Raw genomic sequence first — 72,089 nt, 5'->3', positions numbered from 1 at the left:
GATAGGTACCAAAATTCAATCTCTCAATAGGTACCAAAACCTTATCTATTGATAGGTATCCAAACCCTATATTTCGATAGGTAATCAAAATCTTATTTATCAATAGGTGCTTTTCTCAAAATTCACAAACACAAAAATTTATCTGTTGATAATACCACAATCATTTATATATGATCGCCCTATACTTTACTTGTTGGTAACTTCGTGGCAAGTTTGTTAACTCTCACGAAAAACCTATATGTTGATAGTATGTTGACCATTTTTACATGATCACTCTACATGTTACTTGATTAGTAACCTTTATGAGAAATCTCAAAAGCCTTCACATAAACATATATGTTGATAGTTCCACGATCACATACGTATGATCATTCTAAATGTTACTTGATAGTAACCCGCGTTAAAAGTTTGCTAAAACTTTCATGTCCTTTTTTTATGTCTCATTAAACAACATTAACCTTAAGTCATCTATACATGACTATCATGAATAATCTGTTGAAATTCATGCTTGATAGAAGTTGATTTTTCGATAAAATACCTATCTCTATATCATTATCCTATAGATTTTATGAATACTTTGTTGAGATAAGTGAAATAGGATTCAAGAAACTATCCTTGTTAGGATAGTCACCGAGGAAAGGTCCTTAATCAATTCTTGTAAGTACCTCAACAAATTCTATATACATCAACACTAGGTCACTCAAACATTAGCTTGCTAAAAGTTCTATCTTTCCATCACCCTCAATAATATAAACTGGATAAGAAAAACTTAGTGTTAGATGTCACACTCGAATATGCGTTTTCAAAGTCAGTTTGTTGTAATCAAACTTGATTCGAGAGGGCACTCTATAAGCACTAAAAATCTACATACACAATTTATAAATAATTATTTTGATAATTTTGAATAAATTAATCAAAATAATTAAAACCAAAGGCCAAAACTTAATTAAACATTTAATTAGATTAATTATTGTCATAAATAAACCCTAACTAATTGAAAATAATGGCCAAAGAAAATAAATAAAATAATTTGGGATAAATTTTGTACTCATTTTATCTCAAAATAATTCTAGAAAAATCAGAAGGCATTAAAATAAATAATTTAGGATAAATGTTGTATCTATTTTATCCCAAAAAATTATTTATTTAACCCAAAAATATACAAAAAAAAAATTGGCAAAATATATTTTGTATTTATTTTAAAGATTTTTAAAGATTTAAAAATAAAGCCAAAAGGGTGAAAGAAAAATCAATTTCAAATAAACTCTTAAGGTTAAATAAAAAAAGAAATATGTGATCAATTGCAGCCGAAACCCGGAAGGATCAATGCAGCAAGAGTCATAACCATCGGATAGGTGCTAAAAATCATCCAACACTCAAGATCTAGTTGCGTCTCCCATTATAACAGAGAAAACACGCGTGCGCGAAGCAACGAATCACCATACGACTACTCCAATGTGGACGGAACGCCCTCACGCTGACGAAATGCAAACAGAACACTCAACAACCGCGCGTGCATCCAAAAACGATGTCATTTTGGCTCTCCTTCGATGCTCAAACAAGGAATTTAGAAACAATGTCGTTTTACCCTACGTCTTCGTCTTTCTCGCGACGCCGGACAGATAAAAACAACCACCATCTTTGATATTTCAAATATGGAACTCTACCATTTCTCCATTTTTTGACCTCGTTCAAAAGGTTATCATTTCCCCTAAGCCTACGATCGTAGTCATGGCTTACATCTGCGATTGGCCGAATAACAACCAAAACACCATTGTGATCGTTTGACTCAATGAAGCCCACTTGCTTCTCAAACCGACCTTTGGAGGCTATAAATATCTTATCTTGATCAATCTGAAGGCAAGAGATCAACTCTCAAACCTCCAATCGAAAATTTTCAGAAATCTGCCATTAAAGCTTCAAGCTTCTAGATTTTTCAAAAGAATTGTGTAAGGCCTTAAAGCTAGAATCCAGACATCTCAAAGCTTTCACAAGAGCTAAGGAGTGTTCTACAACTATTAGTAAGCTTCCAATCATCCTTTAATTTAATCTTTTAGTTTAAAATTGAAATTTTTACATTTCAGTTTTCACAATTTCATATACTGTCTGGTTGTTGGATTTATTGATTGGAAAATGTTCTAAGGATCATTTGCAAGCTTTATGTTGAAGCCAAACCCGATCAATCGATCTAAAACATAAAACTCCAAATTTGAATTTGGAAAATTTCAAAATTGGTTCAAAGAACAGTAACCCAGAAAGCTTCCCAACATGTTTATAATGATGTTGGGAATCTATTTAGATCATGTTCGATCCATTTCGATCATGTTTGATCAAAATAAAAAAATTCATTAAAAATAAAAATTTCAAGTTCTTGAATTGGTCAAAACAAACAGTTAGTATTCATGTTTTGGTTTCAATTAATCATATGAAACATAAGGAAGCTATTGAAAATCTCCTTACCCTTCATTAAATTCTAAAACGAAAAACCCATTTTTTACCTAAACTTTTTTTGGTTGAATGAAACATCATCACGGTCGACTGACACCTTGGGATGATGTTCATAATGATCTTGGGAGCTTTGTGAAACTTGTCATGCCCTTAGATCAGAGGATTCATGCCTTAATTAAAACTATAAAACCTATAATTTTGTTGTTTTTGAGGACCGAGGAGCCTAGCACAAGTTCAACTATGACCGAGAATCCTAAACTAGGACCGAAAGGTTTGCCCAAGAATTTTCAACTAGGACCAAGAGGTCTAATCGAGAATTTTTGACATTCGACCGAAGACTTTTGACCAGGACTAAGAGGTTTAACCCATAATTTTTGACATCCGACTGAGGATTTACGAACCTAGGACCGAGGAGGTCCAACCGAGAATTTTGACATCTGACCGAGGATTCTAGCCATAGGACTGAGAGGTTTTCACACCCAACCGAGGATTCTAGCCCTAGGATCGGGAGGCTTTAACACCCCGATCGAGAATCCTAAACTAGAACCGAGGGGATCCCGACCTTAGGACCGAGGGTTTTAGCCCCGACCGATAAAATCGCACCTAGGACAACCGATTGGGTCTGTTTGGTTGCACTTTTAATTTTCAAAATTATTTTTATAATTTTGGGACCTCAAATCATTTTCTAAAAATCCCAAAAAAATAGAAAATAATTTCAAAATATTTTTGGAATATTTCCACAAAAACTATTTTTTATAAGGGCTCATTTGAGATTTATTCTTCAGGTACATTCCTTCTTAGTCATCATCATCCACAATAGGTACCAACATTTAAATATTGTTTTACAATTTTAAATACACAAAAACCTGTGCATGTTTAGGGCCGAAAGAATAATTGGTTAAAATAAAACGTTATACAACTAATTTTCTAAAAGCTAAGATTTTATAAAATAAAGACCGTTTTTAAAAATGGGTACGAAGGATGAAGCGCGAAAGCTCTTTCCCGAGTATCACCAAACTACGAACCAAAACGAAACTCTAGTAAAAAATACGTATTCATTTTCATTGATTTTAAACTAAAAATTAATTAACGACTCTTTATCAAATAAATAATCTTTTAAATTAATTATTTTAAATTAATTTAAATAAGAGATTTCTTTAATCAAATTTTTATTTGATTATTTCAAATTTAGAAGATTATTTTTCAAACTGATCAAAAATTAATTATTACTATAATTAATTTAAACGGTCAGGATTTACTTCAATCTTTTAAAATAATATTTTATATAAAAAAATTTGATACGCAAACTGATGTTTAAATTTCTCAAACTTCGAGCTTTTTTTGGGATAAGGATTTTCCAGAAGTTACAAGAATAGACCCAATGAATCTAATATATTGTCAAGTTCATCTCAAATAAAAACACAATAAAATCTGAAACGTAAGAGTGTACGACTCGAATGAGAGTAAGAACAACTTTAAAATAGAAACTATGTGTACCTCCTAAACAAGATAGAAATATATTATGGGAACATTGTAAAAGAAGACAATAAAAGTTGGTTGATGGAAGAATACAACCAATCGGGATATACAATTATTGTAAAGTTGAGATTTCAGCCGTCGTTTTTGAAAGTACCAGTGAGTTGAAAAACCATTTATTAAAAATTTGTAATTTGAGTACGCTCCACAAAATCAAGTGGGGTGATAAAAGTCAAACCATATTGACGAACGAAATATTTTGGTTATCACCCTTTTAATTAGAAAAATGTGTGAAATAAAATTGAAAGAGTATGTTTTTTCGGTTTGAAGGATATATATTGATACCGTACTGAAATTAGGGAATATCAAATCAAGATAGGGTAAATGTATGAATTTTTCTATACCAAAACTTTTGTTAAGATATAAGATATGAATAAAAAATTAAAATATATTGTACGATGAAAAGGTCATTTTATTTATCTGTATAACTTAAAATCACTTTTGTATCTGATTTGTTTTTCAAATAATTTATTATCAATATTTTTGTTTTCAAAACAGTACAATTAATTAGCCATAAGTTTTTTTTTTTAGCTCCATCACTTCACATAACGGGCCTTTAAGTAAGCACATGTCTTCTTTTTTGGGCCCAATATACATGGGCTTTCAAGTAAAGGTGAGCCTATTATGAATCATGAACTCTCACAACATTTTTTATAGACCAACTTAAGGGCCAGATGAGTTAGTTTTTTCTTTTTCTTTCTTTGAATAAATTTAAATTCCATGTTTATATATTACATCGGTTATACAAAATTAAGATTATACATTCGAATTCTATACTTGCGGATCTGATCTAAATATTGGTTTGATTTGATAGTTATATCAAACTCATATTGAACATATTTTAATTTCTAAACAATTAATTAAATAAAATTAAGTAAAAAATACAAATATAATAACAATATCAAATAACCAACTAATAAGGTAACTTTAAGGAAAAAAAAATGGTTTTAAAAGATCAAAGATGTCGAATACAATTCTCACCTAAAAACGAGTTTAAGTTAGAAGGAAGGTTATGTTAGCTTTTTACATTAAAAACTAATAACAATAATAATAATTTCTCCGACATTTATTTTATTAACTAAAAACGTAGAATCAAACATTTATTTTATTAATTAAAAACATAAAATCAGACATTTATTTTTTTAACTAAAAACCTAAAAATCAAAATATATTTATTAAATTTCTTTGTCGTAACATTAATTAATATATTTTGAGTTAAAATTCTTATTATTTTTATATTAAAATTGTATATCCAACTAATTAAATATTTTAAAATTCAAATTGAGATGTATAAAAATTTAGACAAATTAAATCAATTTTCCAAAACTCTTTCAAAATTGATTCAAACAATAGTTAAAATAAAACATGAATAATGTACAAATTGTACAAAATAGGTTTTCTAAAAAGTTTGATAGTTTATTTATGCAAATAAAAAGTTAAAACCAGTTTTTGAATCCTCTCATATAATCCTATCAATTATTTAACCTTTTTTTCCCTTTCTTCAAAGCTTCCTGATTCAACCATTCCCCGCTCAAACGTGTTCATAGATTCAAATTTCCGCACCAGTTTCAGAGAATCAAAGAGATCGATCGAGAATAAGAAGAAGAAGATGGACGCGAATCATCCAGGTGCAGCTTTAGATTCGTTGATTTCATCTTTCAACACTCGAATAGCGGAATTGCAAGAACTCGTCATTGCTCGCAACAGTAAAGTGCCTATACCTCCTTCTTCATTCTTTTCCCCGTTTATATTTGAATTCTATCGATCTATTCTTTTATATACAGTGTATCCGGCTAGCACTGTCGCAGATCTGTCCGCCATCGATGCTGCTGTAAAGGCTATGGAGCTTCAGGTCCAACAGATCAAAAACCGTTTACGTGACGAGATGCAAGCCATTCCTAAAGCCAAAGTGATGATAATTAAGCATTTTCTCATTTCAGAGTGCCAAATTACAGAAATTAAATTTCATTTTGATCTATTGAAATGCAGAAACTCATTGAGGCATCATTGCAACAGCAAAGGAAACTGCAGAGTATGTCTGTTTATGTTCCTTCTTCATACTTGCCAGAGAGAGCTACTTATATAAGCCATGAACCTAGTAAATTGTATGTCAAATTTACTCATTTTTTGTCTTCTTACCACTTGAAATGCTTCATTTTAGTTAATTGGAATCTTGTTATTCATAGTTTACAGCCAGAGGTTAACGATCAGGAAACTGCTTTTCGTGCTCTTAATCTTCAAGATGAACCTGTGATTAAACAAAAAGTTAGCCTTCCTCCACTTTAAATAAGGAGCTTTTATTTCAATTCATTCTTTATTTAGTCTAGAAGTAAGAAATTTAATGTAAATAAAGAAGAAGGAAAGTTTGTTTTGATATCATTTGATTTTCAGGAGAAAAAGAGCCGTTCCTCCCCTCCTATGTGGTATGTCACTTCCGAAGAGCTTGACTCACTATCATCGTAAGTGTTTCCATTTATAATACAAGATACAAATCAGATCGTTTTCAAATAACCCTAGATGAAACAAGATCCAAATAAACCAATATCATATTATCAACTAATACCAACAATAAAATATCTTTACTTTGATTTCTATAACATTTTTAAAAGATTATCCACTAGGGTAGTTCAATTGAAAAAAGTCTTATCCAATTTCTCAGATTTGATTCACACTAAGAATGCTTTAAGATGAAATGGGGGACGTGTGATAAATTCATAATAAACTTTCGATTAAAAAAAACATTTTACAAGATGAAATTTTATGAATATTTTGGTTATTCAACATAAATATTCTCTTGTTACATTAAACAAGATCTTTTGTCTAATATTTTGAAATAACCCCACATCAAATCATTCCCAATGTTCCTAACCAATTTGATTTCGCGATTTGCTATGGTTTTAATGAAATTCTAATTAAAAATATTAGACTCTTGATGATTGATTTGTGATGAGTTTTGTAATTAATTACAGATATATGAGAGGAAGGCTGACTTTGGAAAAGGTGAATGCAGCAATCAGTGATATGGCTGCATATGCTCAAGCTAATGCCCAGCTTGTTACAGCACCAAGGAAGAAGGTAAATCAAATAACTCTGATCAATTCTTCAGTTTTCATCTATTCATTAGTTTCTCATTTTCATAATCCTGATTTGAACTTCTTTCTTTCTTCCTGAAAAGATTTCAGACAGTGTTCTTGAGAAAGCGCTGGTGAGTTAATCATAATCCTTCACAAATTTACTAAAGGATGTATTTTTATCCACTGGACTAATCCTGCTATGTATTTCCATTTGTATGATTTTGAAATTGTAGGAACTAAGAAATATTGCAGAAACTGATTTGGTAAAGGGCAAACATTTCTTCCTAGAAAGTGACATTAAAGGGCCTGCTCTCAAGCTTGACAACACAGGGAAATCCATACTAACTGTAAGTTGAAATATCCATTTACTTTTAAGCAAAAAAGTTTCATTTTGCCTATTTAGAAACTATTCTTGAACTCGGTCTCATTAATTTATTTGAAAAACACAATTTTCTATCAAGTATCTTATACAATTATTTAAAATATAACTTAAATTATACATATACATGGTGTTTCATTCTATCCAGGTTCTTCGCCACCTTGGTCGTATAAGTGAGACCAGAATTGGGCACAATCGCGTGATCATTCTCATGAAGCCTCAATGAAAATGGCCTATGCTCATCTTTTGGAAGTTATAAATATCTGTAAGTCATTTGATCATTACCCATTTTGATATGAGAACTTTAAAACAACTAAAATAAGACATGAATGATTAGGTAATAAGCTTCTTGAGTTTTTAAGTCTTTTGATTACAATGATATTGATCATCACTTGTCATATATGTCTATACTATGAAAAACTAAACCTTAAAAAGGCCAATAACTAGATAAGGATTCTAGTTTTTCTATGATCGGCGGTTTAAAATATAACCAACCAAAACACCTATCAGACCGAACAAAACCACGAGCAACATCGAGAAGCCACTGCCCCCATTCTTCTTGCCAATCTCGATTCTCATCAGATCCTGTTCAAATCATAACAATCACAGAAAAACAAACATGATCAAAAACCCTTTATCCTTGGTTAAACTAAAACTCTGAAACTTTGATCTTTTTTTTTTTCTGAGACTTTGGTTTATTCTTCGGAAAAGACTAGCACAAACCCCTTATAAATCTGTGTGTTCTTAGTTAAATCTAACCTTAAGACTTTTGGATTTTTATTCTACATGAGTCTGACATAGGCGTTGCTTGATTTGGAGGCCATTTGATATTGGTTTATTTTTTTGGATTTTTCTAGGTTTTAGAAATAACCTAAATTTATCATATCACTATAATTCCAACAATGAAATTTATTAATTAAAATACTCTTACTTTAGTTTTATTATTTTTAAATATAAAAAGACATCTTGGTAATTCATTCTACAAAAATCCCAAATAATTTACTTTTATATCAAACAATGATTTTTCCAAAAAAAACACCTATACAAATCCTAGAAAATCCAAGATCAAACAAGCCCTTGAATTATTTAATAATTCACTATCCAATCAACAATCTACTCACAATCACATTATTCAAATGATCAACCAAAATACCATAAAATTGTTACTTTTTATCCCCATTTAAAAATACTTTCTGGAGCCAGATCTGAATTTGGATTTGAACAAGAAAACATCGACAAATTTATGAATATATGTCTAATTAAGTTATATTTCAAAACTTATCATTTAAATCAACATTTGGAGGAGATTTTGACAAAAAAAAGTATTTTGAAGGAAATCTATCCAACTCTAACTCCAAAAAATGTTTCCAAATATGTAATCCTATTTGTGATAACTTACATCAAACAATATTATTTGGAAACAACACTAAATAAACAAGGCCTTAAGTGACATGAAAGATATAAGAGACATTGAAAAAATACCAATTCCCGTCGAAGCTTCTGATTTTCTAGAATAGCATCTGCTTTCTCGTCAGTCAGTCTCGACATCAAAGAAAATGCCTATTTAAATTAACACAAACATGTAAGTTATATAAAAAATATCAACCTATGATTCCTAATAAAGATCAATAATAAACCTGAGAAGACGAAGCATTTCCATCAGTATCGGAAAATGAAGCTTTGTTCCTATTCACTTTTGGCGACAACCCTTCTTCAATAGTAGTAGGCGGCAAGTAAACAACCCTCAATTTATAATCCCCGAAAACCTTACCATCTGCCTTTTCAAACTGCAAAAATAAAACTTTCAAACCCACAAAATTGACGGTAATTCGACATGTTTGTTCTTGTAGAAGTTAAAAACACACAAAATTGACAGTGTCATCTGTTTTAGCTGCAACTTCGTTCGGAACAAGAACACTTTGAACAAGAAACTTGTCTTTGCATTGCATATACTCCGAAGGTAATTCCTTTTGTGCTTGCATTGTAACTACAAAAAAGTGGACTTCTTAGTTTCAAAGACAGCAATGACTCTTATCTGATTAGTATTGTTTTACCAGTTACACTGCATGAAGAGCCTGGTAAAACAAGGCCATTGTTGGGTCGAACACAGTAATTCTTTGGACTTGTTGTTTTAACCTAGACAATGAATTTGATTTGATTCAAATTCAAATTCAATTCAAAATCAAAAGAAAAACAAGGTAATAAAAAGTTACCTTGAAAGCTACGTGCTGATCGGTTTTGTTGGTTAGGGTCATTAAACAAGAAGTCTGTTTATTGAGCTCCACTTTTTAGAAAAGAATGCAGGAATTAGGTTAAATGCATATGGGTATAAAAGAGGATGAATTGAAAAGATGTATGAAACCCTAATGATGGAGATTGATTGTTGTAATGAAGGAGACTTACGTGAGAATTTGAGTTCCGGCGGGAGGTGGAGAAGATCGGCGGCGGCGGTGGTCATGGCTCTTGAATCTCAGGGAGATCGATGAGAGAAATGGAGAATTTCTGGATTTGATTTGATTTTGATGGATGAATGATGAAGAAAGAGTTTTCCTTCCTTGTTGAGATTAAAATTAACATAGGCTAATATAAGCGGTTGAGATTGGTAAGCTTCTCTTATGGAGGAGGATTATTTGTTATACCCTCAATACTTTTTAAATTAATTCAAATTAGTTACTAAATAATATAAAATAATTTTTATAAAATTTATAAAATAAAATAAATAATTTATAATATCAAATTGTATTATTATTTTATAAAATAATAAAAAAAAATTAGAATAATTATGCATATTCACTCTAGACACAAACTACTAAACATTTTGAGCGCCAGTTAAAATTATTCTCGAGAAATTATTCTTAGTCGAGTGTTATGAGTGTTATAAGTAAGAAAATAATGAGAAATCTATTAATTATAAATCACAAAGGTATACCTTGTCTTTAAAAAAAAAAAGTAACATTAAAAAAGCCCATATATATCTAAAGATATAATTATTATTTCGTTTACGTTATGTTTATTCGTTGATAAACATTATTTGTTGAAGTTTTTATTGTTGTTTTAAATGATTAATATTGTTGTGTTTTGAGTGTGTTGGTGATAATATAAACACCGTGTTTTTATATTTTTTATCGTTAATTTATGTCCGCATTTTTTTTTACATTTTTAATAAATTAGAATAAAAGTTATAATTTTTCCAAATTCAACTATCTAATAATTTTGTTGTGAAAATTTCTAAACTCTGTTCCAATTTATCTTTAGAATGTATAATAATAAAAATTAATAATAATTTTTTACTAGCACGTTTAAAAACATTGAATATTGGGTTAGGTTTGAATATATATATATATATATATATATATATATATATATATATATATATATATATATATATATATATATATATATATATATATATATATATATATATATTAAATATTTAAATGGAATAATATTATAAAATATATTTAATAATAACTTTTTATTCAAACTTAGTTTTAATTCTATTTTCAAATAGGGCACATGGTTATAAATATAGATCTAATCACTCTTTTATCAAATTCTTTCTATTTATGTATTTTATTTAATAAAGCTTTTTCTTTTCCTTTATTCCTTCCTACTTTACCGTTATTTATAAAGGATTCTTTTAACCATTGTAATAAAATCGTTTTAAAATAAAATTTGTAGCAGTTAGAGTAAATTGTTGATTGCATGAAAATGAAGTAGATTCAACTCTTGGGACTATAACATGTTTGCAATGAATATTCTAAAAATAGATTAAAGACAAATACTATATAATTATATAAACAACAAAGGAAATCTTTGGGAAAAAACACATTAACAAATCTTTGAAAATTGACAAAATTTTCAATCTTTTGAAAATGGAATGAAAGGGGAAAATTAGTTCTTGACATTTTGTTGTTAATTTTAGATCTCTTCATATTCCATTTTGAGATTTATAATCCATTTCTCTTTTAAGTTGCTAATTGTTATGATAGAGAAAATTTACTACAATGTAAATTTTATTTGACAATGCAGGTTTATATTTTATTTTTCTTAATAAAAATATTATTTTAATACAAGTGAAAAAATGATAATAAATCAAATGTCTAATGAATTTTTAATAAAAGTATCTTAAATATAAATAAAGTAAAGAAACAAAACACATTTATTCAATCATGAAAATTACGGGCTTGAGTAATTAAGCCCATTTAGTTATGCTTAGCAAGTTTGCCCAAACAAAAAAAAAAAGAAATAGGATCTTGGCTGGGTTGGGCTCAAGAATTTTTCTATTTTTTTTTTCATTTGATGTAACCAAGGTGTCTAGATTTATATATTTATTTTTATTGTTTTTAAAATCTATGCATAAAACATATCATTTAAGTTCTGAATAACCGCATCTTAAATTTTAAACCTTAAATTCATCACAAAAAAACAAAAAATATAAGGATGACGATATAATAATAATAATAATAATAATAATAATAATACATGAATGACAACTAGTAATGTGTAAAGTTTTGAAAATTTTCAACCCATAATCCATAGAAAAATAAGAAGAAATGATAAATTATTGCTTCTTCAATAATAAAAGAAGGTGAGATTGTGTATGTTCTTCCGCAACATATATATATATATACAACATTGGTTTATCAAAATGCTAACTCTTTCCTCCTACATTTATCGTATGTCAAATCAGCTGTCGATAAAATGGATTTTGGACCGAACTTTCTTAACTATCACACTCGAACTAGGAATACTTGTTGACTTGTTAATCCAATGGAACAATAGCAAAGACTAACACTAAAAAAATCTCATTCATCGAACTAAGCTAATTATCACGATAGTATAAATCAACTTTCAATTCTAACTCAATTAAAACTTAGAATGCGACAAGATTTAAGAGATAACAACATTTTATTATATCTGATTTGTCTAGCGAAACCATCTTCCATTTAGTTAAGTGCTAACACATCAAAACCCTAAATGAATTTTCACTTGACTATGATAGTTTATACATGACATATGAATGTAACTAAGGAGAGGAAAGGATAATAATGGAGGGTATGGTGTCCTTTGGTAGAAGTCAAGTCCTCCAATAAGACAAACATGCAATTCATGAGCCACTTAGGGTTAAAAGATAGAGAGAGGACTGTCCTGAAATTAACAGCACCACCAGAATATGGGTGGTGCTTGCTGCATGCACTCCTATTTCTTTCTCTCTCACATACACATACATATTAGAAGATCAGACAAAAGAGGTGAGGGCCGGGGAAAGAAGATTGAAGAACATAACTAGCTAGCTAGCTAATCGAAAGGTCAAAATATTGAACAAACAAACAAATTTTGTACCTGAAGATTCACAAAGCCCATATCAACATCAAACACTTGTCTTTATTTCACCAAATAATTTTTAGTGAATATATCCCCCTTGCCTTTATTTTCTCTTCATCTTTTTTTCAAACATATATATTATAGATTTATTGTTCTACTACTAGCTAATCTGTAGTGAATACACTATATAATCTTAAACAAATAAAGAAAGATAAGTTGTAGTGGTTAATTAAGTCTATGAAATACATTTTATATTAGATTTGAATAAGTTGAATGATTTTTTAAAACGCTGAGTTTCGTTTCTCCTCTGAAGTGTGTGACTAATTTTCACGGGTTAAACACATATCCCGCAAATACACTTAACAATTTAACCAGAAGCAAAATTTGTCGCCCTGACAGACTCGAACCCGGGATCTCATGGAAGCTGGGAATATCCACTTTTTTGTTGACGATATATTTGAATAAGTTGAATGTTATCAAACATTTCTGAAACCTGAAACAATAATTAAGATGAATAAAATACCCTTTATTGGTAGCATATTTGTATTAAGTAATTATTCTTTAAAATAACATTAATTGCTATTTCCTCTCATAACCTTACATAAAATTTTGGACTAAAACGTTTAATTTACTATATTTTTCTATTACATTCTTACTGAAATCGTCAGATTGATAGGTTATTGTGATAAAAAGGAATCATAACCCTAGTCGATATAGAAAATATGGTTTAAATCTAAAAAACTTATGAGTTTAATAGAAGTTTTAAAATATTTGGTCATGATAAATCATTCAAGAATTAGTCGAGGAATCATAAATCTAGCTAGGTTATATAGAAGAAATGGTTATGTGTGGCTTGTAGTTTAAACCTAAAAAACTCATGAGAAAATTTGAAAAAGAAGAATATTTGAAGGGGTATATTGATGGAATGGGAACAAAGTAGTAATGGGTGCCCCAACCAGGGGTCAAACCCAACGCATTTGCCCTAAAGAGGAGACATGTGGGGGCATTTTCTATCAAGGAATCTCTCATCAATGAATCTGCATTTGCCATATTTATTTTGATTTTTTTGACTCTCTTTCTCTCTCTCTTTTTCTCATATATCATTTTCATCTTCAACCATAAAAAATAAATGTCATTATAAGATCCCCACAAACCTAGATCTAATTCTCATTTAAAACACCCAATTTGTTTAATTATATTTTGAATGTTTTTTTTCATGAAAATTTGTATATTCAATTCTAATTTTGTAATTCAAGTTCACAAAATTTTTTATCTAAAAATTAAATATCTCAATGATAACTTTCTCAATTATTAAAAATGGGTCATGACAACCCATGTTTAAATAAGTACCCAGAAAATAAATAAATGTAATTTTAGTTAGTTCAACAAACTTCTAAATGGGTTTTATATTTATTTGCCTTCTACTTAAATTTAATTTTTGTTTTCTTTTTAACTTTAATTACAACTATATATATACATTTTTTTTTTGTTAAATGAAAAAATAATAATATATATCTGGGAAGGGAATAAAGAATGGTCCCTCCCCATCAAATATCATTGGCATTTACTACTATAGGTTATGTTACAACATCTGAATAAGGTATCTCTATCTGCCATTTCCTAGTGGCAATTTCGTAATAATCCATCACTCGAATGAGAGAAAGATTAAAAAAAATATTATTAGCATAAAAATGAATATATAAATTTATTATACCTTGCTACTGTAATAAAATATTTAACATAGTTTAAGTAGTGATGATAATTGAAAAGTACAAAAATAAATATCATTAATGTTGACTAAATGAATGATTATGTTAAATTCTTAAAATCCAATATTTATATGACAAGACATCTGAATGATATTAATATTAATTATTTTTTTAATTATAAATTTGTAATAAATAACTATTTTTAATTATGGGTGATTATAAATAGCTAGATTTTAATATGGTTGAATCATTTCTTTGAATAAATTTAAATCCGACACACTATGTTAATTATATTCAACCAAATATTCGGCCAATTTGATGTCTCAAACATTGTGTTAGATGATATCAAATTCTATATATCCAATAATTTATATTCAACATATTTTATACTAATTTTAAAACAACTAATTAATCAAAATTAAACACAAAAGTATAAATGTAATAACAATTATAAATAACACTTTTATCAAACAAAAATATAAAATTAAATTTGTATATCTATAAAATAATCTTTGAAGTAACTAATACTTTTACAGTTTTAAATTTAATATAATCATTGACCTTAAATTTAATTTATATAAAATCCTCTAAACTATAAATTAAAAACAAATTTACGGGCAAACTTTTACATTTGTGTAAACTAAAACATAAGTCTTGTTTTTTTTTTAACATTTATTGTCCACATTAATGCCAAATATTTTTCACACTGCACCAAAATGGAGCAAAATTAATAATAAAAAGATCTCATTATAAATGTTATATAATGAAGTTGGAAATTAAGAAACAAACATAGAGGATAGAGAATGAGAAAATGTTTTTTTACAAAATTTGGGATGTTAATTAGATTTAGATCCTCTATTTTTGTTTTTTCCACACAATTACTAAATTACCAAATTACCCTCCCTTTCTCTCTCCTCCTCATCATCTCCGTACACATTTCAATAAAGTGGTGACCTATGTGGCGTGCCTTTCCGGCGATTGTTTATCATTTCCACCACCGAATTTTCCGTCACCGCCGAACATGTCGTTATTTCTCTACACGCCGCCCTAAACCCATTACTTCTCTTCTTCCTCACCACTACTTCCGCCGGCGCCGACGCCGTCAACTCGCCGCCGGAGGACCCAGATGAAGTCATGTTCATCCCACCGCCGACGAGATCAATCACTGTCTCCGTTGATAACTGTCCTTCATCAATTCCTGGGTCAGGCAGATTTATGCAATTCGATTCCACGATGTACTTTGACAAATTTCCATCCGTTTTCATTATATGATTAAGCTATAATACAATAAAATAAAACCCATTATAAGCAAAATCAAGAATTTTTTTGTTTAATTATTTTTAATTAAAAAACCTTGCATGAGAGAGAACAGAAAAAGTATGGGTCCTGTAATGCTCTGTCGCAGGTGATACAGATATTGCCGGAGCCACGGCATGGTCGTGTTTGCGGCCGTTCTTTTAAAAACACTACTTTTGCACTGTTTGTAGTGTATGACTGAAAACAAAACAAAAAAAAACCCAAATCTTGATTAAAACCCATGAAAGGAATAATGAAGAAGATTATGATTAGAACAAACCTGAACAAAAGCACAGTCCATTAATTTCTCGGCATCTCCTAGACGGAGAACGTCATGATAAACATATCTTCTAATCTGAAAAAAAGAAACCATGAAGAATTGTGTAAATGTTATATGGAGAGAGATATAGAGAATGAGAACCTACCTGTAAGAGACTGTGAGAGCGATGGAGAGATAAACAGTGAGGGCAAATTCCTTCAGAGCAGTCCAAGCAAAAGATGTTTTTTTCGTTTTTCTTGTGTTCTTCGTGAATTAAACAGGCGTTGAAGAATTTCTCTGTTAATAAGGAGTGAAGCCAGTGAGGAAGATGACCGGAGAAATGCATCTGAGAAAGGAGAACCCATTAGTTAGTTAGTTAGATTTTGAAATGAAACAAGTTGAATTGATAATAAACAGAGATATGAAGAAAGATAGAGACCATGGTGCTGGTGGTAAGTAGTAATTGGGTGGAATTATGGATGAGGATGAGAGAGAGAGAGAGAGAGAGGGTAAGAAAGAAAGAATATGACTATGATTTTGGGAAGTAGTACTGAATTGTCATCTCATGAATTGAGAGAGAGAGAGAGAAAGAAAGAAAGAGAAGAACGGCGCGCCTGCAAGAAACGAGGGAGGGGATGAGAGAGAGAGTGTAGTGGGTTACTGTTACCAATGAAACGGAGTGGGAGAAGTTGCCGTCATTTAAAGATATGAATTCAGCTCTTTTCTTTTCAATTTTTGTGTTTTTTTTAGTTTATTTGATTTAGGGCAAGTTTGATTCTTTGTTAGGATTCAACTTATATTTTTTCGTTACTAAATACGAAATTAAGTTGAAACATAAGTTGGTTTTTCGTTTATTTGATTTTTTTTTTCATTAAGAACTAACTGGTTGGATCCTTCTGGACATGGTTGAAACTAAATTTATTATCAAACAAATCTTAGTCATCATTATCAATTGTGTATGGATTGGCTTAGGCCTGTTAATTTATTGTAAGTCATGTACTCGTGTACAAAAAAAAAATTGCTTTTAATTCATTAACTTAATAAATTTTACATATTTATCCAAGTTAATGGTTAGATATGGTATTTTCTCGTTTGTTTGTTTGGTAATGATAAAAGTTATAACGAATTATAAATAATATAAGATAATATAAATTATTAATAGTTCCAGAAAATGAGAGTTCAAGAATATGATCAAATAGTCATAATACATACCAAATAAAAGTCTTATCTATCGTTACACGTTAATTGACCAAATAATTCAACAAATAACTAAAATTTGAAAAATTCATAAAATAAAAATTTCAGTAAAGTCAACATTCTTTAAATATCATCAATCGAGATATAATTCATGTTAAATCCTTCTACTTCATCGCCTTTTTCTTCAATGTCCGCATCAACATCCTCTAGAACATTTGATCCTTGTTTGGACAATATTGATGTAACTATTACGTTACCTTCTTGATTTAATCCCTGACGGAACAAATAATTACTTGACGGCCAATGAGCGAAGTATTGAGTATGGACTGCTGCAGTCTGAAATTAAGTTTGAATTCACAAACTCTTGAAGGCGAGAACGAAGAGAATAAAGACGAAACAAATAAGTAGTCGGCGGCCGATGAGCGTAGTATTGAATATTGGCTGTTGCAGTGCTGCTTGGGAGAGAAAAAAACTAGGGTTATGCGGCATATGCCTATAAGGCTATAAATCAGATTAGATTTTTTTTATCAACCCGCGGACCAACCTAAGCCTGACCAGCCTAGGCCCGCGACCCGAGCGAGATGGCCCGTGTAGGCTCACATCCAAATGGGTTGCTAATATTTTAACCCAACCCGTCTAAATTGTTTGGCGGGGCGAGCCAACCCAATGAGCCTAACCCAAATTGACGGTTATACCTGCTCTTCATGTTTCCTCTCAAAGGGAGGGGGCAAAACATTCATTTAAAATAATTCACAAACTCAAGATGTCTAATTTTAATTTTCAACTAAATTCTTAAATTTTATAAAAATAATCAAGATGTCTAATTTTTGTGTAAATTTATATAACCACATAAATCGATAATAATAATCCACAAATAAAATAAAGTATCGATAACCATCTAAAGAAGCAACTAAGACGGTCTCCAAACATCAGAATGTACCAAATCAAGAGAAGCATGAGTTTGTGAATAAGAAACTGGAAATAAAAGTTTGTGAACTTTTCCATGTTACACGATTCACAAAATAAGAATTTGTTCTTACATAATATCGGTAGTTTAAAATGAGATATGATAAAAGATGTTGTTGCTGAAGTGGGATGACCCTAACGATGATGCCATGTTTCAACATTAGAGCGTGTTGTAATAAAACCTCGTGATGTCTTACATTGTTAGGCAAATCATTAAGATAATATATACCTCCTTTAAGTGATCCTCTTATAAGTTCAACCTTTGAAATCCGATCCTTCAGAATACAAAAGGTAGGGTGAAATTCAAAAAAAGCATTGTTGTCGGTTGGAAAACGAGTTACACTTAATATTTTTTTTGAAATATCTGGTACATAAAAAATATTTTGAAGATGTAATGGTCTTTGATTTCTCGAAATAGTTGAGTTTTCAATATTAACTGTAGAGATACCCATGTCATTATCCACTTTAATATCATTGTCACATGTGTAAGGAGTGTGAGTTTGAAGTTTGCCTAAATCTGATGTAATGTGATCAGATGCATTAGAGTTGGGATACTATTGTTAAAAATCAAATTTAGTATGAGGAGAAGTCATTATAACTATTAGAGAAGATTGTTTCTTATCATAACGTTGATAACAATCCACGTTTCATGCCCATTTTTATATTACAAACCTGACAGATAATATATGCTCAATAATTTGCGATTGTATGTCTTAATCTATTGCAAGTGGTACATTGAGAATGATTTCTACTATTACAATTTATATTTGGAGCAATATTGTTAGAAGAATGTTTACTACCGTTAGAAGACCCACCTTTTAATCCATTCCAACCACTAGATTTTTTCATTTGTCCTAAAAAGTGTGGTGAATATGTACCTGAAGTGCTACGACCTATATTTCGGTAATTATTTTGATTTCCTTGTTGATTTTTTCCATATGCAACGTGATTGGTAAATTCTCATGTTGGGTGTGAAGAAAGAAGGCAATGTTTGTGCATAAGAAGAAGTCCCATAAGTTTGTTGACGCTTATGGGTTCTTGTCTTGCGGAGACTGCAACAACGATTGATTCAAATTACGATCTTAAGCCACCAAGAACAAGATCAAGATCCGTAACCTTATGGTTGGACGTAGCCAAGGCATAAGCTGTCGATTTCATCTTCTGAAGTTAATCTTGAACACTTGATTTACATTTTCTAAAAGTTTGGATTTAAAGTCTCAATTGTATTAATTGAGTCATAGTTTAAATTGAGAAAATTTCTTCTAGGGTTTCCCAAAGTTTTCTTGTCATATCATTAGCATATGCAATGATTTATGTGAAAATAAAATCGGTAAAACTCGAGATTAACCAACCTAAAACTTTTGAATCTTGAATATCTCGTTCTTTAAATTTTGGATTCTTGATTGTTTTTGTTATCCCATCTTTGTCAATGTAACTAATTGCAATTGGTGGAGGTTTTTCTTCTACATTAATATGTTTTATGAGACCATCCTTTAATGAGAGGAATAATTGAGATTTCTACATAACATAGTTGTGTTGATCTAGTTTCAAATTAATTGATGGAAGCATACTATGATTTTTATCCCTCATTGATCTTTGATGTTGATGTAAGAATTATCCTTTAACTCTATACCAAGATAAAGAATGATAAGACTTGTAAATAAAGAAAGTCAAAAAGAGAGTTATTTTTTAATATTATTCTTGAATTGATGTTATATTAATAAATTGAATTAATTACAATATTGTCTTATTTATAACTAAACTAAAAAAACTAAATTTTAATAATAAATGAATAAATAAAAAAAGATGGAATAATAATAGGAGTAAAAATAGGAGCACATGATTTTAGTCAATTACTAAAAGTAACGTGTCTTCTTTAACATAGATTAATAATAATGTACAAAGTAAAATAACTTAGATTCGATAATTTGATGTAAGTTTTCGTAAGACGGAATTTTATTTTTGTTCCACATCTCCGATTTTGTTCTCAACGGGTATATTAGAGTAGAGTATATTAGTGTGTGGGTATTATGTTTAAGGGTAACTATTAACTTCCATCTTCTCTTATAGATGGTTATAGCATCATTGATATTGGTCTTTAGCTATTTTTTTAAGGTTAATTTATGTATCCTCTTATAAAATTAAATCATGATTAAATATATAAAATATCATTATTTTCTTTTTTTATAATTATTATATAATTTACACTTACAACTTCTCACCAAAATAACTACTATTTTCTTAACTTCAAAACATTCAGTGAGCAAAGTCTTTCTTATTTCGTTTATTCTCTTTCTCAGCTAATTTTGTTGATTTAAAGTGGTGTTTTTTTAATGATCAATGAAAAATAATATAAATGATAGTCGTTTGAGCTGAACGACATAATAATTACAAAAATTGAAATAAAAATACACAACATAAAATTGTTCACCAATGACTAGAAAAGAAACAAACAAAAAGAAAAAATTTAACGAGCACGAAGGTCTTTGAGAAGATCAATGAATTCCCCGACCCCCTCAAACGGTTTACCCTATAAAACTTCCCCAATTGTCATAATAGTAGAATTATGAATTAAATGCATTGGTCAACAACGATTATTGAACGTTTTACGATTCCTTTCAAGCCAAATGGTCCACTAGAAGATAAGTAGGATAATGGCTCATTGACTTAGACCAACTGAGCTCACCATCTCTATCATACTTCCCAAGAGCTAACGATAGATTTCGGCATAACCTAATGAATACCTGTCATGTTCTATTATAATAACTCCAAATCGCAGCCACTCCATCATAGTGAAAGAGTAAGTGAGGCGCTGACTCTGCCTCTTTATGACACATTCTACAACGACTCACCATAATGGATCTTTTTTTCATTCATCTATCATCCGTCAATATTCCTCCATGTATTACACTCCATCCAAAAAATGGGATATTCAATGGGAACTTAGAGTCCCACAGCTTCTCCTATATGAGATCGTAAGGAGAATTCTCCGCAATTAAATAGTAGCAATGACTAACCTTAAAATTATCAATATTCTGTCAATATAAAATATTACACGAAGACAGATTCACCTCTTTGTGTCCCACAGTTTCAACACTCTATGGTATAAATCTAACTCTTCAGTATTTAGTCTTCCTTCTCCTATATCTAATTCTCATTGCAAAACCATTAGAACTCACGTCAAACATATCATTGACTGTAGCATCTCTACATATAGTGATTGAGGAAAGAACATGAAATGATGATGAAAGATTTATAATACTACACCATACATCATCCTAGAAACTAATTGAAGAGTCATTGCCAACCAAAAATTTACACTGTCCACGAAAAGACTTCCACATTATCGAGATGACACTCCATATATTACATCCCAATGCCCAATTAATAGATTTAGTGAACCAGCCAGACCAATCATGTCCAAACTTACATCTGATCATAGTAGCCCACAATGAGGTAGGTTATGAGGAATATCTGTTACACTATTTTGATAAAAGAGCTTTGTTAAACAAAGTCAAATCACGTATACCCAAGCCTCCTAGTCTTTATATTTCTTCACTTTATCCCAACTAACCAAATGACAAAATGGTGACTTAGAGGATCCTAAAAAAAGCTTAGAAATGATTTTTTTCATCTTCACAATCACACTTTTAGGTATAAAAAATATAGACAACATATAATTGAGCATAGATGTTAAAGCATTTTTTTATGAGAATTAGACGTTCACCTTTCGAAATCATTTTACTCTTCCAGATCGATAACTTTCTTTCTATTTTGACCATGATCGGATCCCAATAAACTTTGGAACGGACTTTAGAATCTAAAGGCATTTTAAGATAAGTTGACGAAAATTATCCCATAACGAAGCCCAAGATGATCGCAAGTGTCATCTTCCTTCAACTAGATACATATTTTAGAAAAAAAATCTCAGACTTATCGAGGTTAACCTGTAATCCAAAACAGGCTCCAAATAACTATAGAATACCGCGAAGATGCTTGATATTTCTTTGAGTGACTTGAATCATGCATAAGGTATCGTCCGTGAAAAGAAAATGAAAAATAACAAATGAAGACCTCCATACCCCACAATTCACCCCTCTAATTAGGCTAACATACTCGGCAAAAACCATCATTCTTGAAAAAGCTTCCATGACAATAAAGAACAAAAAAGAGATAAAGGATCACCTTGCTTGATTCCCCTCGAGGTTTCAAAAAAACTTTTAGATCTTCCATTCACAATAATAGAGAACTTGGTTGTTGACATGCAGAATTTGATCCAATCAATCCACTTCTCTCCCATACCCACTCTACCCATTATATCGAATAAAAATTCTCAATTCACATGGTCATAGTTATTTTCAATATTCAACTTTACGAAGGCACACTTATCTCCTCTGAAATTTATCGAATCAATGCATTCATTTGTAATAAGAGACGCATAAAAAATATGGAGACCTTTAATAAAAATCCATTTAATTTACTAAGATCACTGACTCAAGAACTTCGCGTATCCTGTTCACCAAATATTTAGACACAATCTTGTAGAATGATGAAACAAGACTAAAAGGTTTAAAAAAATTTCACATCAATAGTCTTAGAAGCTTTTCGAATTAGGCAGATTAGCAAAGAGTTCCAACTCTTATCAAATGATGAGAATTGATAAAAATGCCCGATCACTTCCATGATATCATTTTGAAGAAGGGCCACACTTTTTTGAAGAATGCTAAAGTAAATTCATCACTACCCGGAGCCTTATCGCTCCCACACCCATAATTGATGCTTTCACTTCTTTTTTTTCTGTGAAACGAGATTGTACTGCGCTATTTTTATCCACACTAATAGTAGCAAAATTCACACAATCCAACTTCAGTCTGAGTATATGTTATTCATTTAATAAATCTTTATAGAATTTCACAATACTATTTGATATTGTAGGCTCACAATCATGGACAACACCATGTACCGTAATTGAGTTAATCTCATTGTTCCTAGTCCGCGCCTTAGAGACCTCGTGAAAGAATTTTTTGTTTTTATCCTCAGCTTTCAACTAAGTAGCCCTGCTACGTTGTTTAGCCCTAATCTATTTTTTACACGGCTCAAGAAAATTACTAACTAGCAAAATATATGAGTTAACCTCTTCTACTAAAAGGTCACGAACCTCTTCCAACTCATCAATAACATTTATTTTATTACATAAATCCTTGACCTTTGCACAAAATATTGCATGTTCACCCATATTCCAATTTTTTAGTAGCCTGTGTAAAATCTTCAAATTCATAAAAAGTTTTGATGATGCCGAGCCCAAAGGAACTTGAAACCCCCACCATTCTTACACGTGCAACACAAAGTTGTCCCTGATCAACCACTTATTCTCGAACTTAAAAAGGCGGCATTACTTATGCACTACCATACGCTTTAATAGGTTAATGATTTGAACAACTCCACGCAAGAACCTTTATAAAAATATTTGTCACCCCCAAAATATCGTTTCACTAACTAAAAATCGGTCAATGCGCGACTAGGAGAACCCTCCACTATCATTGCCTCTTCTGAACATGTATCGTCCTCTTTCAAGTGGTAGATCCACAAGTTCAAGATTCTCAATAGCATCAGAGAACTCTCTCATTTAATAGTCAATCTTTTAGCACTCTTTCTTTCTGAAGGGTTCCTCACCTCGTTCATATCACTAGCAAAGATGATCGTCAAATCCCATAAACTAGTCACTCGTTAAAGAACACTACTTTTAGTTCATTGATCACTAGCCCGTAAATCACTAACATCACCCAATGAAAGTTATCTCCCTGATTCCTAAGTTGCAAGCTAATTAAAAATCTTTCAACATCAACATCAATCTTCTCAAATACGTCATCATTTCAAGAAATTAGAATCACATAAGATGCCCCGATAGAATCAAGTGCTACTCATCCACACAATCGCCAATTGCACAACTCTCTAACAATCCACTGATCCAACTAACGAATCTTCATCTCACAAAAACAATATATTACACTCTTAATAGATCCCGCAAGAGATTAAAGAATACAACGCTTCTCCCTATCATTAATCTCACACACATTTCATGCTAATATTTTATCAATTATCAAAATAGGCTTACATAGAGTATATATGATTCGATTTTGGGACACGTTTTCCTGATGATAGGAACTTAGGGGGTAGATCGTTAATCTTTTTGAGTTGACACCTCTTATTATATATCAATGTGGGGATTTTACAAATTTCGGGTCACACTTCTGACTCTTCAGCAAAAATCTCTCTAATAGGAGATTTGTTTTCGTTCATGTCATGTTATGTTATGAGTCTAAAATATCTCACATACTTCCTCATCAGTGTCACTTTCTTTATCTAACTCAATCAATTCTTCTTTATGTACCTTGATAGACGAATCACTTGTATTCTCATGATACAAAGATCTGTTAGGATTTGCTTGAACAGTATTTTTTATGGGTGAACACAATTCACCTTCAGTCGCATATTTCAACTCACAATTAACCACCAAACTCGAGATTAGATAGACGAGAATTTATAATGGGGCTTGATACAAAACTACTTGGAGCATATTAATAAAATTACTTGGAGCATATTAATTGGTATATTAACTAAGTAGACTCCTCAAATGTCACACGCAAATCAAATTCAGAATTATAGGATGGAGGTGATGGTTCATATACCAAATCAAAGGTTAATCCCGATGACTGAAATTCAATCTCGCAATCCCGACCCTCTTTCTCCATGGCGCTACCTGGTTCGTCTGTAACTATCGCCTCTAATGATTCATCATTTTGGTGAATACTTGTCACATCCCCACAACCTCGCTGAAATTAATCCCCTCCTTTAAACAATTATCCACATCAATTGGTTGCGACGTTGAACCTAATATATCTTCCTCCACTAATTATGTGGATGGAGGAGTCTGAACCGGCACATCTTGCTCCCCACAATCCGGACATAAATTAGAACTTGTCACAGTTGACACAATCAAAGGTCATTCAGGCAATATTGCAACCTTATATACAAGCATATCATGTTCCAAGACAATAGTATTTGGCATTCGTTCCACCGAACCCACACAAATCACTGTCCACTCGACCTCACATTTTAGACTGGTGTTTTCGTTCATCTCCACATATCCACCTAAATTTTCACCGGCTTTTTTCAAGTACTCAATGCTCCAACAGATCTTGGGTAATCTAAATAATGAGTATTTATAAAAGGTTTTCATGTTTTAAAGAAAATAAAATTATCATTATTTCTTTTTTATTTCTGGTTAGACATTTTTTTATTATGGTCAGTTTGATTCAATTTATACCCATTTTATTCGCCTTAGTTTATTCTTTAAGTGATCAAATACATTTGATTAGTATGTATCTTATCTGAATCATTAATGCTGAATTCATTTGAAACACTTAATCGTTTATCATTATGTTTTAAATTATTCAACTTTTTCAATAAACGATTGTTTATGTTTGATTTTATTTATCAAGTACTTATTAGGTAATAAATTATTACTTATAAATCGAATCAAAAAATTCTACAATAACTGATACACTAGATTGAACTCGTTTCATAGTTGGAATCTGTTTGATAATTAAAAAAAATAGTTTTGGGGTGTTTATTGACGAAAATAACCTTACTTCCTCTCTCTATATATTGAATGATTAATTAATTCTAAATAATTAAATAAATAATAATTTTAATATTTTGATAAATAAAAAAAGTAATTAAATGGATGAAGTGATGGTTGAAATTTATGTAAAATTCTCTTAAAAAAATCTAAAAATTAAAAGATCAAACAAGGCTCTAGAGATTAAACAAAACCAAATATGCATTAATTACAACAATTTTTGTCCTAAACTACATAATAATCTGATTTATTTTATTTTTTAAGAAAACTAATAATACCACCAAATAACCGACCGTCAAACAACATAAAAAAAAGTGTTTTGACTTAATTTATTTATTTTACCTAGGTATATTATAATTAGTATTTTAAATAATAAAATATCTTTAAAAAGTAAAAAAAAAAAAATGCCAGCCCTAACGAAAGGGTTTCATCTACAAGTTCATGGCTGGAGGTAAATGACAAGACGAGCAACAAAGAAGTAGTAAGACTGTGACCTTTTTTCACTTATCTATGTAAAAGTAAAACGGTAAAAGATATTGCTGCTGCTGAAAAGTTACTGGGTCCAGTTTTATAAATGAGAATTAACATCGCAATAGGAATAGAATAGAATAGCTCCCAATGGCTATTTACTACTACAATTACTTCTTTCGATAGCAACTCTCTGGTTGGTTTGCTTTAGGGTTTCAATTCACCCTTTTTTTTATCTCTCTCTCTCTATAACTTTTACTTCTTTCCCATTATCTCATTGTTGACCGTTCTATGTTTATGATTGTTATTGTCGTGTTTCACAGCGGGGAGTAATTTTTACTATAAATTATTAAGATTTTCTTTTTTTACCATATATGGATTGTCACTGTCTTTCTACTCATACTCATCTAATTCTATATTAGTATGTACCTTACAATTATCTAAGCCTTTAATTATAACATATAATTTATTTTTATAATCTAGAAGATTGTATATATGCCATCAATTGATTAATTTAGTGTGAAACATAAAAATTGTTTTGTTTAGGTAACGGTTTTTGTGGGATAATGCTAGTTTACAATATTCGGAAAAATAAAAATGTTATTTGTGTCAAGGGACTTAGAAAACAACATTTCATTTATTCACTGTTTTTTGTATGTGAGGTAATAAATAATGTTTAGGGTTTCGCGTGAGTGGAGTTGAATAAGATGATTGAGGTCGAGAAATAATGATTTTAAATCATTGGACTTGAGAGTAATATAAGTAATTTTGTTTGTTAACAAGGGTGTGATGTGTTGTAAAGTTGTTTGAGAAACTCTAAACAAGCTAATAAAATATTGTGTGATTCAATTGTTAATTAGTTTAATGTTTTAGTTGTATTTCATTGGTGGTTTGTTTGAGGTTTGATTAATTTAAAATTTTTTTAGGGACTATATATTTTGTGGGTTTATTATCATCAGAATTTAGAAGATATTTTGGACCATTTTGATAGGTATTTTGTTGTATTATACTTTTTGTCTTCACTTAAATAATGATAATATATTGTTTAAATGTTATTGTTAAAATTATTTTAGTGTAAGAATGATACAGTATATATTCTTTTAATTGGTATGTAATCAGGTAAAGGAAAGTGCACTCAAGCAAGCGAAGATTATAAATAAGTAATAATAATTCTTTTTAATTTATAAATATAAATTCATTTTATTTATATAAAATTGTAAAATCGAAAAATTTAACTAGTTTAAAAATTATTTAAAATAGACCCGTTAACCTTAAAATCGTAAAACTTTAAAAATTAATTTAAATATTACTAATTTACTATTAAAGTCATACTAATATTTTAAATTCCAACAAAATAAAACAATAAAAACATGAGTAAACTACACATTAAAATAAATAATAAATAAAAAAATTGGACCATGAAATTACTAAAAAATAAATGGTAGAATAATGCAGAAAAACACGAGAACAATAAAAAACTTATAAAAAGAAATAGTTATCTTATTCAAATATCGATTTAAATGAAATAGTTTTTTAAATATATTTTAATTATGATTTTAAAATTTTAATAATTTTTATCTCAAAACTTAGATTCACCCGATGTGCCCATTTTCTCCTTGTGCCCTCTCATAGAGAAGACACATGTCCAAATCTATATCCACAAATTTGTTTTAATAGAATAACTCATACATGTAAGTACTATTGATAATGTATTCATAACACAAAGTGAAGTTGAAAAAATAAATAAATAAATAAATAAGTAAAAAAAATTAAAACATATAATAATATTAGAGACATATCTAAAATATAATTAATTTTGTAATATAAGTGAGTAGATAGTATACCGACTAAAATCATGCTAAATAATTATTTAAAAAAGCTTATTGCCTCCAAAAAAAAATCACAATCAGTATAAAAATGCAAATATCAGACACAAGCAATGAGTTTAATATTCTATATTAATGGGGAAACATTTTCTCCAAAGTTTTCTATCATGAAAGAAACTCCATAGTTCATCCCAAACAAAGACATACCTAATATTTAAAATGGGAAAGATGAGATATTCTAAATGTTGTTAAAATGCTTTGATAATTAGTTAAAAATAGTTAGTTTTACTTCAACTTAATTGAAGTATTTTTAATTTTGTGTTTTTTTTTCTTTTTTAGATTAAACAAATATTTTGAAATAAAGTCATTATTTGAGGTCACATCAGGTGACTTGAGAGCATTTAATTTATTATATGATATGCATAATTAATTATTTCCCATTTTGTGGTATAATATTCTGATACACTGAAACTGGAAGTAACGCCAGAAATATGTAAATATGTATATTCTAACTTATTGTTCTGAATTTTGACCATTCTATGGACTGCATCTGCATGCATGCATACATACATATATATATGATTCCTCCTTTCACTTTACAATTAATTGATGCATTTTTGTCTCTCCAACTTTAACTTTATCTATTATGCAATTATAAAATTAACTTTAACTTTATCTATTATGCAATAATAAAATTATTATTATTAATGTCTTCTTATAATACCCATTTGTTTGATCTTGGATATTCTTTGGATGTTGTCTAAAAAAATATAGGTTATTTGGTTTTTAATTATTAAAATGTTTTTGGTATTTAAATTTAGATTTAATAAAAATAATTAAAAATATTTAGGAGTGATTTGATTGTTAAAATAATAGTGATATTAAATAAAGATAATTTAAAAAATGAAGAAGTGAAAACCTAAAAAAATAGTATATTATAAAAACATATCAAAAGAGGTTGAGGCATTGAGTATTTGGAATTAGATTTAAAATTTATTAATATTTAATAAAATATTTTAAAAAATGATAAATAGAAGATAATTTACTTAATAACTTGTAATGAAAGTATAAATGAAATAATGGTTAATTGTATGTATAGATTAATGATAGAGTGTAGTAATTCTTCGGACCATTTATAAAAAGAATAATTTGTTAAACATTTATATTTTTATTTTTATTTATCAGTAACTTGATTTTTCATTACTTATATAAATAATATTATTTAAATAAATAAACAAAACATATATAGTTTATAATGGAATGGGACAGCATCTATGACCATTGGTAGATTGATACTTTAGGTAAATGATTCAAATATACTATTATTATTATTATTATTATTATTATTATTATTATTATTATTATTTATTGTCAGGGTAGACCGGACAGTGACACAACAATAATAATACATTTATCTATAATTGTTCATATTTATTTATTATGTTGGATTATTTGAGAATTGATTTTAAGGAAAATAATGTAAATTATTTATATTTTTAATTTACTCAGTTGATATAATATTATTTTGTATTTAAAATTAAAATTTTATAAAATATTTTAATATTAATTTGATTATTAAAAAAAATAATAATAAGAGAAGTTTTAATAAAAAATAAACCAAAAAAACAATTTGTATAATAATAAATATGATCTCCAAAACTTACAAATTTCGGTTAGCCACTTTACAAATATTTTAGTAAAATATAATATAATTATAATTTGTTTTGGTATGAAAAATAAAGAAAATAATTAAATTCTCTAAAAATAAAAAATAAAAATGGCATCTGACCGAAGGACAGAAATACCGTACTGGTCACTCTTAAATCCAACGGTCAGGATAAAACTGACAGCAAAACTTTAGCTGCCACCCACAACCATAGGGGCGTGTTTGGTTTGAATATTTAAGTTTAGACTTTACAAAATATAAAACTAAGGCCCATTGGGCTTTGAATAAATTATAATAATTTCAAATAATCTATAATCATAATATTAAAATAATTTATACTTTTTTTAAATAACAGTTTTATTATATATTAAAAATATTTAAAGTCTTTTTACATAAAATAATTTTTTTTTTTGCCTCATTACAATCTGAACAAGGCCCACGTGTTCATATATTATATTTATTTTATATGATTAAAGTATATTTATATTTTTTAATTTATAATAACAGTTTTGTATTTAAATCTTAGATATTGTTAAGGTCTTATAAATATTATTCATTACTTTCTTTGAAAAAATTCACATAAAAGAAGTTTTGTAAGTAAGTCCATTCTCATGTACTTGGGAGAATTTGGTATTTGGGATGAAAATTATAATTGTTATTTGCGATTTTCTATTTGAACTGTTTTTGATATGGGCGATTATTTTTCGGTTTGATCAGTAGGAGTAGGAAATTAGAGATGGAACGGAAATGATATTTGTATCTCTCGTTCGGTCTCACTGAGATTATGTCCGAAACATTCATAAACGCAATTAAATATATAGTATCACAAATATATTTATTTATTTTTCATACTTTATAAGAATTTTAAGTTTATTTTTGATAATAATATAATTTTTTAATATATTACAATATACATAATATTTAAAAATCCAATTATCAAATTTTATCAATTTTTTTTAAGAATAAAATATATATAATGGTACACTGCGGGAATGCTTCGAAACCAAACTAGGCGACGATGGTAAATAAACTCCCCGCCAATCCTCCCCTATTATCTTACTCAGCATGGTTTTGAACTGTGAGAATTTGTCTAGTTTATTAAATATAGCCTAAAAACATCAATTTATTATTTGGATAGAATTTTTGGCTAACTCTCGAGTAGGAAACGTTTGGATTTTTTTTTATAAAATCAATGATGTTATATGTGGATTTTGTAAAAAAGATGATAAAAATTAAGATCAAATGTTTTGTAATTATTTATTTTATTTATAATTATGGAGAGAATTCAACAATATTTAAGAAGCTCTAGTGAAAAATAAACAAGTGGATCACCTTAAAAAAATTAGGTAAAAATTTATCAGTTAATTCGAGTAACTACGTAAACTAATAACAATAAAAAAAAAGATATAACGAGGTTCGGCCAAACTGTATACGTCCTTGGGAGTGTCGTCAAATATATTATTTCACTTTTAGGGTTAAACCATTTATTATATGGTATTTATAGAGTAGTAATTAGGTCGCAAAGACTAAACTACTCTAGGCCCATCCCATTAACTCTAAACATAATTAAATATAAGCCACATACACAACAATCTCCACCTTGACGAATATTCCATCTCATAGGAGATAAATCACATACATTCACCTTCGATAAATTCAAACCTTCTTAGAAGATAACAGTATAGAGTTTCACACTCCAAGTGGTTGACCTACCACCATTCATTAGCAACTTGAGACATTCAATAAGCCCAAACAATGTTTGAACTTGTCAGTAGTAATTGGCTTCATCAACATATCAACTACATTTTCACTAGTATGAACTTTTTGTAATAGTATCTCACCAGATGTTATCAACTCTTTAATCTTGTGAAATATCACATCTCGTTCTAGCAAGGTACATATAATTCTTTGCCAAATAAATGGCACTCTGACTGTCATAAAGTAATTGAACTTCACCTTGCTCAATACAAAGTTCTTTACTAGCCCATTAAGCTACAACGCTTCTTTAGCATCTTTAACATCTTTAGTTACTGCCATATATTCTACTTTAGTTGTTGAAAGTGTCGCGATGGACTTAAGTGTTGATTTCCAACATATATGTCTCCACAAAGAGTAAACACAAACCTAGTTTTAGACATTCTGTCATCTATATCACCAGTATAGTCCGAATCTACATATCTAGTAACTATATAATCAACTCGTTGACCAACAAAAATAATACCATAACTTGAAGTTCCCTTTAGATACATGAATATTCATTTGATTGATACCCAATGCTACTTACCCGATTTTTCCATGAACTTACTAACTTGACTCACAGCTTGAGCCAAATCCGATCGTGTACAAACCATTGCATACATCAAACAACCAACTACAGTTTCATATGGAACATTTGTCGTGTCTTCAATATCCTTGTCCGTCTTCAGATATTGTTCAGAAGAAAGCTTAAAATGATTCTCCAAAACAGTGGACACTAGCTTCGAATTGCTCATCCCAAATATGTTTAGTACTTTCTCAACATAGTCTCGTTAAGATAACCACAGTTTTCTTGAACTTCTTCCCTACGAATTTTCATTCCAAGAATTCTCTTCAAAGCACATAAATCTTTCATATCAAACTATTGGCCCAACAAAACTTTCAAGCTAAAAATACAATGCATATGTTGTGCATCAATCAACATATCATCCACATAAAGTAACAGAAAAATAAAAGACACGTCATCAAGGCCTTTGGCATAAATACAATAATCATACTCACATCGCTTATAACCAATTTTAATCATGTAAGAGTCAAACCGTTCGTACCACTATCTTGGAGACTATTTTAACCTGTACAATGATTTCTTTAACCTACACATCAGATGTTCACGTCCAAGTGGAGTGAACCCTTTTAGTTGCTTCATGTAAATTTCCTCCTCCAAATTACCATACAAAAAATAGTGGTAAGATCCATTTGCTCTAAGTGGAAATCACAACTAGCTACTAACGCATGTACTTCTCTAATTGGAGTATGTCTAACCACCAGAGAAAAAATTGTTGAGAAAAATCTAATCTTAGCACACGATAAAAGAAGATATAGAGATAAAGTGGTAAAGAATAATAAAGAACACAAGATATAACGAGCTTCGGCTAACAATGTCAACCTCCACGGGGATCATCCATTCTATTTATTTTTTTATGAAATAATGGTCCAAGTAACCCTATGTTATAATTTCTCTATTTATAGGAGTACATCAAAAGTCAAAAAGACTAAATTACTACTCATACGCCCAATAAACGCTTAAAGACCATTACAATATATAAACTCTAATAAAATATGAGCCCCAAACCCAACAATCTCCACCTTGGGTGAATACCGCATTTATTGAGATGTGATGAATTAATTACAAATTTAACAATCTCCACCTTGATGAATTTCACGTCCATTAGGAAATACACGAGCTATACCCATCAATCTCCACCTTGACAAAAGTCAAGCCATCAAGAAATAAATGGGTTCAACACTTTAATCTTCACTTTTGCTCGAGTCATTCATGAGATAATTTTTCATACATCCACTTCCACTCAAGAGCTCTTAGAAGAATAACAATCTTCACCATCACATATATTGCACCATCAAAAATTATGAGCCACACATCAATATTCACTGCTCAAACCATTCACGAGATAAATCATTATACCTCCATTTCCGCTCAAAAGCCCTTAGAAGATAAAATCATAGAGTTTATAACACCAAATAAAATTGGGTAACCAAGTTATTTCAACAATGATACATTCAAAAAATCTTCCCAATCTTTGTTCATACCCATTGACATATGCGAAAACTAGAATTAACAAGTATTTATTACGTCAAAATAATATTTACCTTTGTTTGACATAAACTGAGTGTCTTAGTTTTCAAGTTCACAATTGACTGAAACCAAAATACTGATTAAACCCAGGACAAACTTTCATTGTGTACTTTTTCAAAACTAGATAACAATTAAAAATTGAAGACACCCTAAACGAACTTCTATCGTCTACTTCCTCAAAATATGATATCGATCAAAAAATGAGAAGACCGAAGACAAACCTTTATCGTCTATTTCATAACAAATAAATTAGGTTATCATGACATCTTTTTTTTCAAGCTAAAGATCTGAAAAAGCATTTGTCACACATCTTGCCTTAAACATTGCACACTCAACCAACTTGAACCTCATACTTCTTCTTGAACAAATTATTTTGCAATCTACTAGTTTTTTTAATCCAAAAACGACTAGCAATTTAAGAATATATAACTTCAAGATTCACTATCTCTCTTCAATTTTCTTCACCAATGCTTCAAATGATCATCTATAGTTTCTCTAAAAGAAATCGAATATCCTTCCATTTGAATTGATTGAACCTCTCATCTAGCCCCTTTTTAATGACTAGGAATCCCATTTAAGGTCTCAATCATCTCCTCAATAAGATGACAAATTAATCATCTCATTTATCTAAATTATGATCCACAATGCATAGACAATTAAGATAGAACAAAGGAAGTAACAAAATCATCACCTTCGAATTAACTAAGTCTCTCATCTATCTCCTTTTTCATGACTAGGAATATCACTCAATATTTTATTTATCTTCTCACATTAGAAGATAATGCAATAATTCCTTCTTGGTTCGTTTAAGAGTTGCTCTCAAAATGTTTCCACCTCAACTTATAAGTGTCTTTCACTAGTCTTCCTCTTCCTGGTCTTTCATTCATATTGTGTGTTAACTGGAATTGTGTCAATCCTTAATCACTCGCCAACTCAATGAAATCTTGCAATTTGGCCTGAAGAATTGCTCTATCAATATGTCGACAATGTTGTAATCGGTAAACACCATTTTGATAACAATTTTGCATACTCGATCATATTTTTGTCAAGTTTAAAGCACATAATCTCATCACAGTCTTCATCTTGATAAGCTCTTCTAATAAGATAAAAGATCATAACCAAAAAGATACTGACTTTTTGGTCCCAAACAAGTTAAATAACACAAACTATGAAGAAACTTTAAGCCCTAGAAAATCAAATTTCGAGATATCAAAACCTTGATCCGACCATTAAAAATGTGGAGGAATGAATTACCAACCTCTCGACAAAAACTCAACGCAGTCGGACTCCATTTAAAACTCCAATCGTTAGTTTGATAAACTCTATGCGATTTTAGACGAAATCTGATGCTAGATTTTTTCTCTATGCCTTTCTTTTAATTTTGACTTCTTCAATAACCGTTTTCCAAAGACAAATCTCTCCAAAATCATTTTAGCCGAGAATTTCTTCAAGTCAAAGCCCTCGACATAGTGAAATAATATCACTCATGTATGCCAAGACAACAATTAATTATAATAAAACATTCAACTAGTTTTCAAGAAACATGAAGATGTATCGTTTGTTCTCCACATTCTTCTAGCCAAATCCTACATAGAAAGAATCTAACAAACCATGTATATGATTAGTGCACCATCAACTCATACCTTAGAAAATTATCATTTTTAGTAGAACCCTTGAGGCATCAACACTCACTTGACAACTTCGCACCAGCACTTACCGAAATTGCCAATCAAAACCTACTCACAAGGTTTAATGTAAATCAAAATTCGGCCTTTATATACACATATCAAAACCACACTCTGCAAACAAACATTAAAGCCACTTTCTTTAATTAGAAAACTCTTTATATGTTGCATCAACTATCTTCCACAATCTGCAACATCGAATAAGTATTCCACATTCTTTTCCAACTCTAATTTTCAATCTCCATATTGATGAATATCAAATCTCTTAGTAGATAAATCACAAATCTCCATCTTTGAGAAATTTAAGTCAAATAAGCCTCAATACAAATCCAAGATCAAAGCATACAAAGTTGTGAGAATTTGATTAAAATCAAACTATGTTTTGCTTGTGAAAATTGGAATCAAATAGGTCTTAAACCTATTTTATGAAATCAAACGAGACTTAAAGAAAAAGTCTTAGTTATTGACCGCTTCAAAGATTCTTGGCTCCTTCTCTTTATATATTATATTATATCATATATATGGAGATATATATTTTTCCTTCTTTATATTTTAATAGACCATATGTCCCAAATTAAAATAAGTCAAAAGAATATACATTATCTTCTTCATTCTAGTGTCGCTACCTACACGACGACTTTTCGTCACTTGCACCCATTGACGCCTTCTCATTGTCTTCTTCTCTCTTCTTCTCAAGACATCGTCACCCAAAACTAAGAAATATTTTAACGAAGTTGACATCTCCTTAGCAATTGAAAATTTTGACTCAAATCTTCACAACGGCTAATTCTTCTACAACCAATGTTGTTTTCTTAAACACCCAACAAATTTTAACAAAAGCACAAATATTCAACATCTTCAAAGTCTATTAGAGTTTCTATCATATCTTCATAAATATATTATGATATTTTCAAAACATACTCTCATACCACTTATTCAAAAAAAAAAATCTAATTTTAACACACAATAAAAGAAGATATAGAGATAAAATGATAAAGAATAATAAATAACACAAGATATAACGAAGTTCGGCCAACAATGCCTACATCCTCGGTGAGTCGTCCATTCTATTTATTTTTCATGGAATAATGGTCCAAGTAACCTATGTTACAATGTCTATATTTATAGGAGTACATCAAAAGCCAAAAAGACTAAACTACTACTCCTAAGCCCAATAAAGACTTAAAACCCATTACAATATATAAACTCTAATAAAATATGAGTCAAAAACCCAACAAAGATTTCATCATAATATATCCCCTTCTGCTGCGAAAACCCTTTTGCAACAAGTGGAGCCTTAAACTTTTCCCCTTCTTTTTCTAATACTATTGATTTCTTCTTATAGACTCATTTGCACTCAATCGCCTTATTACCCCAGGAAGCTTAGTTAGCTCTCATGCCTAGTTCTTATACAAAGACTCCATCTCTTCAACCATCACACCCATCAATTTATCTTTCACATGACTCGTAATAACTTTCTAAAAGCTTACTGGATCATCAGCGGCGATAAGTAGTGCGAACGAGACCATGTCTTCATAACCAAATCTATTAGGAGGCTTCACAATAGTGGATCTTTTTCTATCTCTGACTAGACTGTAGTCTTGCAAACTATTTGTATCACGACATTCAGAAGCTGAACTTTCACCCCTATCAGATATCACCGAAGGTTGTTCTAAATCCATCTCAACCCTATAAAATGCAACTAAGAGTTCTTTTAAATTCATTTGTTCTACATCTAAAACAAAGCAATTTTTCACAAATTGTCTTACTTTGCTACAACATAGATTGCTCATCAAATACCGCATCTTTGCTGATTACAGTTTTCTTTGTAGTTGGATCCCAACTTGTATCCCTTAACACCTTTCATGTAACTTATAAAAATGCATTGTTTGGACTTTGGATTCAGTTTTGATCTTTCATCACCCGATACAAGCACATAAGTTGGACAGCCAAAAATCTTTTAATTATTAAAGTCAACTACATTAAATGTCCACACTTCTTCAGCAACTTTACATCATAAGAATGCCTGTGGTGATCTATTAATGAGGTAATCCTCTATATTCAAAACTTCTGCCCAGAAACCTTCAAGAAGCCCCACAATCAATCTCAAGCACATTGTCTTCTCAGTAATGAATATGTTCATCCTTTCTGCCACACTATTTTGTTGTGGTGTATTATTTACTGTAAAAATTTTCTAAATACCATGCTCCTTAGAAAATTTCTTGGACTACGTATTTGTTTACTTTGTACCATTATTAGACCTCAAATACTTGATTTTTCTACTTGTTTAATTTTATACCTCTGCTTTCCATAGCTTGAATTTGGAAAAAACTTCATATTTATATTTTAAGAAATAAATTCAGACCTTCCTAGAATAATCATCAATAAAAGTCACGTAGTACAAAGCTCCACCCAATGACGATTTTCTTGTAGGACCCCATGTGTCGGAATGTACATAATCAAGAATTTCGTTTGCATCATGCTTACCAGTTGTAAAACTAACTTAGTATGTTTTTCAAGAATACATAATTTTCACAAGTCTAACTTACAACTTTTAACACCTTTTAACATATCTCTTTTATGTAGTTCAATCATTTATGTAGTTCAATCCTAACACGCTCGCTTATATGCCCAAGACGCATATGCCATAATTTGGTGTTATCAGCGTCTAACTTAACATAATGGACTCCATCTACAATTGTACTCCCCAATAATGTGTATATATTCTTTTTGGTTCGCTTTCGTTTCATAACAATCAACGCACCTTTATGAATCTTAATGGTTTCCCGATCCTCATCCGTTTTATGAGAATACCCATTTCATGTAAAATACCTAACGAGATTAAATTCTTCTTCACTTCAGTATATGCCTAACATTATAAAGAGTTCTACCAGTACCATCATACATCTTAATTTTAACTTCACCCATGCCAATAATACTACAACATATATTATCACCTAAGTGAACATAACCAAAATTACCTAACTTGTATGAACTTAACCACTCTTTATTAGGCGTTATGTGATGAGAACATCCCAAATCAAGAATCCATGAATCCTTAAATTGACTATTTATAATAGAAAGTACATCACCATCATTCTTCTCCTAGTCGTATTTTTGGACAACATTGACTAACTTGGAAGATTAAACACCATTAATCGTTTTTGGACAACTTTTCTTTATATGTCCCGGTTCTCTATAATTATAGTAACAAAACACATTTTGCTCAATGACTTGGATCTAGATTTTAATCTTTCAGAATACTCATTTTCTTGCCTTCTTCCACGACCTTGATTTTCCGTAACATATAAGCTGCCGGATTGAGAATTTTCCTCTATATTCTGCTTCCGTTGCTTTTGGGCCAACAATGCTGTAGTAATTTCTTCAAATTTGATAGTTTCTTTTTCATATACCAGAGTAGTCACCAGGTGCTCATAGGAAGACGGTAACGAGCACAAAAATATCATTGCTCTATCTTCATCATTAATATTCATATCAAGCTACGTTAAATTCGTGATTATCTAATTAAAGACATTCACATGCTGAGCCAAATCTAAACCCTCGTGTATCTTCATCCCATATAACCTTTGCTTCATATATAATTTGTTCGTCAATGATCTGGACATAAACTGACCTTCTAACTTTTTCCACATCTCAACTGAAGATTACAAGTTCATCAATGATACATAATTTCATCTGCCAAACAAAGTTGTATGGTCTCCAATGCCCGTTGTAGAAATTCTTCTCAATTTTTGTTATCCCATCATGTTGGCTTTTCAGCACGCAAGGGTTTCAATATTCCTTGTTGCGCCAACAGATCTTTAACTCACGTTTTCTACAGAGCGAAATTACTCGTTCCATTGAACTTTCCAATTTCAAATCTGGTACTATAAGACATCTCAACAAACTACACTACAAATAAAACAAGTTCAAAATCAAAGTTAAACAAAGCATCAAACACTTGTTGAAATCTGAAATCAAATAAGCCTTTTACTTATTTTGACAAACATACTAGTCCTAAATCAAGAAAGTCCTAAGAATTTTTATTTATTTCTCTCTCTTTCCATCAGTTACAACTACTATTTTTCTTTCCTTTATTTAAAAATATATCTTTATATCTCTTTTGTCCTATTCATTGAAAAATTGAAAAATCTTCCTCTTTTCTTAAGATTCTGCTGATCTATTTCCAGTAACAAAGAGAAACCAAAACCTTATTTTCAGCTTTTCACCGACTAACAAATAAGAGGCTTACTTCTTGTTATCGCCGCTGAAATTTGTCTTCGTCTAGTCGAAGCTTCGACTAGTCAAGCAGACTTCACATTTTCTTCTCCACCATCATTGCCAATCTGATCTGAGAATCATAACCCAAACGCATAACCCAACATCTTTCTTTCTAATTAGTTTAGGTTAAATATCAACGACGTTTTGATATCAATCGTTGATTCAAGTAAACACATAAAATAATAACAATAAAGAAAGAGAGAGAAAGAACACAAGATATAACGAGGTTTAGGCAAACTGTCTACGTCCTTGGGAGTGTCGTATATTATTTCACTTTTAGAGTTAAACTCTGGAATGGATTACATGGTATTTATAGAATTGTGTTGGAGAAATCGAATAATAGCACCTGTTTAGCAATTCAGAAATAAACAAGCTACAACAAGGCCTAACAATTCTTTTTCCCTTTTGTGTAATCAAATAGGCAGCCAAAACAATTGAGCATCAAACAATCAAAAACAGAGAGCAGGACACCAAAATTTTACGTGGAAAACCCAAATTAGGTAAAAACCACGGGACACTTCGGCCACTTAAATCATCCACTATATCAAATGGGTATACAATGTAGTTCAATACAAGCCTAGAGGTAATCGAACAAAAGTTATCAATTGACCTCATCCTAACTTGTCATTCACATACATTATCATCATCATTAAAGATGGCTAACCAAATGGAGAAGAAATAAAGGAAATCAGAAGAAGAACCTGCTACTTCAATGGAGGAGAACTGCTTCAATGGAGGAAGAACTGCTGGATGAGAGAGAGAAAAAAAACCAACCCACAAACTGCTGTGTTTTTTTGTTTCCTTAATTAAATATGCCCTAATGGGCTTTATTAATTTGTTAGGCCCAGCTGCCAAATGACCTGACCCAACAAATCTCCCCCGTCAGCACAACTTCGCGGGCTCCAATAAACCCGCTCTCTCCCGACAATCTTCAAACTTGTCCTTAGGCAAGGATTTCGTAAACATATCAACACCATTCTCACTTGTATGAATCTTCTCCAAGTTCAGCTCTTTTGCCTCAAGCACATCACGTATCCAATGATATCTCACGTCGATGTGTTTGGATCTCGAATGAAAAGCTGAATTTTTTGAGAGATGAATGGCACTTTGACTGTCGCAAAACAAAGTAAACTTCTCTTGCTTTTGGCCCAACTCTTGTAGGAACTTCTTCATCCATAACACCTCTTTACATGCCTCAGTAGCTACAATATACTCAGCTTCTGTAGTAGACAAAGCAACACACTTTTGTAACCTTGACTGCCACGAAACAGCACCGCCTGCAAAGGTAACCAAAAAACCTGATACAGATTTTCTTGAATCAACATCACCCGCTATATCAGAATCTGTAAAGCCTTCCAAAATAGGAGTATCACTTCCGAAACATAAACGTGCTTTCGAAGAGCCTCGAAGATATCTGAGAATCCACTTAACAGCCAACCAATGTTCTTCTCCTGGGTTGGAGAGATACCGACTAACAACACCAACTGCGTGTGCTATGTCCGGTCTTGTACATACCATGGCATACATAAGACTACCAACTGCAGAGGCATAAGGTACATTCTTCATTTCATCTTTATCTTTCTCACTTGTAGGACATTGTTTAGAACTTAACTTGAAATGACCTACAAGTGGAACTGAAACCGGTTTTGCATTTTTCATTGCAAACCTCTCAAGTACCTTTTCAATGTACTTCTCATGTGATAGCCAAAGTGTTCTGTTCTTTCTGTCTCTTGTGATTTCCATGCCTAGGATCTGTTTCACTGAACCCAAATCCTTCATCGCAAAAGACTTGTTCAACTCCCTTTTGAGCTTATCAATTTTCGCAATATCTTGCCCAACAATTAGCATATCATCAACATAGAGCAGAAGAATAACATAATCATCAACACCGTATCTCTTGATGAAAACACAATGATCAGAAGTAGTCTTACTATACCCATTTGCTTCCATGAAAGAGTCAAATTTCCTGTACCATTGTCTAGGCGCTTGCTTGAGCCCATACAAGCTTTTCCTCAACCTGCAGACAAGATCTTCTTTACCTTTAACTTTGAAACCCTCAGGTTGTTCCATATAGATCTCTTCCTCCAAGTCACCATGGAGAAATGCAGTCTTCACATCCAGTTGTTCAATTTCCAAATCTTGACTAGCAGCCAATGCTAACACAACTCTGATGGATGACCTCTTCACAACCGGTGAGAAGATCTCTTCAAAATCAATTCCCTTTTTCTGTCCAAAGCCCTTCACAACCAGTCTTGCTTTGTATCGAGGTTGTGAGCTATTCTCTTGATACTTTAACTTGAATACCCACTTGTTCTTCAAAGTCTTCTTTCCTTTCGGAAGTTTCACCAAGTCATAAGTCTCGTTCTCTTGCAAAGAATTTATCTCTTCTTGCATTGCCACCGACCACTTGTTCTTGTTTTCATGAGACAATACTTCTTGATAGGTTTCTGGTTCTCCCCCGTCAGTCAACATCACATACTCATTGGGAGGATACCTACTAGAAGGTTGTCGCTGCCTACTAGATCTTCTAATATACTGATCATCAGGTGGCTCTAGAGAACTATCGTCATCTTGTTTAGCTTCCTCTGTTGGCTCAGCATCAACTAAAGGAGTCTCATCAATCTCAACTTGGGCATTCTCCACATCATTGGGCTGTGATTGTGGTGTACGAATCCTACCATTGTCAGGCAATTCATTCTCTGTAGACTTCGGCTTTTCCTTTTTCTCAAAGTCTTCAATGGTCTGATCTTCAAAGAATACAACATCTCTGCTTCTAATGAGTTTCTTGTTAACCGGATCCCAACATCGGTATCCAAATTCTCCGTGGCCATACCCAATAAAGATACACTGTCTCGTCTTGCTATCAAGCTTAGCTCTCTCATCTCGAGGAACATGAACAAACACTTTACAACCAAAAACTCTCAAGTGATCATAAGAGACGTCTTTACCTCTCCAAACTCTTTCTGGAATGTCGCCATCTAAAGGAGTTGAGGGTGAAAGGTTTATCAGATCAACCGCTGTCTTCACTGCCTCTCCCCAAAAGGATTTTGGCAACTTAGCATGAGACAACATACACAAAATTCTCTCATTGATAGACCTTTTTATCCTCTCTGCAACTCCATTCTGTTGAGGTGTTTTTGGCACAGTCTTCAAAAGCTTGATCCCATGACTTTTACAGTATTCTACAAATGGTCCTCTGTATTCGCCACCATTGTCCGAACGAACACATTTCAACTTCTTCCCAGTTTCTCTCTCCACTTCAGCATGAAACAACTTGAAGTAATCCAATGCTTGATCCTTAGTCTTCAAGCAATATGCCCACACCTTCCTTGAGCAATCATCGATAAAAGTGATGTAATAATGAGCATCACCTAAAGTCAAGGAATCCATAGAACATATGTCTGTGTGAACCATATCTAGGATATTGGGCTTCCTAGATGGAGAGAAACTTTTGAAGGAAATTCTATGTTGCTTACCAACTAAGCAATTTGTGCATGTCTTCAAATCTGTGGACTTTAAGCCCTGAAGATCGATTGTCTTGGAGAGAACTTGCATGTCATTCTGACTTAAGTGACCAAGTCTCTTATGCCAAAGTTGTGCTGAACAATCATTAACTGCATTTGCTTCTCTCCCGTAAAACTTAGTCTCTGTCACATAAAGAGAACCGATCTTCTTTCCTTTAGCTATCACCAAAGATCCCTTAGTGAGTTTCCATTTTCCTTCACCAAAGTAACTATCATAGCCCTCATCATCAAGAATAGCAGTAGAGATCAAATTCATCCGAATATCAGGAACATGTCGAACATTCTTCAAAAGTAGCTTGCACGAAGTGTTAGTATCCAAACAGACATCTCCTTTTCCAACAATCTTACACGTAACATGGTTTCCCAACGTCACTGAACCAAACTGTCCACTAGTGTAAGAAGCAAATATATCACAACGATTGGTGACATGATAAGAAGCACCTGAGTCTACCACCCATTGTGTATCTTGAGAAACAAGGTTGATACTATCATTGTCGTAAACAATATCGATGTCGTTACCACCCACATCTGCAACCTTACTACTTCCATCTTGCTTATTCTCCTTTTGTTCCCGCTTCAAAGATCTGCACTGATACTTCTTGTGTCCTGTCTTGCCACAATGATAACATGTAATCTCTTTTCTCGAGCTAGATGTTCCCCGTGACCTGTCTGAACTGCCACTGCGATTCTTTGGAGTTTTACTTTTACTTCTACCCCTTTTCTCAGTCACGAACACCTGACTTGGAGTCGAGAAGCCCTGTTCTTTTCTTCTAGCCTTTTCATTCAGCACGCTCTCTTTCATCATTTTCAAAGTGAGCTTACCTTGTGGAACAAAATTGGTAATTGAAACCACAAGTGTTTCCCAACTATCAGGCAGAGAATTAATCAAACACATAGCATGAAGCTCATCATCAAATTTCATTCCTATCGCAGCCAACTCATTTAGAATCCCCTGAAAAGCATTTAGATGTTCAGACATAGAAGACCCATCTTGATATTTCAACGAGCAAAGCTTCCTAAATAGAAATGCTCTGTTTTGAGTGTTGTTCTTCTCATACAGTTCACTCAAAATAGTCCACACCTTATAAGCATTAACTTCAGTAGCCACATGTTGATACACACTATTGTCAACCCATTGCCTGATTTTACCAACTGCCTTTCTGTTCAGTTTCTTCCAATCTCCATCTGTCATAGCCTCTGGTTTGCCTTTATCACCCAAAATAGTGTCTTCATAATCATAATTACACAATAAGTCCTCCATCCGTGACTTCCAGATTGTGTAATTGGTAGCTGTGAGTTTGATCATCGTTCCATTACTGCTCAACGATTCTTCCATTTGAATTATACAAGAATCACCACCAAACGAACTCAGCTCTGATACCACTTGTTGTAGAAATCGAATAATAGCACCTGTTTAGCAATTCAGAAATAAACAAGCTACAACAAGGCCTAACAATTCTTTTTCCCTTTTGTGTAATCAAATAGGCAGCCAAAACAATTGAGCATCAAACAATCAAAAACAGAGAGCAGGACACTAAAATTTTACGTGGAAAACCCAAATTAGGTAAAAACCACGGGACACTTCGGTCACTTAAATCATCCACTATATCAAATGGGTATACAATGTAGTTCAATACAAGCCTAAAGGTAATCTAACAAAAGTTATCAATTGACCTCATCCTAACTTGTCATTCACATACATTATCATCATCATTAAAGATGGCTAACCAAATGGAGAAGAAATAAAGGAAATCAGAAGAAGAACCTGCTGCTTCAATGGAGGAGAACTGCTTCAATGGAGGAAGAACTGCTGGATGAGAGAGAGAAAAAAAACCAACCCACAAACTGCTGTGTTTTTTTGTTTCCTTAATTAAATATGCCCTAATGGGCTTTATTAATTTGTTAGGCCCAGCTGCCAAATGAGCTGACCCAACAAATGGTAATTAGGTCATAGACGAAACAACTCTAGCCTCAGTTCATTAAGTCAAAACTTTATTAACATGTGTATATATAAACCACATGCGCAATACATATACAAAAATGTTTGTTCGAGTCATTCGATTTGGAGGAGGTACCAATAAAGTTTTTTTTAAAAAGATCTTTAATAGTGAAGAAGAAGTTCTACAAAATTTGAAGTAAAATAGGTTGGTTTATTACCAGAACATGGTATATCTAAGACATTCTATAATTTATTTTTGTGGGAAATAATGAGAGATTAATAATGAGAAAGTGATGCATGAAAGAAGTTATGTTACGAGTTAAAACTTTATAAATTATATTTTAAATTTGTGTGATATTATTATCTCACTTTATTGATTGTGTTTGTCTAAAAAGAACAATATATAATTTTACTTTCATTTATTAAAATATTTTTAATAAATTAAATAACTAGTTTACATATAAAAAAACTTTTTAACCCAACCCAACAACTAAAACATGAAAATTGTATAATATTTTTATTGGAAATCTTATAAATATATTTTTAACTGTTCTGGGTTGATTGCAATACAAAAATTATGTAATAAAATTAATGTTTTGAATGTATGTAAATGATACATGTTAATAGGTAAAATATTTAGTCATGACTGTAAAAAAATTCACTATCTAGAAAATAAGAATAATGAATTCATATTTATGGTAGATTATTAAAATATTATATATATATATATATATATATATATATATATATATATATATATATATATATATATATATATATATATATATATATATATATATATATATATGATTGTTTGTCATTAATTTATTTGAAATACACTATAAAATTATTTAATTCCTGAAGTCGAATTAATCATTTTTATTTTAATATTGATTATTATTTTACTTGTATAATAATAATAATATAAAATAATACTTTTTTAAACTTAAGTTTAGTTATTTTGTAAATTATTCTTAGGATCTATTTTATTTATTGCCTGACATTTTGGGCTGCTGAGTACTTCAAGAATTAATGGGCTGAAAACTAAGACTGAACAATTAGTTCTCATTTATTTGGGCTTAATTTAGATACTTGACCCACGACTTTATTATGTGTGTCCAATATTTGCAGATGATTTCTCATTTATTGTATTGTGACAAAATATCAAACATTGCAACCTAGGCTTAACAAATAATCCATTATTGACATAAAGAGTGCAGCAAGAGCATTGAAATGACTATCCATAATTTTTTTTTTAATAAATTACTTAGTAGAACTGATATGACTTTAGATGGTCCGATACCGAAAAAAAGAGATCCTCGTAAAAGATCCTATTTGAAAAGCACTCATCTATTGAAGCTTGTTGAATCATTTCCGAACAAACAAACGTATTCAGCTTCAATACAAAAACATAAAAAGAATTCATTAATAGTAGTATGGAAACAACTTTCTTCAATGAATATGTATGTGTATCAACAAAATAAATATTACTAAAACTAGGCTTAAACCAATTCAAAATAACTTACACAAACGTTTTTAATGGACAAAATATATGTATCATAAGGTCTAGGAATAGATTTAAACAAACCAACAAGTCGTGTGTAACATAAAACAAATCAACCTAAATTAGCTAGAAGCCATTGAAAAATCTTATCGCATAACCATCTAACGATATGACCAATCAATACACAGAAGAATTTGATATTTGATGCCTACCGCTGGCTAGAACTAACATATTATTGGAATAAAAATTCTATGAAGAGAATCATAAGACAAAGATCTAGAGATCATGACCTATGAACAAAAACACACAATTTGATGAATAAGGGAACTAATTGAAGAAATTCCGGTGTCATGAACAATTGATCAACATTGGTTATAAAAAAGAAGGGAATATGATAATCTTTTAAGGATGTAATCAAACCCTATTTCAAGTCTAATTTGATGATTTATCTAAATCATTGTGAGCTCATATCTATGACATATTTTAGTTTTTTCACGAGTTTTTGAATGAATACTTTGGTCACCTAACAAAATCATTCTTTCATTGATTGACCTAATAAAAAAACGCAAATATTTCATTTTAAAGGGAAAAATATGAGATGGATTTTAATATGGTAGTAATAACTTGTAATTGATTGCATGCATGCAAAGATAAAGAAAGTAAACAAGGAAAAAGCTTCATCTAACTACATAAAAAAGGTACAAAAGTTCTCATATCATTCATCAACATAAGAAGATTAAACAACAAGAACACCAACAATAATATTAAAAACTAGGGTTTTTTAACTTCACTAGTAAGAAGAAGAGACACCAACATTGGCAAGATAGAAGCTAGAACCCATCTTTCATATTAGAACATCTTCACCAATCACCATCCTAACACACAAACACACATAAACTACATTAATCTTTTTTCCTATTTAACAAATAAATAAATAAATTCAAGATCCCTAGGGTTTAAATAAAGTACCTGGCGCATGTTAGCTTTCTTCACGGGTTGATGATCAGGCAAAAGTCCAAAGTGAATGTGTGGAAAGTGGGCCCACTAGCAAGAGATAAAAAAAACAAATTGAACCGACCCAAACAAAACAAAACCAAATCAATTCTCAAACCCTAAAAGTTCATACTCTTTTTCATAAACATTCATAATGAAAAATTTTTTGTTGCATTTAATGAAAACATACGTTTTTGGCAGCAGCACTGAAGGCTTCTCTGTGACTGATCTCGGGATTTCCAGCCTTAATGCGTTGAATCTCGTCCCTATATATATAACAATATATATATAAATTCCATTAGGGTTTGTGATAAATTAATTATTAAGTGATTTAATTAATTACTAGGTTAAAAATGGCTTAATTAATATTAATTATAATACTTACTTGATGAAACGGTTGTAGGCAGATGGGACTCTCTGTCTCTTCTCCGGTGCTGGACAGACATAGACAGACAAATCAATGGACACCACATTAAAATCATTTTTGCTAATATTTTGTTATTTTGTTATTTTTTATTTTTAATATTTATATATTTTTTTTAAGAGTACCACACTTCTGTCCTCTATTAACCCATCCCCACATTATCATCATCACCTGATCATTATCTCTATCATCATCTATCCATCCAAGAAGCATCTCTTGTTTTCCGGGGGACTCAAAAACAATTTATCATTTTCAATCCAACCAAGCCTATATTATATATATATTAAAAAAAACATCACTAGGGTTTCTTTTCTAATCACACGTTCTTCTCACCGGCACAAATGGATTGAGAAAATACCTAATCAAACGAGTGTTTTTTTAGGGTTTCAATGACCTTTAGAGACACTGTATGAAAGTAAACTCTTTGAGATACTCTAGTTAGGTTATAGAAACACTATTTTTTTTTTATGTCTCATAAAGAACAACGTTATATTTCTTAAAAATAAAATAAGATAGAGATTTTGAATAGTCTCACGTCGATTGGCAACAGGAAGAGGCTTAGGAAGAAGCTCATCCATTCCTCCTCTGGCCGGCATTTGAGGCTGATGATTGTTAAGGTTAGGCACTTGTGGGTTCACCATCATGTTTGGCGTCACACTTCGAATCTCCTCCTAATTGTTCATTAAGGAATAGGAAAAACAAACAAACCCTTATCAATGAAACCAAAGAACTTGAACTAGCTAGATCATAACAACAAAATGAGAACCATGAAGAAAAAAACCCTAAAAAGATAAAAAAAACTATTTCATTAATAAGTACTCACGAAGGCACAAAAACACACTCCCGAAATCAAAGAGAACCAAGAAAATCAACAAAAAGAACATCGAAAACAACACAAAGCTCAAGAAATTCACCCAAAAGACAAAGAAAACCCAAAATTACCAAAATGTTTTGAGGAGTCAAGTAGGAATGGCCGAGATGAAGTTGATTGGCAGCCGGAAGAAGAAGACCACGCATGTTGACAGACAACAGATTGGTGCAGTGCCCACATCGAACCGTAACCGTCTTGAACAAGCTTGAACATGGAACACTAACCTGCACTCCATCCAAAAAAATAAAAAAACAAATTAAAGCAATGAAATTGGAAAGAAGAAGAAAAAGGTTAAGGCTTTCTCGAGTCCGACATGCTGGTGCCAAGCAAGAAAAACAAGAATAAGAGAGAGAGAAAAAGAAAAATAACCGCTAAGACAGTATCGCAAAAGTTGCAATGGACGTAACAGAGCTGCTCGGAAGAAGGAGAGAGGTGGTGAAAGTGGTCCGGTGAAAAGGCAGCGGATGAAGAAGACATGATGATGACAATGTTTTTTTTTTCTTTATTTCTTTTTTCTTTGATTCCTCCGATGATAATGATTCTCCTATTGATTTGATTGATTGACTGCTAGGATTGATGTGTTACCTCACCACTGGATTCACTGATTAAAAAAACTAGCCTCTTAGATCTGATCGATCTTGCTCTACATATATATATATATATATATGTTGAGCTATATCTCAATTCTCAAATTAAGAAAGAAAGAAATAATAAGAGAGAGAGGGAGAGACTAAAGAATGACTTGTGGAGCTACCTACTTATACATCTGAAGATTGGAAGACCTAATAAAGAAGGTTTTTCTTCTACAAAAAAATATTTTAGTTTTTAACAAAATCATTTACATCTTTCTCTCAAATTAGTTATATATATTTTTGTAATTCCTCTCTCAAATTGGATTAAATATGATTTTCATTATTTTTTAAAAATTTGAATCATCCTTTTGTTTGTTGATCTCTAAAGAATCCACTAATTGAGCTGTCATTATTCTTATTTCACTTTTTTTTAAGCAAATAAAAACCCTAATCAAATTAGTTCAATAAAGTAAAACATCAACAGCATAAAAAAAACAGAATAAGAATAAACTCAAAGCACAAAAGTATCAAGGTCAATACAAATCTTGATGCCCTTCTCTACTTCGGTTCAGCTAAGTACTGTTCACTTGAGCATGCAAACAAAACTTATGAAATCAGAAATTTATTTGACCTATTTACCTTATGTTTGTTTGATTGTTTTGATGATTTTCGGTGATTACATGAACTTTATGTTACATTTTTTTAACAAAAAAAAGAAGAATTAAGATAAAAGGTAAATATATTAAGTAAGTAAGTAAGCATGTTTGATAAAGCCAAATTGAAGATAGTTTGGTCCATAAAAAGAGATAAGTACATGGGATCTAACAATTCGGGAAGAAGCCTCATGAAGCTGTAGCCTGTGGGTGGGAAATGGGAATTAAATAATAATAAAATAAATAATAATAATAATAATAATAAATATATGGTGACCTTCCCAATGGGTTAGAGAGAGAGAGAGGGCAGAAGCGGCAGAGGTGGGGGAGAGGAGTGAGAAAGGGACGTGTGCATGGGAGTGATTAGCATTGGCTCATTCAGCTGTTGTTTTCAATCTTAAAGAACCCCCTTCTTTTTACCAATAAATAAAATAAAATAATAATAAACCCCTTCCTTAGGGCTAGCTCTGGTGACCTAGTGTACGTAGGACGCTCGCTCGCTGTAAATTAATATATACTGATCAAAAAACCTCGGTAAAATTCTAAGAGCCCTAATTGGTGCCCACCTGTTTTCTGTCATCCTCTCACTTAAAACCCTAATTTTATAAATTGCCCTAATTGGGGCGGACTATCTCATGTGCACCTCATAAGGTCCATCTTAATTACAGCCATGGAAGACTAATTAATTAACCAGCTTTATTATATAATTAAGAGATTTATGTTAAAAGACAATTATAGTCAAAATACTTCCAATATAAATATTTTTGGAAATGTTTTGTACTAACTATGAATACATAGTGTTGTTCTTCTAATCAAACAAGCCCTAGAGATATTATGATCGAATATTAATTACTTTTTTGTTTGGTTGAAGTTAATAAATATCTATCCTCAAACACTTTAAGTTGAATTATAATTATAATTGTGTGTTCCCGGTGGTGTCGTAATGTTTTTTTAAATATGCAATCATAATCATATATAGTATTCTCAATTTCAATGGAGATATAAATGTTCCTGGTAGTTGTAAATCTTTCATTGTTTATTTTTTACCGTCAAAATGTGATATAATATTGCTTTTTGTATTATTGTGAAATCCAAATTCAATTTCATTTATGTGGCAACATAAATAACTATTCATATGCAAATCTTTAGCTTCCGTCTACATTGTAGTTTTATAATTAATAATGAATTATAGAATGATCAATTATTGCAATATTCTAGCTTATGATTCCTTTCAATAAAAGTTATTTTGGTTTAATTTAAGACTAGTCAGAACTTATTTGTTACTATTGGTTATACATATTTTCTTGTCACTCATATGGTAACTAGTTATGTTAGCATGATTATTGATTAGTCAACTCTTAAATCACACCCAAGACAAAGTCAATACTTTTTTACCTTCCAAAAATGCTCACTTTTTCTTTCTATATACTATTGTGAACTATCAATTACTCAACATAGAAAATACTATCAACATTGATTTACGATTAAATTTCGGTAAGAAATCTTATAGTATTTATTATATCTCCTTAATATGACTTATTTATTAGTTAATTTAAGTATCTACAAATGCTTCACAAACACCCAACCAAAATCACCGTCGAGTCATTGACTTAGATAAATATTCAATATTAAGAAGTCTCTTACTGAACACTAGCTAGATCTGATCATCTTAGAATTTGATCATTTGAAAGGAACACAAATATTGTTGTATCTTTCTGGGCGAATAAACTCGGATATCATTTGTGACCGGGTCAAATTTAGGGACAAGGAATATCTAGTTGTTTTTAACGTGTATTTTGATGTTTTTGATCTAGTTTGTCCAAAAGACGTCTTTATGACATGTCATTATTTATTGTAATGAGATCAACTATCCAAACTTTTATCTACCCGAAAGTGACAAATCATTCATTTTTCAATAATTATATCAATAAAATTATCAATCAATATATTAAATTTTAATTATTCCGTAAATCATTTTAAAATGCTGAACTTGTTTGACATGGTGTTATTTGAATTTTTTTCCCAAATAAAATCTTATTCAATAGTCAGTTATCTCATCCACTCAAATTATTCATATTTTAAAAAGACGAAGTTAAATATATTTTTTTTCAGCCATTCAGATGGTGTCTCTTTCACATCTCTAATTTAAATTCACTTTCTCTATCATTTCTTATATATAATAGATAATCATTTTTTTTTACTAACAATGTTTAAAATTTATAATCTTTCTTCCTTCTACGTAACAAACTATGATAACTACCTCTAAATACTATAAACATTTTGATTGTTTTATATCAAACCATATATTATTTACATAAAACGTGTTTAATTAAATATATAATCCATAAAACAAAGGCTATGATGAAACTAGGCAGATTATTCTATACTTCATTTTGCATAGTCTTTTGTATGACTAATGTTTTTGTTTAAATTTATAAAAGAAAATTGAACTTATAAATGGTTTTGAGTTATTTAAAATAATTGTATTTGGTGTGAAGTTAAAAAGATTTATTTTATTTTGGGAACAATTTTAATATTTTATATATAAAATGATAATATAATAAGAAAAAGAATATGAATATTTAAAAATAAAGTAAAAAATGCTTATTTTAGTTTGAAGATTTGACCCTTCAATGGGCTCTTTCTCTCCTTCTTCCCAATACCATTCTTACATAGGTGCATAGCTGTCAGCATTCCTCCTAATAAGACAGAAGCTTTTAAATGATGATACATATAGATTGGATAAACAAGGTATTGTTTGTTCGGTTGGGATTTAAAAACAAATCCAAAATAATCAAATATATATTGAGTAACAACAATTTGGAAAAGTTATACCTTATAGAAACTATATAACATGTTAGGTATATATATCAATAGTTATTTTTATACATTTCATAATTGTACAACTTTAAGGGTTTCGTTTGATGTAGTGGTTTTAAAATTTTTCAGGATTTTATCTTAAAACCTAATCATCGTTTCATTCATCATTTCAACAATTTAATCATTTATTTAATATATTTAAATACAAAAATTATCATTTACTTAATTATAAAAAATTAATTTATCTTTAAAAAATAAAAGTTATTTTATATTTTAACCATAAAAACTGGGATTTTAGAAAATTTAATCATACATAGTTTTTAGGGGGGAAATCAGGAAAAACCTTACTAATTAACCACTGCATCAAAAACGAGCCATAAGAGTTTGGTTGATTTGGTATGAAAATTTTATTGAGTTATTTGAAGAATTGTTTTTTTTTATGAAATGGTAAGTTGTTTTAGTTTTTAATATTTAATTATTATATCTTTTCTATTTAAAATATAAATATTGATTGATTAATGGTATTAAATGTTAAAAAAAAGATGATAGGTGAGTTTTAATAGAAAAATTCTATAAAACCAACACCAAATTAGCTCTGAGTTATCCTTCTTCTAGTTTAGCAACTACAAGAGCCGGATATCTCCAGCCTTCTTGAGGTCTTAACCCGATTTGCCGCCTGATTAAATGATTAAATGTTTTTGCGGACAATTTATTTAACCCGCGAGGATTAGTTATACTCCAACAAAAGAGAAATAAAACCCAACGTTTCTTAGTGAAAAAATGCTCTATATGTTAACTAATTATAAACTTAATAAAAACTAACCCTTTGCAATGACCTTTTTCTTTTCTTTTTTACATTAAGAGCTTGTTTGATGTTATCATGTTGGTTTTGAAGGATTTTATTAAAAAAATATTCGTTTGATAATAAAAGCAAGTTATTTGGGTTTTTATTTGTTTGAATTGCTATAGTATATTTTTCTATATAAATTTTATAAAATTAAGTAATAAGATTAATTTTGTATTTTGGTACGAGTAAATTGGTACTTGAAGATAATATGATTAGATGATTGGATTTTAGATACAAATTCTTAGAGTGGTTTGATTTTACCTTTTAATTTTTTTCTAAAATCTTTTAAAGTTTTTTAAAAACACTCACTATATATGATTAATATTATTGTAATTATAAAACCATTTAATTTGTCCACTAAAATACTATTTTTTTTTATGAAGTTGTAAGTAATAATAAATAATTTAGGTTTAGGGTTTCTTTTAAGATGTAAGAAAAGATGGCTGTCACTTCTGTAAGTTGTTTGAGAACTATCACATCCTAAACCCAACTCCCATGTCTGGACTGAAGGATTTTCTTTATCCCAAGTTTGCCCTTAAAAGTAACCCTTTTTCTTTACAATCTTTTTTCCTTTTTATTTACAAATAAAGTAAACCTATAAAAAAAGTTATTTATGTCTCTGAAAGAATATTACACACTTTTCTTTTTTAGATGTGGTTAGGGAGATCAGACAATTTGCTAGCTGCACCTCGATCCAATATTATATTATAATATTCACCCTAAATTTTTTAACAGACTTTAATTCAATTTTTGTTTATGTTAGTTGATCAATTAAAGTTTTTGATATTTCTTGTTCAAGTAATTGCAACAATCATCTCAAAAGGAAGTTACATTTTATATTTTGGATTCTTTCTATGTAGGGGTGAACATAATTAAATCTTGAACACATATTTTCACTTTAATTAATTTCAAGAACATTGATTTTATGTTCTAGTTATCATCATAATTTGTAACTTTGTTGTGAGTTTCAATTTTTGTGGGTTTTCATTACAATTGATTTTTTTTTTTGAAAAGTAACTCTTATTGAGATAGCTTAAATTGGAAGAGTATTTTCTATGTTACAAAATGTTTCAAAATTTAGTTTTTCTTAAAATGAGTGCGATTAATCCCACATACACATAGCCCACAAAGAGAGGTAGGGAATATCTATATATATTTTTTTGGAATGTCTCTATCTATATCTTTTTCCGATATGCTAGAACAAAATGTTTCAAATTTGATTATCAATAAAAACTTTTTAAGCTGAATAAAAATAATGTCATAGAAAAATCCCTAGTTAGTTCAAAGAGCTCGTTTGATTTGGAGTCTTTTAGTTTTTGTAAGAACTATCTCTCTATTACATTAATATCATTATTAAGTTCTATCTATCATATCACTAAAATATAAAAATACTTTTATTTTATTTAAATTTTAAATATAAAATAATAATTTAGTCATTTATCTTAAATAATCACAAATAACCTATTTCTTTATCAAACAAAAATTTTCAGACAATATTCATAATTTTTTTAAAAACCTATGATTAAACTAGCCCCAAGAATAAACTGACATAAAAATAAAACATTAATTGGAGGTTGTTTGATCATGATTTTTTTTTTTGAATTTTTACCACGAACTTGTATATCACATTTTATTTATTTCATAAAATTTGAATTCAATATAATTTAATAAAAAACAATAAACCGTACAACTGAAAAGTAGCATTTGGATGTAAAACTTTGATGTGTCAACATTTATTTTAATACTTTTTTCTCATTTATTTATTTTAAAATATAAAACTTTTTATTAATCATCCTTTACAAAATGTTCATTTGTTAAAAAAAATTACATATTGTGATTGTTTTCATAAAGAGTGATTTTATTCTTATTTTCCTTTTTTCTAATCTCATTCTCTAGCTAAAATATAACCCTTTTTTTTGTTTGTATAGGTGAATTAAAATATTTTGGGATCATCAACTATAATCTAGATTTACTGTGGTGAAACTAAATGTAATAGTAATTCTCCTATACTTCAATTCCATTTATGTGCATACCACTTTGAAAGTTGTTCAACAAAAGGAAAATATTGACCATTTGTTGGGAGAACCTGTACATGTAACTGTTTACAGTAAATTCAAATCCCAACTCAAATTATTTTTATTTTTATTTTTAATTTTATTTAAAAATGTTGGTGGTTGAATTCATTTATTATAAAATAGAAGAAATAAATTTAATTGGTTAGAGGTTGTATTTATAATGTATGGAATTGGAATGTAAGTTCAAGATTTAAATTCTATTAAGTTAGTTCAAGTAAGAAGTCATAAGTCATGAGTTCGATTCTCATTCAAAACGCACTTAATGTTTGTATAATTTTATTTTTATAAATATTAAATACAACTAAATATTATAATAATTGAACCAACTACAAATTCAAATAAGTTGTTTATTCATAAAATATTTTTTTTAAACAAATAATAAATAACCAACATCAAGCAAGCCCTAATAGATCTTATTTTAAGTGATTTATGCACCGTCACTAATTCTTGCCAATTAAATTACCCAGTTTCTCATATATTATATTTAATAATCTAAGTTATTTTCAATCATCATCGAATTATTCAACCTATCAATTAAATATCAAAAATTTATTTATGTTTATAAAATTTAAATTTTAATATAAAAGACATTATAATAATTCAACCAACTAAAATTTTAATTAAATTTACTTTTTTATCCAACAATATTTTTTCAAACCAAAGAAAATTTCACAAATAACCAACTTCAAATAAATATGATGAATACTAACTGGTTTAAAATATTTATGTTAAATGTTATATTACTTTGTGACATTATCTTGACTCAATTCAGTGGAGCTTAATTTTTTTTGATTTTCTAAAAAAAAAATTAAAGCGAGTTTATATTTTTGATTGAGCTTTTTTTCTATAATAAATTAGCCTATTTGTTTAAAAATGTTCCAAATAGGATTTTATATAAATATACAACTATAATATTCCACACACAAATTATGTCTCTACTTGTTTGTTCTTTAATAATTTGTTTTTTTTAATAATTATCTCAAGAAAAATATGGTACACATACTCAATGATCAAGCCATCATTACAAATGGTCAGATATGTCCAAGTTCCTATTAAAAAGCATACAAGTTTAAGGGTTGGTTTGATTCACTTATTTACTAGTAATTAGTGGTTAATAAATATTTGATTTCATTCAATTTATAAATTAACCACTCCCGTGATAATAGAGAAAAAACATAATAAATGAAAAATTATCATTAGATCTATTTGATTCAATTTATTGTCTCAAACTGTTAGAGAACATAGCCTTTCTCTCGATTTGAAGTTATTTAAAAAATAGGAAAGAAATTTTTTCTTCTTCTAGATATAAAATTTAGAATTTTATGGAGACTTGATTGAATTGTTTAATTCAAAATGGAATGAAAGAGCTCGCTTTGACCGTTGATATAGCTTTTTGGCTATTTTCAACTAGTCAATTAATACTCGAAAGGACAAGCTATATTAGAGTAATTATGTTGGAGTTGAGTCGTATAACTTCTCATTTAATATGGTTTGGATCTTTTATGACAAATATTGGTGCGGAGACCTCTTTCTTCAAAATTATTACACAGATAAATGTGTTATTTTTGTTTCAAATTGGTCTTGAGCTCTTTTACCATTAATGATAGAAGATGATTTTGAGAAATATGATTTTTTAAAAAATATTTAAGTATTAATATATAATAATAAAATTTAAAATAAATGATATTTTAGTTAATTAAGGGATATAATGAATAATGGTGAACCGATTTTAATCAACGTTTCACTAAACCTTTTAACCAATGTTACTCTTACTATACTTTAAGACTTGTTTGATAGTGATTTTTTTAAAAATAATATATAAATTATTTAAAAAAATCACAATTAATGATGATTTTGAGTAAATGAGAGTTTTTTTATAAAAAATTATTGATATATAATAATAAAATAAAAAATATTTTAATATCTTGAATGATATTATTAATGATAAAAGAATTGAAATTATTTAAAAAATTCACAAACCTTAACTTATCACTCTAATATTATAATTAACTTTTTTTAGTTAAAACTTTATTTCACTAACATAGATCACAAAATTGGCAATTTGATGAAGTAAGATTTTGAAGAAAACCTAACAAAATACAATTGAACTGGTTTGATTTATGTTATTTGAGAAATTCTAATATTTCTTTTTTATCTTATCATCATCTTTCTCTTTAATTATTAAATCATTGAATCACTTATACAAAATATTAAAATATCTTTACTTTATTTTTAAATATAAAAATATTGTAATAATTTAACTAATTAAAAATCTAAATAACAATTTTTATTTTTATAAACTCTGAAATAACCCAGATCAAACAAGCTCCAGGTGGTAAAGTCCATCATCTACATGAAATCTCCAAAGTTGATACAAGATGTTCGAGTCACCCATCTCAATCATATTTTTTACAAAACTTTTAGAATGTTGAGTCGCTTCTTTTTAGAGTGCGATTAATTCCCGCAGGTTTAACAAATAAAATACACTTAATAATTTAATCAGGGGCAGAACTTGCCGTCTAACGGGCTTAATTAAACCCAAAACCTCATAGAGATTTTTGACACTTATTCATGCCACAAGATGATTTAAGTTAGATCCTTTCTAATTATCCCAAATAAATGATCTTTTAAGTTGCTTAAGTCCACACAAATCATAAAAGGTCACGTTTTCCATGAAACAAACCAACCCATTAAAGAACAAACAAGTAGAGACATAATTTGTCACAACCTAATCAAAATTAAGCTAACATAAAATATCTAAAACATCAAAGATAATAAAGTCTAAAGAAAGAAAACACAAGGCCATGTGCTATAGTGTTTGCTTATGAGCTATTTGTAGTTGATGGTCTCTTTGGCCAATCCAAGCTAGCTTAAAATGGGTGCTATTGAACCTATGTTATAGTATATGACCACAACTTGGACGCGAACAAGACCTAAACTAGGCTCGTGTTCTAGCTAAGTGATTGAAGTATTTGTTTCTTAAGAAAGTCGTCGAATCGATCCCCAAAGAGTCGATTGCGACGATTCCAGATCTATTGGATAACTTTTTCAGATGACTTCCAAATGACATATTATTCAATTGATGAATATGTTAAAGAATTGGACCCATAATCTATTGTTGCCGACAGAGAGAAAGTGGGGGGTATGGGAAGAGCATGCATTGAGTGTCCTTCCTTGGCTTTCTCAAACTGCACCAGATTGTGAACAAATGGGAGATTGTCCTTCCCCCTTACTTGACAACGACCAAAGAGCTACCTTTTAAATAAATTTATTTTTACTTATATACATATGTAAAGGGTCGGCTACAATTTAAATGAGAGATTTCTGAATCTCTGCTATCAGACTATAAATACAACAAATATCAGCCAGAAATATTTAAAATAACAAAAAAAAAAAAAAACTGCAGGGCCTAGTAATTAATTCTTGGTCTTTGGTTATTCTGGACTTTAGGGGTTCATGTGATAATAAATTTTGTCCTACATATATATCAAACATAAATGTTTAATTTGTTTCTATCTGTAATCTGGCAACAACCTGTTGTTTCATTTTATATATAATTAATTTAATTAATTAATTAATTATAATCACTGGCCAAAAAGAACCCTATATTTTGTTTGATTATACTAGTCTTTATTGCTAGCTGCTTCACTTTACCAACTGGATAAGTCCTTTTAAGGGGTAAAGGACACCCCCTCTAACCCTAACTAAACCTATCTTCTACTTTTTATCAAAATAATTACTGCTCTACTTACTTAGGCCTAGTTTGATTCCCAAAAAATTACAGACATAAAAGGATTTTAAACAAATCATTCTCTTACCAATTGTTATTAGCCTAATCCTATCTATCATACAATGGTACATGCAAAAAGAAATGAGGAATCTCACATGTGGGCTATAGAGGCAATGAATGCACACAACAAGCTTTAATGTCAAAAACAAAGTACATTACATAAAATACATAAAATACATAAAATACATAAAAAAGCTTCTACAGTGTATACCAAGGTCTGATTAGACAGATGGGAATCCTGTTCCTAACTATCTCATGTGCCCTCTCATAGAATCTCATAAGATGGAGAGTAATAATTAAAAATATTACATTTTTACCCCTCCCTGTGAGAGGGCACATGAGAAAATTGATAACAGGGGATCTATTTACCGATTAGATTCTAATTTAAAACACATTATTGAATGAATTGAGAGTTATGGCGCATGGATGCCAAAGGAAAAATATCCCTCACCCTCAATCAAGAATCTTCCCAATCCAAATCTAATCCAAGGGAATATTAAAGCTTAAAATAATAAGAGACTAGAGATTTTTCAAGTGGTGAAAGGTCTTTACCTAAAAGGCGAAAGGTCTTAGAATTGATTCTCACTAAAAACACTCTTCTTTTTTAAATAGGGGCGTGCCTCTTTCACAAAAATAAAAACACGTAATTGACCTAACAGTTTGCATTAAATTGTTAGCAAAAAAGTAGATACAACCATTCTTATTTAAGGAATTGCTTAACATCAAGTTAAATTCTGGAATTGTGATGTGAAATAAAATTAGGCCAACAAGTAAGAGTATGGCACAGAGCAATTTCCTAAATTGGGAATGCAAGTGGGTCAGGGATCACATTTCCTTAAACACATCTATACAAAAAGTACAAGGCTAGGGCCCAAACCCTAGGTTAGTGTTTTTTTTAGCTAATCCTTTTCACATATACATTCATAGAATCAAATTATTAAGCCTTGTTGGATAAGGGTTATTCAAAAAACCTTCTATCTTCTCACCTATTTCTATTTATTAATCAAAACAATTAATTTATCAACCAAAATACTAAAATATCATTTGTTTATTTATTTTACACAAATATTTTTCATTAAATATTAATACACTTTAAGTCTTTTCACCAATAACACAATTTTTTATAACCTCGTACCAAACAAGATTATTTAAATAATCCCAATCCTGAAAAAAAAAATACTCAGTCCTAAAAACAATTTGAGGGTTCTTCTATCAAGATTTGCTTCAAATTGTTTCAAAGAGATTACAGATTAAAAATATCAATGTATATGTAAGTGACATTTTCCTAACATAATTCATTTAAATACATCATCAAAACAATTATGTTACTTTGAAAGCCAGTAGATTATAAGAAATAACATACATGCGGCAATGACAGCAGACAGGATTATTGTATCCCTTGACTTCTTCCTTCTAATCGAACCTGATATTGGATAAATTGTTGAGTTTAGCAGCAATTTTTTTTAAAAAAGGAGAGTAAAAAACTTGCTACAAAATATAAGCATTACACTATATGTACCAAGTAGGCCACGGATAATGGGGAATTTATCGCTCAGTAACTTCACTTTCCCTTGAACATCGCCAAACATAGATCGTTGTGACCCTAATGCTGCTCTAGTTGACTGTGCTTGGCTTATTACATCGTCTATCTGTACAAATAATCCACTTTTTTCATCAGGTTTTCTCCAAAATTAGATTATCTACATCAAACAAGCTCTTGCCCTTTCTCCTAGCCTCTGCAAACAGATTGTTAAACTAACAACAACTTTATTATTGAAGGTAGAATTAGTGAAATGAAAAACAACTTGTGCAAAGGGTATCATTTTATAAAGCCAGTTTGGTGTGAAGATCAAAGTACACCATATTTTCTTACATGAGCTATACTACCATGTATGGCTGCTCTTTCACGTAATAACTGCATCTTTGGTGACATTTGCCCTGATCCCTGCATACATTTCGTCCCTAAGTCCATATATCCAATAACCTTTATAATTAAAAAGGAGTCTTTTTTTCTTTTGCTAACAACTCCAAAAACCAAACAAAAAAAGTCTATAAGATAACCTTGTAATCATTGATGTCATCTTTAACTGAACTGAGAAGTTCGGCGTGTTCTCTCATCGATGTTATATTTCCTTTGATTCGTCTAAATTCCTGAGGAAAAACAGCAATGTCAAGGCTTTTCATATATACACATTCTAAACAATAAGGGAGTTTTAATATGTTAGAAATAGGAAAATTGGGTAAGATGCTGTCACATTCATGGAGTGCAATGCCAAATAGATCTTCAGTTCCTAAATACTAGACAAGGCTAACTGGAACATTGTCCAAAAAAATATTGCATTTATTCTTTTGGGTCTCATATTGTATCATCTGAGAACATGCACTTTTTTGGTTGTACTCTTTTGGATCTCATATTGTATCATCTGAGAACATGAAAATTTTCGATTGTACTGAACAATCCAGAATGAAAATAAAATAAAAAAGCAATGTAAAATACTATTTGGAAACACTTATTGATCTCGATTTTGTATCAAGATCCACTTCAAGATACAAAAATAAAATTCTATATCTGTGACTAAATTTAGTTTCCAATTTTTTTTTTGTATTTGTAAAACGGATCCAAATATAGAAACAATAAGTGTAAGTGGAAAGAGTTTTAACTAAGAGATCAAAGTTCTTGTTCAATTTCCACTAAGAACGCTTTAAGTTGAAGTGGGGTAGTACTAACTTACTCAATACAAACAAAAAATGAAAGAAATAGTGCAACTCTCTTTGGAAAAGGAGGGAAAACATGAGATACATTACTAGTTTACAAAAAATTGACAAATGCCAAAAAGCTACTTCTTTCAGGAGAATAAACAAAACCTTTAGGAATGAGGTATAGTAACTGATAACAGAGAAAGATGATATAAACTGCATAAGAGAAGTCACATCTGTAATCAATAAAGAACTTGAGGGTGAGGGACCATATATACGAGTTGGCTGTGAAATTGATTGCAACCATAAACAGTAAATAGCATGTGATTCTCCAAGCATTCACAAAACAGAAAAGTTTGAGAGAAAATTACACCTGTGTGTATTCATGGAATATATCTCTGTGCCTAGCCAGCTTTTGGGTAACAGAAGTAGCAGGAGCAGCAGAGGCAGCACATCGGCTCATAGCATCATTTATATCTAATAACTTCTCAAGCAAGGACTCAATTTCCATTTCCATGGACTTCCATGACCTGCTCGATCCAGTAGTTGATGAAACACTATCCACATAACCTGAATTATATATATACACATATGTTCAGGAAATAAGAGCAGGCATAATGATGACCTAATTGGATTAAGAAAACGCCCAAACATATTCCTTCTCAACAGTAGTAACTTAGATTGACAGTGAATTAGGTGTGCATTGAAGGAAATGTAAATCTGGCACTTGCAAATTCAAAATTCCACATCTCGAAATGAAAACTACGATGAACATGAATTGATATAACCAGAAATTAACAGAATCATACTAACAATAATAAGTCTGACCTCCCTGGTTGATTCTAGCGCCAAGTTTATTATAAGAGGAGAACTTCACATCGAGATCGCTCTCTATCTTGCGAGCTTCCTTCCTCAATTCCTCCCATCCAGATTCCTGCAATAATTCTGCATTTGGATCCGCCATTGAATCTCAGGATTGAAGATGTTTGGATACAAATCCTTCAATCCAGATCTTGCTTAGAAGTTCCGTTTACTTTGCTTAGGTATACGGCAAGAAAGAGTGTACTATTACTCGCCGGAGCTAGAAGCCGATACAGATCTCCAGTTCCGGCGAGTCTCGTTCTTTCGTAGAGGAGAGAGAGAGAGAGGGAGAAAGTGCTCTGGTTTGGAACTTGGAAGAAATAATAAATTAATCCTTTGTTTATAATTTAATATTCAATTGAGTTTATAAAGTTTGTTGATTTATAAAACAAAACTAATAGTTATGAATGTACTGTGAATTAGCCGTTAACTATTATGAATAGGAATATCGATCAAATCTTAAAATTTTAAATTGTTTAATTTTATTTGGTTTGTATTTTTTAATTAAAAAAAATAAAGTAAAAGTAGGGCATTGTTCGGTCCGGACGTCCAGGTTAGAAAAAAAATGATGATGGGTAATAATTTTAAGAAAATGATGATATTTTTTTTTTTTAAGTAAAAAAGTCTTATAGGATATTAATATATATAAATAAAATAAAAAATAAAAAATATTTTAATATTTTAGTTAGTGAATTAATTAATTTGATAGATAGAGAGAATGAAATAATATTTAATTTTGTTGGTTTATTTGGATAACTCAAAGCAAACAAGGCATTTCTTGATTTTAATTATATATTAAGATGACTATGTGATTGAGTTATAAATTGATAATTAAAAATCAACTCGGCATAATGGTGATGTGAAGTAAGAATACACAAAATTTAAAAAAATGTCTTCAAAATTAGTTAACAATTATACAATAAAAATGAAAAAAAGACACACTGGTAGTGGTTTATTGTTGTGACATTTGGTTAAGAAATGTTTTCATCTAGAATTTGTCATAATTTGTTCTTTGGCACATCTAGTAACTAAATGTATTAATGTATTTTTTTAAATATTATATGATCTAACTATTAAATTTAGATGAATAGAATAAGATAGACTTTGTAGTGACCACTTCTAAAAATAAACTAAAATCGAAAAATAGTCATATTTGTTTGTCTCACTTAAGAAACTAAAAATTAAGATTTAAATGATTTGAACAACTTGAGGTTGAAGACGAGATGTTGAAATGTTGATAATATATTTTGTAAGTTTCAGAAACTTATGAGTGTTGAAATCCATCCAAGTACATGATGATAGTGTGTTGACTGATAAATCAGCAAAAATGTAGAATCGAATGACATGTGTTGCATAAAAAACCAACGAATAAGATATAATCCCATATGCATAGCATGTTCGAAAGAAACAACAAACGAATGAATAACTCAAAGGACATGATAGACGAAGAAAAAACATCAACAAAAACATTGAAAGGAATTTTTTATATTACAAAATATAATAATAAACTATTATAGTCCTTCATCAATGACTAAGGTAACCATTGATGGAGACAATGAAAGATTATCACTTAGTTGACTTAAAAACGATAACAAACGATAACAATGCTTCATGTTAGAATATGGAAAAATATTGTATTGAATGATATATAGGTTATGTTGAATATATAGACATTACATTATACTTATAATAAAACTAATATAATATAATAATATAATATTTATATTATAATAATATTTTACAGATATATTATCTTTATATTAAAAATAACATTAAGTTAGAATGTTATGTGTTAGGATCTAGGTCGCGGCTGGAGGACCGGGGTTGGGCCGGTTAGCGGGTCTCACTCAAAGGGTGGTGGTTAATCCGGTTAGAGATTAACACCGGGGTTTCAATACTACACAAACTGTCACAAACCCTTGAACTAGGTTTAAGCGCGGAAGAAGTTTGTTTCAGGTTGAAGCAGCACACTTGTATGATAGGCAGAACCGGTTTCGGATGATGAAGGTTTGAAAAATTGATGGGTCAGTTTTTGTAACCTGGTGATACGGTTTGGGTAGGGTTAAGTAGATTAGAGCGGTATCGGTAGGTTAGTACAGGTCGGTTAGAAAATAGAACCGGCTGAAAGTAAGTAACAAGACAGATTTTATGGATGTTCGGAGATAAAGCTCCTACGTCACCCCTTCCTTTCGAAACCGCGAGAAGGATATTCACTAAGGAATACAAGTACAATCCGATCGAGACTTATTTCCTGCTCGATAACACTCTTACAATTTACACCGAAATTGTAAAATACACACTTCAACTTTAGCACTTAGACTTTCTCTAGAGATAGAACACACTGTTTTTACTTGTAAATTAAATGCTCGCTATATTGCTTGTGTCTCGCTGTGTGTCCCTCTTAGAATCTCTTGTTGTCCCGCATTTACTCTTCTTCAACTGCTCCTTTTATAGGTGAAATATGCCAACGGTCATATTTCACTTCCTTGAATCTGATTGGCTGAGCAGAGGTTCAGTTATTCAGTGATTCAGACCCTGCGATCATCTTTTCAGACCTGGCGGTCAATTGTTCAGACCTGGCGGTCAATCTCACAGACTTGGCAGTCTGTTCTTCCGGTGTGTAAGACAAACCTGCTAGGTTTGTCTTTTACTCAATGTGGTGACTGTCTGTTAAATAGTTGTCTGTACTTGGAAGATCTCCTTTCTGACTTATCCCGAAGTGGAAAGATCCTGTAGGACTGTCTTCTGCAGCCTGCATACTTTCCTCAGACTTGTATGAATATGGAAATGTTCAGTCTGTTCCTTTGGTATCATTCTCAACAGATACCCGAATTGTCTTCTTGTACTGGTCGGTCATTCAACTTAACCGAATGGCTTCCGGTGTGATTGGTTTAACCGAACAGCTTCTGGTTATTCCTCTGCCTTGTGGCTGATTGGCTGTCTGGTGTTTCCGGTTTTTAGTTCTGGCCGATCCTTTTTTTGTGCGGTTATGTTCCGAATGTCCTTGTCGGTTTAATAACTTGACCGGTTAGTCTTCTTAGCCGGTTCATTTGTTTGACCGGTCCGGTTCCTTGTTCCTGCATGGAAGGTTTATTTATGTTAAGTTCTGTGAACCGGTCTAATTTTATCTAACAATTTCTCCCTTTTTGATTATTTTATTTAAAATTATCAAAACCATGTAAGTTTGCAAACGTAGGCCGGTTTTTATTTTATTTGGCCGGATTTTTGAAACTAACTTGGGAGAATTTTCGGAAAATTTTGGAAAAATTTCGAGAAAAATTTTGGAAAAATTTTATCTTTTTATCTTATCAATTTCTCCCTTTTGATTATTTTATTTAAAATTATCAAAACCATATAGAAGTGCAAGTATAGGCCGGTTTCAAAAATAGCTTTATATATATATGAAGGAAAAACCGAAAAGGGAAAATATTATATAAACACCAAAATAAACATAGTTAAGGAAAAGGGAGCCCCTATTCTGAGTCGGAGAAGTTGAACCCGGCCATCATATCCTTGGTCCGTTTTCTCTTAACCGGTTGCGGTTGACTGGCCGATTCGGAGACTCGTTGTCTTGTAGAACGCTCCACCAGATGTTCTTCATCTTCATCTTCGGTGCGAGTGGCCTGGTCCGGTTGACTTTCAATAACCGTGTCAGTGATCCCATCCAGCAGCCCGGCTACCTGAGCCTTCTTTGATGGTTTCCTTTTCCGTTTCGCCGGAACCGAAGAGGAAGGGGCCGCCGTTTTCTTCTTCTTGTGAGCGGTTGCAAAGTCTTCAAGTCTTTGTCTTTCATTATTTAGCCGCTCTGCATCCGCCGCAGCTTGAGCGGCTACAGACTTTGCAAGTCCCGGGTACTTAGCCATTGTCCTTTGTTCTCGCTCGGCTCGTTCTTCTTCGGTGAGTTGCGGTGGCTCTTTTGCTAATCTTGCTTCTTCGTCCAGCGCATCCTGGACTTCCTTAGCTGCTCTTGCATTCGCCTCCACAACCGCAATATCCGCATTCACCTTGGCCTTGATTATTTCATCTACTTGTGCGGTGAGCGCCTTGAGGTCGGCTTCGAGCTTGTTCTTGCGGTCTTCAAGGCTCGCATTCTTCTTTTCCAGTTCTAAGACCCTGTCAAGTGTCGAGCCGACTAGATCCTCAGTGACCTCTCTTAATCGTTGTTCGGTCTCCCTTTCAAGCCGATCAAAGTCATCCTTTATTCCTGAGGTGTCTTCTTCCAAGGCCTCGGTTCGCCGAAGGTAATTGTTGTGCAAAACCGTTTCGTCCCGGTAATCAGCCTCGATATCTGCGATCTGGTCTCGTGCCGTTACGAGATCATGCCTTGTCTTGTTGGCGAACTGGAGTGCCAGGCTCACGGTTTTCTTCATTTTCTCCTCTAATGGGTGAACCGATGAGTCTGCAAACTCTTGAAGAAGGTTTATGACCCATTCTTTTGTGACGCCCGGTTCAGAGACCCCATGTTGTTCATTTTGAAGTTGCGCGTTGAGGGGAGTCTCCGTCCTTTCATCGGTTTCGTTTATCACCGGATCTGCCCGATGAGGTGTTGCACCATGATTTTGACCGTCATCGGTCTAAGAAGCTAGAGAGTGCTGTTTTCCTCGTTGTCCGACCACCGCCTCAAGTCGATCAATTTCTTCTGCGAGTTCTCCTTTCGATGTCTCAAGTTTTTCTAACACCAAGAGCTGTAAGGGAGCCTCCGGTGTTCCCTCGACGTACCTTTCCTTAATCTTCCGGATCCGTACGGTTAGCTTCTGTAGCCGGGCTCGCGGTCTTATGATGGAGGTTCGGCCCAAGGCTTCGTGAATAGTTTCGGCGTTTGTGAGGCTCATGACTGTTTCCTCTATTTCCTTCAGCCTTCGGAAACACTCTTCGTCGTTTAGGCCTGGTAACATGTGTTTGTAAAGTCTGTCGAATCGGTTCTCGTGCCATTCCCGGTATAGTTCGCCGACCGCTTCAGCTCGCAGTTCAATGTTCTCCAAGATCCGGCGCGCTATAAAATCGGCCTTCTTCTGGTCGTCCTCCTCCTCCTCTTCACTGCCTTCTTCATCGGCTTCGGCGTTCTCAGGATTTGCGCCCGTACCGGTATTATCGGGACTTGTACCCGAATGCTCTTCTTCATTTGGTCTTTCTTCATCGGTTTTCTCAGAATCGGTCCGTTCAGACGTGGAAGCCGATTCTTCCTCATCTCTTGTTTGTGATGGCGGTTCCGAGAATACTATCTTCTCCTTGCCCTTGCTTCCGGTCTTTTCTTTTGCCGGGGCCGATTTCTTGGCGGATGTCTTCTTTCGGCCACCTGTGGAACCGGGGGCCCGCTGCTTCCTCTCCAGGAAATGTTTGGATTTTATTAACCTTCCCGATGGGATAATGACACCGGGACCGGTGTTGATGTTATGATGAAGCAAGATTTTTCCAAGGGGAATGACGTATCCCCATGACCGAGTGGTGTCCGGATTCACCATGTCTTTTAAGTTATGGAATATTTACTTCGCCCAATTAACTTTCATACCTTGTATCAGACCGACTAACATCTCGATCTTGGCCTTGGTGAGGCTGTTGTAATTGCCACCGCTTGCCTGAACCGACTTTGTGAAGATGTCACAGAGCGGTATGTACTCCGGTCGTAGTGTCGCATTGTTACCGGATACTTTCACCGGTTCTTTCTTGGTTGCTGAGAGAATCTGGCATGCTGCCTCGAACGTTTTTAGTTCTAGATCCAATACTGCATCTTGGCCGACTGTTGGAAGGCGTAGGCTCTCCGCAACTGATTCTTCGGTTAACTCGAATTCAGTACCGCTAACAGTCGCGGTAATTTTGTCGCCAGATAGAGTTGCGGGTTGAAGAATTCTTCAACCACTTCTCTATATAGAACATGGGGACCGCCGAGAAAATACTCAAGTCCGGCTTCGGTCACCTTGTTAATAACTTCCTGTGCTGCAGGCGTGCCTTTCTGTCGGATTTCCTCGAAATCCACCTGAGTCATGTGTTTGAACAAAACCGAATTGCGCCCCATCTTAGATGATTGAGAGAGTTTGAAAAGCACAAGAGTAAATAACCGCTGAGAGAATTTGAGAGCTTAGAGAGAGAAAGCTGTTTCGCGTGAGAGTGAAATGAAGTGGCCAAGAGCCCCTTTTATAGGTGCGGTTTGGAAACCCAACCGTCCCATCAACATTTGGCGGGAGTTTTCCCTCCAAGCCGAATAGGCGGCAAACCGTGGGCGGGAAGTCAAAAGGCGGTAATCGAGGAGGCGCCAATCCATGGGCGGTAAACCAAGAGGTGGGAAGTTTGAGCGGGAGATTTGGGCGGGAAATTTCCCTCCAAAATTATTGATTTCGACTTCAATGACGTAATCTCTCCATTGAAACCGTTTGATGCTGCGGTTTTCTTATTTTAACCGGATAGTTATCGAAAGTTAACCGGTTATTTTGAATAAGCATACTATTTGCAATCTTTTGAGTTTAAGCGGTTTTCATTGAGACTGGATAGGAGCGCGGTTATTTTGACAATGTTAACCGGTTACTTAGATAGATAATCAAAATATTAAGATGACCCGGTCATTTAAACTGAAATAGAATTGTATTGAAGAGATATTACAAAATAGAAACTAAAAGATGGATCGGTGTGAAAACAGACATACATAAGATGGAAATATACAACTTATGTAATAACCACTTTAGAAAACCTTTCTTCCACCGCATCCATGTCAAGGATGTTCGAAGTGGATGCCGGTGTGCCCGGTCCAAAGTCTGGCCGGTACTTGAGAGTAAGCTTACTGATGTGAGGGGCATAACCGAGACCTTTCTTGGTTAGCACCATATTTTTCAGGTTTTGAAAAATGACCGTTGACCAGTTGATGGCCGTCTTGCTAACAATATGGGTCATTATGTTGTATGTGTTCTTGGAGTACCGCTGATTTGGAGATTGACAAAGGATAGACCGGGTCACAATCTCAAGAAGGAGTTGAGTGTGATGAGCGAGGCGGGTTTTTAACCCATAGTTTTACACCGAAACATCGGTTCCAGAGAAGAATAGTGCGTGTTCATATGCCGCAATTCCCTCCTGGGTTGAAAAGTCAGAGAACCCTTCTGTGGGCAAGTTGAGCATGTGGGCAAATTCGGCTTCATCAAGCCAGAAAGTATGGTCTCTCACCGTAGAGACGATGTAGTTGCCCCTGATGCAAGCGCTTCTGAAGAACGTCTTGACATCTTCAATCAGTATGGGACCGGATTCTTCGAGAAAGGTTCGAAGGCCGGTGTCAATGAGAGATTCAAACATGATCTCCTTCCCATGATCTCCGTCCCAATGTTCCATGCATGAGTCGAAGTTGATGCTCAAGAAGTTTCCTAGAGTTCTGCTCGGCATGATTCTAAACTTCGATAGTAGATAGAGAGGGAGTTTAAGATTTGAGGTGTGTTAATTTGATTAGGAAAGCTCTCTTTATATAGAACCGGTTTTGGAGGGAAAGTGTTAACATTGAATGTCAGTTTTGTCTCATTGGAGAAGAGAATCTTTATGTTTCTAAGGTTCATTGGGAAGAGGCTGATTGCGGAGCTCGAGGTAGGTGTTAGTTGAAAAGTAACCAAGTTAGTTGGGTATTGATTACTTAAGTAGTTGGGGGTTACCTCATCAATTAAATATGACTTTTTCATTAATGCACCAACATAATGGAAAGTAATCAAAAGAAACCGAGGAAATCATAGATAAAATCGAGGAAAACATAAGAAAAACCGAAATGATCACAGTGATGTTGGATAAAGATACACCCGGTGCGTGCAGCAAAATGACCGGGTGTAGGAAGGAGTAACTTAGTGTTCGTTGGAGTTGACGACACCGTTGGGGTTGTTGCGGCGGTTCCTCCTCCTCCAAGCCCTTTCAAACCGCTCATAGAAGGAGTCGGTTATTTCCTTTGTTAGCACTTGAGCTTGGTTTAAACCTTCGCCTGGACAGGTCGGTACTCCAAGCTCAACTAGTAGGCAGCTTAGTTGGGGAACGAGGCCGACTGTTCGCACGCCAATCATCCAGATTAGGACGTCGAACAGTACCCTTGACCAATTCACCGGTGTACTGGTGGTGATAGCAGCCATCATATTGAAGGTCGCTGTACAGTAGGTATTCGTCACATCTCTCCCTAAGATGCTTCTACCTATCACATCGTTGAGGAGCTGATATTCAGCTCTCAATAGTGATTTAGTACCATGATCATCGACCGGTTGGTTGGACCGTGCAAAGGTTAGGGAAATCTCGGCCTTGAGGTCGGCCGGAACATTGAGATCTGTTAACCCTTGCTTTGGCAGGCTAAAACACATAGCAAAGTCATTCTTGGTGAAGTCAAAGACTATACCTCCCACTTTCGATTGTATATGAGTATCGAAGTGAGGAGTTCCCCTGAACACCCTGTCATTATAAAGAAATTCCAGGACTGATTCAGAGTGTATAGTCTGCTTGTCATCCAGGAAGTACCGAAGACCAGTATCTTCCAGAGATTTGATCACTTTGTAGACATCATAATGCTCGGTGCTTAAGGCAGATTGGAAATCAACTTGAAAGATGTTAGGAAACTGAGACATTTTTGCCTTAGTGAGAGAGTGATCTTTTGTCTTGTGATTGTTTTGGTTAATGTTTGCTTCTCTTAAATACTAGTTAGGGGAGTATCCTATTATCCAGGTATTACATGTGATGATATCTATTAACTGCAGGATAAAAGGTATTGCATGAAATAAGCATGTTTGCAGTCTAGGGTGTTGGTCATAGACCTGGACTATGAAAGATATCAGATCTTCACGTCTTTTTAGGTGCGACCATTTACTTTGAAAAGGCGATGTTTCAGAACATATATCTTTAAACACTGATAGTTATTCCACTTTTGTTTGAATTTCAAATAATCTAAGATAACCTATTTCCGAACCGGT

The 72,089-nt window shown here is 31.6% G+C and overlaps 6 protein-coding genes across 7 annotated transcripts; 1 reads left to right on the top strand and 5 right to left on the bottom strand.

The window, feature by feature from the left end:
• The first annotated feature begins 5,535 nt into the window (after nt 1-5,535).
• Nucleotides 5,536-7,834, top strand: LOC124921624 (spindle and kinetochore-associated protein 1 homolog). The gene is made up of 8 exons (XM_047462296.1): nt 5,536-5,690; nt 5,769-5,893; nt 5,974-6,089; nt 6,312-6,443; nt 6,954-7,059; nt 7,160-7,189; nt 7,292-7,405; nt 7,586-7,834. Exons 1-8 carry the CDS (start codon nt 5,594-5,596, stop codon nt 7,661-7,663), a joined length of 798 nt encoding a protein of 265 aa, XP_047318252.1. The 5' UTR covers nt 5,536-5,593; the 3' UTR covers nt 7,664-7,834.
• LOC124921623 (vesicle-associated protein 1-3-like) lies at nt 7,734-10,001 on the bottom strand. Its single transcript, XM_047462295.1, has 7 exons — nt 9,841-10,001; nt 9,651-9,721; nt 9,492-9,573; nt 9,303-9,424; nt 9,075-9,224; nt 8,920-8,997; nt 7,734-8,022 (listed from the first exon to the last, which is right to left on the bottom strand). The coding sequence occupies exons 1-7, from the start codon at nt 9,893-9,895 to the stop codon at nt 7,903-7,905; spliced, it is 678 nt and encodes a 225-aa protein (XP_047318251.1). The 5' UTR covers nt 9,896-10,001; the 3' UTR covers nt 7,734-7,902.
• Nucleotides 10,002-15,337: 5,336 nt separating this feature from the next.
• Nucleotides 15,338-16,509, bottom strand: LOC124922536 (protein RGF1 INDUCIBLE TRANSCRIPTION FACTOR 1-like). The gene is made up of 5 exons (XM_047463268.1): nt 16,469-16,509; nt 16,196-16,375; nt 16,051-16,125; nt 15,828-15,968; nt 15,338-15,751 (listed from the first exon to the last, which is right to left on the bottom strand). The coding sequence occupies exons 1-5, from the start codon at nt 16,469-16,471 to the stop codon at nt 15,413-15,415; spliced, it is 738 nt and encodes a 245-aa protein (XP_047319224.1). The 5' UTR covers nt 16,472-16,509; the 3' UTR covers nt 15,338-15,412.
• A 30,728-nt stretch (nt 16,510-47,237) lies between these two features.
• Nucleotides 47,238-49,591, bottom strand: LOC124921621 (axial regulator YABBY 1-like). Of its 2 annotated transcripts, none has more exons than XM_047462292.1 (7): nt 49,235-49,591; nt 48,937-49,089; nt 48,530-48,665; nt 47,956-48,004; nt 47,761-47,836; nt 47,547-47,621; nt 47,238-47,452 (listed from the first exon to the last, which is right to left on the bottom strand). In XM_047462292.1, the coding sequence occupies exons 1-7, from the start codon at nt 49,340-49,342 to the stop codon at nt 47,438-47,440; spliced, it is 612 nt and encodes a 203-aa protein (XP_047318248.1). In that variant the 5' UTR covers nt 49,343-49,591; the 3' UTR covers nt 47,238-47,437. The 2 variants fall into 2 exon arrangements, with proteins under 2 accessions (XP_047318248.1, XP_047318249.1); XM_047462293.1 differs by having other exon boundaries at nt 47,238-47,455; nt 49,235-49,590.
• An 11,137-nt stretch (nt 49,592-60,728) lies between these two features.
• On the bottom strand, nt 60,729-63,504 carry LOC124921616 (Golgi SNAP receptor complex member 1-2-like). Its single transcript, XM_047462289.1, has 6 exons — nt 63,148-63,504; nt 62,693-62,889; nt 61,684-61,773; nt 61,496-61,567; nt 61,142-61,271; nt 60,729-61,045 (listed from the first exon to the last, which is right to left on the bottom strand). Exons 1-6 carry the CDS (start codon nt 63,281-63,283, stop codon nt 60,948-60,950), a joined length of 723 nt encoding a protein of 240 aa, XP_047318245.1. The 5' UTR covers nt 63,284-63,504; the 3' UTR covers nt 60,729-60,947.
• Nucleotides 63,505-66,653: 3,149 nt separating this feature from the next.
• Nucleotides 66,654-67,550, bottom strand: LOC124932853 (protein P54-like). The gene has a single exon (XM_047473553.1). The coding sequence runs from the start codon at nt 67,548-67,550 to the stop codon at nt 66,654-66,656; it is 897 nt and encodes a 298-aa protein (XP_047329509.1).
• Nucleotides 67,551-72,089: the final 4,539 nt, after the last annotated feature.

Source organism: Impatiens glandulifera, chromosome 1 (genome assembly GCF_907164915.1).
Source record: "Impatiens glandulifera chromosome 1, dImpGla2.1, whole genome shotgun sequence".
Classification (NCBI taxonomy): Eukaryota; Viridiplantae; Streptophyta; class Magnoliopsida; order Ericales; family Balsaminaceae; genus Impatiens; species Impatiens glandulifera.
Note: the sequence above shows the minus strand (reverse complement) of the source record. Positions and strands in the feature narration are given on the sequence as shown.

Excerpts from the sequence above, each read along its gene's own strand:
- LOC124921624 (XM_047462296.1), top strand. The coding sequence starts at position 5,594 with ATGGACGCGAATCATCCAGGTGCAGCTTTAGATTCGTTGATTTCATCT. Across the intron at positions 7,060-7,159 it reads TTACAGCACCAAGGAAGAAG|ATTTCAGACAGTGTTCTTGA; the intron begins GTAAATCAAATA and ends CTTCCTGAAAAG. Across the intron at positions 7,406-7,585 it reads CAGGGAAATCCATACTAACT|GTTCTTCGCCACCTTGGTCG; the intron begins GTAAGTTGAAAT and ends CATTCTATCCAG.
- LOC124921623 (XM_047462295.1), bottom strand. The coding sequence starts at position 9,895 with ATGACCACCGCCGCCGCCGATCTTCTCCACCTCCCGCCGGAACTCAAA. Across the intron at positions 9,722-9,840 it reads GCCGGAACTCAAATTCTCAC|TGGAGCTCAATAAACAGACT; the intron begins GTAAGTCTCCTT and ends TTTTCTAAAAAG. Across the intron at positions 9,225-9,302 it reads CAGATGACACTGTCAATTTT|TTTGAAAAGGCAGATGGTAA; the intron begins GTGTGTTTTTAA and ends TTATTTTTGCAG.
- LOC124922536 (XM_047463268.1), bottom strand. Across the intron at positions 15,969-16,050 it reads TGGACTGTGCTTTTGTTCAG|TCATACACTACAAACAGTGC; the intron begins GTTTGTTCTAAT and ends TTTTGTTTTCAG. Across the intron at positions 15,752-15,827 it reads TCTGTTCTCTCTCATGCAAG|CTTAATCATATAATGAAAAC; the intron begins GTTTTTTAATTA and ends ATTGTATTATAG.
- LOC124921621 (XM_047462292.1), bottom strand. The coding sequence starts at position 49,342 with ATGTCTTCTTCATCCGCTGCCTTTTCACCGGACCACTTTCACCACCTC. Across the intron at positions 49,090-49,234 it reads TTTGCGATACTGTCTTAGCG|GTTAGTGTTCCATGTTCAAG; the intron begins GTTATTTTTCTT and ends GATGGAGTGCAG. Across the intron at positions 47,622-47,760 it reads TCAGTGCTGCTGCCAAAAAC|TGGGCCCACTTTCCACACAT; the intron begins GTATGTTTTCAT and ends ATCTCTTGCTAG.
- LOC124921616 (XM_047462289.1), bottom strand. The coding sequence starts at position 63,283 with ATGGCGGATCCAAATGCAGAATTATTGCAGGAATCTGGATGGGAGGAA. Across the intron at positions 62,890-63,147 it reads CGCTAGAATCAACCAGGGAG|GTTATGTGGATAGTGTTTCA; the intron begins GTCAGACTTATT and ends TATATAATTCAG. Across the intron at positions 61,568-61,683 it reads ATGACATCAATGATTACAAG|GGATCAGGGCAAATGTCACC; the intron begins GTTATCTTATAG and ends AAATGTATGCAG.
- LOC124932853 (XM_047473553.1), bottom strand. The coding sequence starts at position 67,550 with ATGAAGAAAACCGTGAGCCTGGCACTCCAGTTCGCCAACAAGACAAGG.